Source organism: Cricetulus griseus, chromosome 7, assembly GCF_003668045.3.
Source record: "Cricetulus griseus strain 17A/GY chromosome 7, alternate assembly CriGri-PICRH-1.0, whole genome shotgun sequence".
Classification (NCBI taxonomy): domain Eukaryota; kingdom Metazoa; phylum Chordata; class Mammalia; order Rodentia; family Cricetidae; genus Cricetulus; species Cricetulus griseus.
The window spans coordinates 113,167,572-113,238,594 of NC_048600.1; the positions used below are offsets into that span (position 1 = coordinate 113,167,572).

The 71,023-nt window shown below is 43.8% G+C and overlaps 4 protein-coding genes across 4 annotated transcripts in view; all 4 read left to right on the forward strand.

The window, feature by feature from the left end:
• The window catches only part of LOC100754962 (keratin, type I cytoskeletal 12), a 6,506-nt gene extending 4,556 nt beyond the window's left edge, over positions 1 to 1,950 (forward strand). The window contains exons 6-8 of the mRNA XM_027427740.2: positions 1 to 116; positions 1,173 to 1,243; positions 1,853 to 1,950. The exon at positions 1 to 116 is cut by the window's left edge and continues 105 nt beyond it. Of these exons, the coding sequence (XP_027283541.1) occupies positions 1 to 116; positions 1,173 to 1,243; positions 1,853 to 1,950 (285 nt within the window). The remainder of the gene's footprint in view (positions 117 to 1,172; positions 1,244 to 1,852) is intronic.
• A 28,430-nt stretch (positions 1,951 to 30,380) lies between these two features.
• On the forward strand, positions 30,381 to 34,537 carry LOC100767651 (keratin, type I cytoskeletal 10). Its single transcript, XM_027428204.2, has 8 exons — positions 30,381 to 30,983; positions 31,785 to 31,867; positions 32,203 to 32,359; positions 32,445 to 32,606; positions 32,696 to 32,821; positions 33,085 to 33,302; positions 33,523 to 33,890; positions 34,156 to 34,537. Exons 1-8 carry the CDS (start codon positions 30,381 to 30,383, stop codon positions 34,260 to 34,262), a joined length of 1,824 nt encoding a protein of 607 aa, XP_027284005.1. The 3' UTR covers positions 34,263 to 34,537.
• A 10,996-nt stretch (positions 34,538 to 45,533) lies between these two features.
• Positions 45,534 to 54,088, forward strand: LOC100769462 (keratin, type I cytoskeletal 28). The gene is made up of 8 exons (XM_027427741.2): positions 45,534 to 45,977; positions 46,389 to 46,471; positions 47,160 to 47,316; positions 49,304 to 49,465; positions 49,546 to 49,671; positions 52,198 to 52,415; positions 53,645 to 53,691; positions 53,946 to 54,088. Exons 1-8 carry the CDS (start codon positions 45,534 to 45,536, stop codon positions 54,086 to 54,088), a joined length of 1,380 nt encoding a protein of 459 aa, XP_027283542.1.
• Positions 54,089 to 64,483: 10,395 nt separating this feature from the next.
• Positions 64,484 to 69,965, forward strand: LOC100759216 (keratin, type I cytoskeletal 27). Its single transcript, XM_027427742.1, has 8 exons — positions 64,484 to 64,897; positions 65,557 to 65,639; positions 65,994 to 66,150; positions 66,512 to 66,673; positions 66,757 to 66,882; positions 68,733 to 68,950; positions 69,144 to 69,187; positions 69,838 to 69,965. Exons 1-8 carry the CDS (start codon positions 64,484 to 64,486, stop codon positions 69,963 to 69,965), a joined length of 1,332 nt encoding a protein of 443 aa, XP_027283543.1.
• Positions 69,966 to 71,023: the final 1,058 nt, after the last annotated feature.

Here is a 71,023-nt window from a genome sequence, read left to right on the forward strand (position 1 = left end):
CTGCGGGCAGATGCAGAGCGCCAGAACGCTGACCACCAGCGGCTGCTGGGCGTCAAGGCCCGCCTGGAGATGGAGATTGAGACCTACCGCCAGCTGCTGGATGGAGAGGCCCAAGGGTGAGCAGACAGACAGCGAGGTTGGAAATATCGCAGGGACTGATGGGCAGTAGTCTCCTGATGCAGACCGTTTGATCTGCAATGGGAGAAGAGGTCTACAGAGAACAAATCTTACCAGTAATCCCAGCACACAGAAGGCTGAGGCAGCAGGAGCCCAAGTTCCATACCAACCCGGGCTATAACCACATAGGGAAAAGAGGTGGACTGGGGAGTAGCTCAGAGGGTAAAGAGCTTGTAAATGTGAAGAACTGAGTCCAGAACCCCAAAACCCACATAAATTTTTAATCTCATCTCTCCTACTGAGGTTGGAAGGTGCAGACAAGACTATCCCCCAAAAGTTTGTGGCTCAGTGTATCTCAAACAAGGTGTAGTCCAGGACCAACCTGGGGTGTATCTGACATCCATGTGTGAAGTTGCTAATACACTTATGCACACGGACATGCGCACACATACATACATATACACACATCATGCACACACATCATACACGAACAAAGATTTTTTTTTTAGAGAGGAGGAAGAGAGGATAAAACAACAAATCTAAAAAAACACATGTCTGCAACTTATTTAATATTATACAAAATGTATCTAGCCATTATATGACTCGATACTAATTAATAAAATGCTGCAGTGGACAAAGACTCATTGTAAATGAACACTTACATGTTCTAGACGAACCATCTGATGACCTGATGCTAGGGATGCTGCATCACTATTAGCCATCTGGACCACCTCGTCCCACACTAGCCAGCCTGCCGTAGACAATAGCAGCCCAATGTGAAGGGGAAGAACTGCTCCAAATTGTAAATTAAGAAAGCTGGTTTCTGAGACCAAGCTGCCTCCCCTCGGAGCCCATTGTAGGTGGTTTAGAAACAAATGTGTGTTGACCCAATTGCTTATCCTTGTGGTGCATCATTCAGCCAAGAAACTTGCAATAGCATCTCTATTTTTTTTTTTTTTTGCTGTAGTTGTATAGGCATTCCTAATGTTTCAACTCAAATAGCAGATACTCCTTACCCAGCAATCCCGTGAGCCCAGCCTTTGCTTTCTTTACAGCGACGGTTTTGATGAAAGTTTACTCCTCACTGCCTCCAAATCTCAGACGCCATCAGTCGATTCCTCTAAAGGTATGGAGATAATCATTAAAAATAAGTCAGAATCCCACTCATTAATGACTTACCTGTAAGATCTCATTAAGCGCTGAGTGTGATTAACTTTCGATGAATTTCTGTTCTGAGGAGAACAGACTCAACAGTGTCAATCCTGAAGTGAAGTGAGCGGTGGGCGGTGTATTAAAATTCTAAGCAAGCTAAGTAAGGGGAATCCTATTCCCAGAAGGTGTGTTGAGCACCACACACACTTCTGAAATGCTTTAGAATGTTCCAGGCATGGTGGTACTTGCCAGCCATCCCAGCTCTTGGAAGACTGAAAAAACAAAAAAGAGGGTAGTGAGTTCCAGGCCAGCCTGGGCTACTTAGCAAGACCCTGAGCTGAAGGATAAAGAAAAGAAGAGTGGAACAGAGAGATGGAAGGAGAGATTAAATATTATGATTTGTGCACAAGACAGTTTTGAATGAATTTCATTTCCACTGAATAAAACTCTTTTGGTTTGGAATGGAAGTCACTTCTGAGAGCCTAAATTTGATGGAAAGCTTCAGATGAACAAGAATAAACTTTGGGCTGATAATTGGTTCTTAATAATCATTACCCCCTTTTTCTCTTTTTATTACTTTTAGACCCAAATAAAACTCGAAAAATCAAGACAGTTGTGCAGGAGATAGTGAATGGTGAAGTGGTCTCGTCTCAAGTTCAGGAACTTGAAGAAGCGATATAAGGTGTCACCTGGCTCCTTGAGAATGCAAAGTTTGCAGCTAGAAGTTCTTGCTTCCATCTGCTGTGTCAATTCAGTGTCTGTTTTGGTGGTTTCCCTTCCTTAGAGTCTCTATTCTTCTTGGGTCCTGTTAGCATGTCTGAAACGATATCCAATTACAAGCCCTGTGACTCTGCTGATTGATCTTCATTGTAAACACAAATCACCTTACACCTTCCTGGGCCTGAAGGAGTCTTCCCACTTGGTTTTCTTTTCTGGTCACCTGGACCATTTGTTTAATCCAAGAGCTTTGATGGAATAGCATTGTTTTAACAGAGCTAACTTTGATTAAAGACGACTGGCAACAAAGTGAGGTGTGTGCCTCCATGCTTACAACAATAATGCCAAGGGCATAGACACAAGCTTTTAAGATATTGATAATAAAGTACATAAACACTCAGACCAAAAAAAAAAATGAGGTTGGAGATTAAGATTATTTTAAGGGCCTGTCCTCTGTGCCAGCCCATCAAGGTTACTGAAATTTTGTATTTTCCACTATAAGAGAGTTGTTCTATTCATTTTCTAGGGCCTTGTTTCATATAGTCAATGAATGTCTGTACGCTTAATTCCATACACTTAATGAGCCCCTATAGAATCGAAGACAGGAGAAGCAATGGTAAACAAGACTTGGTCCTTGTCTGAGGGCAGAGGTAGACATCTACAAGGCATGGTGACACCTTGACAGAGGGCTCACAGAAGTTCCAAGGTTGCATGGGGGAAGAAGGGATCAAGTTATTTAGGGGCAACTAAATGTTCCATTCAGAAAGCAACCAGGCACTGGAGAGAGAAAGGAACAGAGCACATACATGTAACAAGACCCAAGGGTGGAGACCTGCCTTGCTGGGTTCTCCTTTCTCCTATCTGGGAGTGGTGAGGCTGAGGGTGGGGCTTTATGAGAGTGAGTCAGGGCCAAAGGCAATGACAGAAGTCAATTTCTGAGTTGAGATAGAAGATGACCAAAGTCTAAACCAGAGCAAATGGTGCATTGATCTAGGTTGTCAAATTCAAAGGTCCCGAAAGAAAGCAAGGGTGGGATTCAGTGAGGAAGACCCAGGACTCCAAAGTCAGACTGGGTTCAAGTCCTAGTCCTGTCCCTTCATCTTGAGTCACTTCTCTCTGCACGCCTCTGCCTCCGTATGTGTGTGGCATGCACATGGCCTTACAGGTACGCACATCCTCGGCCATGCATGTGCAGGCCAGAGCAGAATATCGGGCTCCGCCCTCTATCGCTCTCTGCCTTGAGACAGGCTCTCTCACTGAACTGAAGCTAGGTGGGCTGGCCAGGGAGTTCTCTGGCTGACAACACCGGGTTATATGTCTGGCTCACAATGCTGAGTCATATGTCTGGCTCACAACACTGGGGTCATACTTCTTGAGGTGGCCTCCATAATGATCCCAGTTATCCTCACCTCCTGACACTCATGTGGAAGGAAGTGACATAACATGACCTCCAAGGACAACCCTAACTCTTATATTACTCAACCCAACCCTAACTCTTCCCAACACTGAACCTAACTCTAACCCTAACCTAAATGGTGCAAGGCTATCTTGGCAGAAGGAGGAAAGTGACGATAGGAGAAGGCCATGGAAGTGACTGTGGTCAAAGGACATAAAATATAGAGACTGAAATGCTATTTGCTGTGCTTTGGTCTCAGGGAATATCAGGGTTTATATACTATAAGGGAAATCAACTGTCTAAAATATATTGGGGATTTCACAAATTCTCCCACTAAGGCTCCAATGGCTGGTACTTCATAGAATGGCAGCAGGTTCCAAATCACAGTCCGTTTTTCCATGCTACCTCTGTGGGATATTCTCCAGTCTCCATTTGGCAATGGAAGTCTGAAATTAATATTCTCACCGTAAAGAGATACAGTTAGCACAGCAGCCCTCCTAGTCAACTTGGACTTCTGTGACAAAATGCTTTAGACCAGGGGAAGGAGGCATAAATGACAGAAAGTGATTTCTCACAGTTCAACAGGCAGATTGGGTATCTGCTCAGGGCCCACTGCCTGGGCACATGGTAGAGGATGAAAGCCACTTGCTAGGACCTCTTTTCCATAAGGCACTGATCCCATCTGCCATTAGAACCTCCCAAATGCCCCCACCTCTTGATGCCACCACACTAGCGACTAGATTTTAATATACATATTTGAGGAGAACACAAACTTTCAGGTCACAGCAATGACCTCATGAGAGTCCAGCTTCTACCACCAGGACCACAATCCCTGATTCAGCCTAGTTGTGAAAGACCATTAACTCTGCAAGACACAACTTGTAAAAATGTCAATAGGGGAAATAAGTTGCTCAAGAGGGATGGGAGGGGTAGCTAAGAGATCAAATAGCAAAATATAAGCATACTGTTTACAATTATGTTAAAGTCTAAAATTTTGCAAAATTTAAGTTCTTATTTATATATGCAGTCGTAGTTTTGTCTAAGCTAAGGAAGGGCCTGGAAGGGCCTGCTGAATTGTTATTGCAATCTCCTGGGACTAGTAAGGGGCTTCAAAAATATGCTCTATTTGTCCTTCTGTGTATGTCTTAAAAGTTTAGCGAGCATGTGTATTGCTCTGGTAATCAGGGGAAAAATGGATTTTAATCATCACAACAAATGTGTTTGAGGAAAGGTTGACAGAAACGGAGAAACCACCCAGAAACAACCCCTTATGAAGCAAAGCAAGACTCCTTTTGGCTTGGTAAGAGCGCCACCTGCTGGAACCTTTAAAAAGGACCTTTAAAAACTACCTCCTTTGTGCAAGTCATGAGATTAGAATATCAGATATCATTAAAAGGGAAGAGGGAAGGCAAGGGGCGGGGGGGGGGGGGGATGGTTTCTTTTCATTGTCAACTTAATAAGCTAAGACTGCCTTATTTAACCAGTAATCACTCCCCAACAGGTCTACTAGACAGTTTGTGGAAAACAAAGTTGGTAATTAACGTTTAGAATACCAGGCGGGCAATCTGATCATCTTGAGCTCTTCAAACTGTACTTAAGTACTAAATAAAATGCAAATGTATTCATATAGCTGAGTAAATGACCTTTTGTGGAATAAACGTTTCTTAAATGTTAGACTTTAATATAAGATTGAATTTTATTAAGATTGGTATCATGGGCTGGGAGAGATGGCGCAGTCAATCAAGTAATTGCTACAGAAGTATGAGGGCCTGAATCTGATCCCAAAAATCTCAGAGACTGAGACATGTGGATCTTTGGGGCTCACTTGTCAGCCGGCTCTAAATGGTGAACCTCAGCACAAAGAGAGACCCTGTCTCAAAAAACAAGGTGGATAGAGCCTGAAGAACTACATCTGAGGTTGACCCTTGACCTCTACAAGTATACGTGAATATGTTCATGCACCTGTACACATATGTGGGTGGGCATGCACATACACACACAGAGGGGGGATTAGTATCACAAACTCAAGATTAAACAAGAAAGTCAGTGCACTGTCTGTATCTTTTTCATTGCTGCAGCTGCTTCCAAAAGCTGTGGCCGCACTATCTAGCAACGTATTAGCAAAAGATTATTAAGATCAGAATTCATGGTCCTAAACCTAATCACCTGATGAAGTCTGCGCACTAGAATATAACCCGCCAATTTATAAAGACTGGAAATGTGATATTGAAACTCTATGGGACATGGGGGAGGGCCTAGGCCCTATCCCAAAGGATATGACAGACTCTGAAGATCCCCATGGAAGGCCTCACTCTCCCTGGGGAGCGGAAATGGTATTGGATTGGTAGGGAATGTAGTTGGGGGCAGAGGAGGAGGGGAGGGAGAGGGAACGGGGATTACCATGTAAAACAATCTTGTTTCTAATTCAAATTTAAAAAAAAAAAAAACAATTTAAAAAGACATCTCTGTGATCCCATTTATATGAAACTTTAGGAAAAACAAGTCTCCTCTCCTATGACAGCAGGTCAGTGGCCTCCTGGGACCAAAGGTGAAGGGGAATAAGTGAACTAGCTTATTGGGGAGGTTCCCAAGACAGCCTTTGGAACTGAAGGACCTATTGACACGGGTATAGCTAATTCTCAGGGTTCTTCAAGCAAAGAGCTTTAAGTGGGTTCATTGCTTTGTATGTAGATCTCTGTGAAGACAACCTTAAAATGATAGTAGCCAGGCGGGGATTGCTTTGTCTCCAAGGTGATGCTGCAGTGGAAGCATTGGGGACCATGTGGGACCAGCAGGGGTATGCCTGAGTGAGCCAGTGCCTGCTCTGAGCACCAACTTCAATATTCAAGGATTTGGAATATTATGGCACAAACCCAGGGTTCCTCATGCATGACGTCAGAGAGAGATCTCTGGCACCTGCTCTCCGCTGTGCACAGTGGGTAAGAGCAGAGTCAAAGGCTGGTGGTCTAAGTTTGGTTCCAGCTCTAACTCTTTCCGGTAGCTTTATTTATCACTCTCATCTATAAAATCATGGTAGACTAATGTCTACTGAGTTGGGGGTGTCGAGCAGTGGTAGAGCTCTTACATAGTGTTCTTAGGCCCTGGGTTCAATACCCACGTCCAGGAAATATAAAGCACCTACCTCACACAATTATAAGGATTGAGGGAGTTAATTCACTCATGGCACTAACTCAGTGTTAGTCATTATCAGTTAGAAAATAAAAACAAAGTCACTCTGTGATTCAAAACATCAGCTAATTTGCATGTCATCCCCCTTGACAGGTATGCTTCGTAGGCATTCCCAAACAATTCCAATTATGGAAAAGAAATGTGCAACTGTTCTTGTTCACCTGAAATGTTTCTTACCTGATACACGGGCAGGGGATCAATCATATTCTCCTCCCTGGATGATAGGTTTCCTTCTGAATCAGATAAGCCAATTTCTATGCAAGAGCTTTGTGAGCAGCAAACCCCTTCAGAACTGTAAGATGACAGCTCTCCACAGCTGCTCAAATGGAAGGAGAGAGCTCTACACATAAACACCCCATGACCTATAAAACAGGCCAAGGGAACCTTAGCATGCTCAAGGTTTAACTCTTGTGACACTGGGGCTCGCATTATACCTTATAATAAAGTCATGAATAAACCCACAGCTTTACAGGCATGCAATAGTGTGCTTGGAAAATTCAGAGTAGATATTTAAGCTTCGTAGAAAGCAAGAATATGGGCATAAAGCATTAGGAAATAATTTCTGTACTCCGGTTTTCCTTAAAATCCCATTGTTGCCACTGCTGATGTTATGTTCCACATATGTTCTCGGTGTGTGTGTGTGTGTGTGTGTGTACGCTCACGCACGCATGTACAGAGTTCAGAGGTCAGATGTCTTCCTTTACCATTCTCTGCCCACCTTACTCTTTTAACATTTATTATTACTATTTTTGAGACAAGGTCTCTTTGCTGGAACCGGAGCTAGCCCTTGGGACTTACATGTGCAGGATGCCACCTGCAGCTTTGTTTGTTTTTAGCACAGGTGCTAGGGATCCAAAGCTCGGGTCCTCGTGCTCCTGCTGCAAGTCCATTCCCACTAAGCTATCTCCCCAGCCCTGTCCACACATTCTTTTTTTTCTTTTTTTAATTTAAATTAGAAACAAGATTGTTTTACATGTCAATCCAAGTTCCCTCTCTCTCTCCCCTCCTCCCCTGTCCCCACTAACTCCTTATCCCATCCCTTCTGCTCCCCAGGGAGGGTGAGGCCTTCCATGGGGGATCTATCATATCCTTTGGAGCAGGGCCTAGGCCCTCCCCTGTGTGTCTAGGCTAAGAAAGTATCCCTCCATGTGGAGAGGGCTCCCAAAGTCCATTCCTATACTAGGGATAAATACTGATCTACTACCAGAGGCCACAAAGATTGCCAAGGCCTCCTCATTGACACCCACGTTCAGGGGGTATGGAGCAGTCCTATGCTGGTTTCCCAGCTATCAGTCTGGGATCCATGAGTTACCCGTTGTTCATGTTAACTGTTTCTGAGGGTTTCACTAGCCTGGTCTTGACCCCTTTGTTCATCACTCCTCCTCCCCCTCGGCAACTGGATTCCAGGAGTTCAGTTCAGTGTTTAGCTGTGGGTGTGTGTTTCTGCTTCCATCAGCTGCTGGATGAAGGCTCTAGGATGGCATAAAAGGCAGTCATCAATCTCATTATCGAGGAAGGGCATTTAAGGTAACCTCGACTATTGCTTAGATTGTTAGTTGGGGTCCTCCTTGTAGATCCCTGGACATTTCCCTCGTGCCTGATTTCTCTTTAAACCTATACTGGCTCCCTCTCTGATGGTATCTCTTATCTTGCTCTCCTCTATTCTTCCCTGACTCAACCTTCCTGCTCCCTCATGTCCTCCTCGCCCCTCCTCTGCTCCCCTTCTCTTTCTCCTAGCTCCCTCTCCCTTCCCCCCATGCTCCCAATTTGCTCAGGTGATCTTTCCCCTTCTCCAGGGGACCATGTGTGTCTCTCTTAGGGCCCTCCTTGTTTCCTAGCTTCTCTGGCAGTGTCCACACATTCTTAAGGAGATGCTATTTCCCCCTCAAAATCATGGAAACAAGCAAGATTTAGAAGCAGGCCTTTGTTTAAATGAGACAGTTCACAGAAGGTGGTGGGGTCTAACACTGGAAGCAGATGGCACTTCAGGCTCTGCTCAGCTTTCCTGAGAAAGCTACTCCACCTGAGCCGCCTCACCTCTCACAAAAAGATGGCCATGATATCATGTATATTCATAGGAGTTCAGCATTTGTGGGAAAACACCACAAGCACAGGACTCTGTGACTGAGACTGGTCAGTCTGTTCGTTGGGACCCACCTCCTACATTTACATGAACATGAAGCTTCCACCAAGAAAACTGTATGTGTTTTGAAATGTTTCATGTACTGGGAACTAAGGGATTTTAGGAATTCACTAAATGGTACAATTTTACTTTTCAAGGCAACGGGGCTACAAATATTATGTTTATACCAGTTCAGATGTAAATTTTATTTTTAAGCAACATTCAGTTGATATAGTTTTAGATAGTATTATGTATTCCTTTGTTTGAAAATCAACCCAACAGATTTACTTACCAATGCATATTTGCAAATATCTGTTCTATTGAAGATAATGCCAATGGGTATGGCCTAATGCAAATGCATGATTCAGCACCACACATTGATTCTCTTATCAAACTGGTGCAGATGGAGTAAGGTTTCATTGTTGTGCATTGGCAAGAGTTACAGTTCTACACATAGCATACACAATTGTTTAACAAAGGTGTGAGGGGGAGGCCCTTGTGTGGAAGATATACCTTTCCTCACTCCCTTTTTATTGGTTTTAAAAGGAGCAACTCATATTAGTAAACATCTGATATTCCTGGGGCATGTCTTTTAATGGTATAACACTCTTAAATGTTTTATTAAATGTTGCATTATATGTAAATGCTTCCAGAGCATTTTATGTTTTGGGGATATCTATTCTAAACTGTCTTGTGTGCTAATTCTGGATGACAGTGTAATTTTGATGTTAAAATGTCCTATCTTATCTAATAGCAGGTGGGTAAGCTAGCAGACAAATATTTTTCAGTTTAGAAAAACAAAAACAAACAAACAAACAAACAAAAAACATAGGCGGTCATCAAATCGTCCAGTCAAGAGATAACCCTAGAACACAACCTTCGGAATCCCATCCACACTGATCAGAATTCACCAGCCAGGTTATATTTAAAAACACAGCAATGGTGTCAAGCCTCCATGTTCCTATTGTTCAGAGGCTGGGGGTCAGGAAAAGTCTTCCAGGACAGTCTCACTGGAGGAAAGCTTGACTCAGTTCCCCACTGGCGTTCTCAGCAGCAGATCTCTTCCCCCATGTGACCTTGGACAGTGTTTGTACAGCTTGCAGGGCTGAGGGAGCTGGAAAGCTGAAAGCTGGCCAGCAGCAGCATGAGAGTCGCTCAAGGGAAAGGCATGGCTCAGCAGGGAGGAGAGCCCATGAGTGCTTGAGTCATCATTATCATGACTATCCGTCACCTTGAGGGTACACAGGGAGCAGTTGCATGACAGAGGAACATTTCTGAGGAGTGAAGGGACAATACATGTCAAGTTGTATTTCCCAACATACATTAAAATAGCAAGTTACACAATTATTTGTCAATTTAGACAGGAGATATTTTATTGTTGTACTGTTATAGAAAAGGGCCTGTACTCAAAGATCTGTATGAGTTTTCGTCCTAGTGGGTACATTTAAGCTACATTTTCCAAAGTGTTGGCACCCTGAAAACCTAGTCATGCAAAACTGCATTCCAAAAATGTATGCTGTATATCATAAAACATGTAGGTGTTCTATGTGATATGTTGTGGTATATATACATACCCAAACCTTCCATGTTATCATGACAGTCTAGCTCTGAATCACAGTTATGTTAGCATCTTAAACAGTTACTAAACTTATGCTTGATATGCTTAGACAAAACATCAAATGAGAAAACATTATTGAATCAAATTCTTATATTTCAGTGAAATTGAACTTGAGCTAAGCAATCCAGGAAAAAATATTCTCCCACCAATGTTGTTCTGAAAATCCTTCTGTTGAGGCTTTTTACGTAGAGTGAGCTCTATACACCCTGAAACTGAATTTCTGGATTCCTGGATTTCTCCATTCAGCAATTTACTAAGCTCATTGTGGCATATTTGCCTCTGTGTCTCCTAAATGCCTTGATCTGGCTATTGTTCTCCACTACCATGACCATCACGGCCCCATCTGAGCTGGAAGCCGCACAGCTTCGGCTTGCACCCACTCCTTTCTGTTCTCACCTCATGGAGCCAATCTCATCACCACGTTGCTCAAAACTGTCAAGGACTTGGAGTAAGTACCAAAAATCCAGCCAAGTCTGACCTTCCTCAAACTGCAGATCCTTAAGAGAAAAAACACAGTTCCATTACTACAAGACACTGTCTCAAAAACAAGATGACCAAGTCCTGTTGCAACACCCAGAATTTACCTCTAGCCTCTACATGCACACACTTGCGCCCCCCACACACACACCCATGCACACGCACACACGCACGCACACACTTGTGTACACACACACATGAACAAGAATATATACACATGTACAAGCATATACACAGGAGGAGGTGCCCAGAACTTGTTAGGGGTGCATAGAATTGTTTACAAGTGCCAAAATACTGAACAAAAGCTGGAACACCCGTGTTGCTCTCTAGGCAGCTCAAGCACTTAGCATGTGGCTACCATGATAAAGTGCTCAATAAACATTTGGTATGTAAACACTGGATGCTGTTTTCTGGAAATATTCATCAGATCATAGGCTGGTCGGAGACCCGGGCTGCTCTCAACCTTGGTCAAAGAGACATCTTTTTTGCAGTAGACAGTAGTCGGCCAATGTGTTGACATCAAGAGACCAAGTGCTCAGTCCTAGAGGGGACAGCTATATGAACCCCGCCACCAAGGCTTGGGGACCATTATGGAAGAAGGACATAAAGAATGTAAGAGCTGGAGGATGCTAAACATCGTGATTGTGAACTCACAGCAGCTGTGTTTACTTCTCAATTTTTCCATCACTCACCCATGACAATACTGAACAGACAAACCCACGCTTATCAAGACACACCAGCTAAATAGTTTCCATCACAGAGGAGGCATCAAGAGGATGCCTTGAAAATATTCCACCTGGATCTCTTATTTGCTATCACTCTGTTTAGATATGCTTCAGTCCCCTGGAAATTAATTACTCTTATTTTGTTCTTAATTCTTAATAAAAGAGTTTGACTGGCTGTTGCAGAGGAAAAAGCACTGAGAAAGGTATTTCCATTTTACTGGGGTAGTCGTTGGATTTGGTGAATGTTTTCAGTGACTCCATGGGGTTGGAAAACTTACCAAAAGCATGCAAACCTGTGCTTGGTCATTACTCAAGCTTACTGATAGAAATCACGTTGCTCAATAGCTGGTGACTCAGTAGAAAGTGCCCTTCAGTTTCAACAAGCAGGCTTTTAGCTCATGACATTTTCTAAGGAAATCAATCTGAAGATTTTCTTCCCACACCTATTAAGAATACCAGAAGTTGTTTTGACGAAGTAAAGTAAGTTGGTTTTTATTTGTTGTTTATCGGATAACAATATGCCCATAGACGTTCACTTATAGAAGCAATATTGGCATTTCCTAACTCATCCATAAAGAGTACAACCAACTAACTATGGGTACAAAAGAGAATTCTCCTAAAGCAGTTGATGGAAGACTAGGTTTATAGGAAATAAGAAAAAGCAAGATTTTAATGTGAAAATAATCCTCATATTCTAGATCAAAATAGAACGTGTGTGTCTCAGCCCTTATCATCAGCGGTCCTCTAAAATTGGCTTTTCTCTCAAGCCAATATCGACCGACCTGTGGCAACTGTGAGTGGCCACAGACATGACTGCCAGTCAAATTACCTTGATGCTTAAAGACGCCTGCCTGGGAGAGAAGATAAGACAGGATGCTACAGACCTTTGCAAGACAGAGGGAAATACATAGTCTGAGTAAGAGAAACACTCTAGTGGTGGAACAGATATGAGTAGAGTCTATATACCCAAGCAGAGGAGTAGAAAACACTATCTAACATTTCTCTGCAAGTGCAAGGTGATGGGCAAAAATCTAACCAAAGCTTCTGACCCACAAGAACCCCAAGTTCCTTCACTCAGCAATGCAGACTTCAGTCTTAGAAGATGAACTCTTGATAAAATGATTTATGTCATATGTGTGTCTGGTGTACATACATGGTGGCCAGAAGACAGCATGAGGTTTCCTGGGACTGGAGTGATAAATGGTTGTGAGCCATCATATTGGTGCCAGGAAATGAACCTGGGTCCTCTGGAGAGAATAGCCAGAGCTCTTTACTGCTGAGTAAAATTTTACAGCCCAAAGATGAATTTTTTTAAACAAATCTGTCAGCATTTACGTAAATGGTTCCTTGTTTCAGGGAGTCTGACAATTAGACGTGCAATGCCATCCTTATCAAAATCCCAATGAAGACTTCCAGGGGACTAGAGAAAACAATCTCAAATTCCATACAGACACATAAAAAACTCAAATGCCGGAGCTATTTTCACCAAAAAGAACAAAGCTGAAGCATCACACTGCCAAAGCCACAGTAACAAACAGCATGCCACAGCACAAAGACAAGACACAGACAGATGACTCAGAGTAGCATCTCCAGGATCAATCCAGAAAGCTGCCAGCTGATTCTTTAAGGTTTTTTTTATTTGCATATATCGAGTGTTTATAATGGACGTCATTGTGAAATTTTTATCCCTACGTAGACTGCTATTGTTCACATTCACAAACCTCATCATGTTCTCTTACCTCCCTTCCACTCCTACAAACCTTCTTCCTCTTCCCAAATAACCCTTGTATTTTTTAATATGGATTTGGTATATGGCAGAAACATGCAACATTTGTCTTTCCAGTCTGACTTACTGCACTTGGCATGCCAACCTACAGTACCACCTATTTTCCTGCAAATGGCATAATTCTGTCCTAGAAGACCAAAGCAAAGGTAACGCTGTGTATCATTGGCCATCTAGAAACAAATCCCCGGTACTTAATGCAGCATCCGGGAGAAGATGGCATGTCACCTACATGTGAGATGGAATGATGTTTAGAAATGGTACATGAGGTTGATCCATGTTTACACCCCACTGAAAAACTCACAGGAAAGTGAGTTTGGGGCACAGCTCACTGAGAACATTCATAATATCATGTACAATTCCCCCAAATCAATCCATCACTAAAAATTTTTTTTGGTCAGAGGACAAGATTGGCTGAAGTCCAGTGAAAACTATTTAGTCTGTCATTTGGCATATTTTCCAATAAAAGTTTATGCTGATTGAATTTTTCATCTTGGCACCAATTAGGCTGTCATATATGTGCGGCTCTGGTGTATGAGTCACCCAAAATTATAAAATCTGGGAACAATCATAATGTTTTAATCACTACTCTGCAGCAGATGGCTGTAGAGCACGCTACAGCAAAGGCTAGCCAAACTAACCATATTATAAAGTACCTACTGATCAAGCAGTATTGAGAAGAGTGTCCTCCCCAGCAGGGGGAACAGCAACGTCTAACAGATGAACAACTCAAAAGACCAGAATATGAATTTGCAGGGAAAGTTTGTTTGGAGTGAAACAAAAACCCAATATGTGTTATTAGATTTTGCAATGGTTGTGTTGCAATAAAGAAATGTGATTTTAATTGAAGAGGAAGATAATTACAGCTTAAGAGCCAACTACTTAATCAGCACCACAATCAGAGAAGTCTGAGTGACAAACGTTGGCCCCACACCCAAGAAAAAAAGGGTGAACCCAGAAAGTTCCCATTACAAATGTGATCAAGACACGAGAGCCACCCTGGAGCCACGCCCTGAAATGGGGAAGGGGTGGCATTTATGTTCCTAATGATCATTATGTTTAAATAACTTCCACGGTGTTTAGATAAGAAAATGAGACTCCGTTTTGAATTGTATCTCAAAAGGCTGCAGTGTTACTCTGGAGATGGGCACAATGGAATAAAACACAATACATGTTTCTCCAAACAGTATTCCTTGAGATAATACCACAAATAGAAAGGGAAAAAAAACAGATTAAAACTACAGATTTATAAGGGATCCAGGTAAAAATCAGCTCCCATGATGCTGTAGGTGGAAGCCATGTTATCTGAGGTGAATGTGCTGGTGGAACAGACTCTAGAAGACAAAGGCTCTCCAGCTGAATGGCCGTATCTGTCTAGCAGATTTCAAGCCAAGATAGAAAAAGATTTTTAAGAAATCCTTTGTAGCATCTTAAGTAATGTAAGTCACTGAGGTTTCCCATCATCAGAAATATTCAAGTTGACACTGCAGGTATGATAAGGGTTTCTTCTTAGTGTTGGATATTTAACAAGACCAAGAGAGGGAAAAATAAGTGGATAACATTTGATAATACCTGCCATGGTAGGTTTTTTAATGTATTTTTTAAGGTTGTAAAGAGGTGTGTTCGTTTTTAATTGTGTGTGAGTGAAGACCTATCTCTCAGATCTAGTATCTAATTCTCCAGTGCAATCTAAATTGTTGATCTTGATTTTAAGAATTAGACCCTTGGCTGGATAGCATTTCTTTTACAGGGATTAAGCGAGATTGCATCATTTAACAACGTCCTCAAAAAGAGACACAGCTGGAACTTGAAATGTGATGACAGTCTCTTAGGTCCTTGCAAACTGTTACAGTTAAAGCCATGGGGGTGAATATGTTGGTGGTCATGTCTGTCTGTCTGCTCTGGTATTCTTTCTGTTAAACTACCCAGAGTCAATAGGAAGAAGAAGGTTTTAGCTTTCTCCATGCTGTTAAACTCAAAAGAAAGACCATGTCTTAGGTCCTTCCCAGGAGGATCTGAATTTTTCATGAACACATGGTCGATGGCAAACAATCTAAGCTAGAAAAAGGAGATGGTTTTCTCTTGCACAGGTCAAGTCTAGAAAACCAGTTGTGATTTCCTTAACTAGCATTATTAAGAACAACCCAGAGGCAGACCTAGGTTCATCAGGAAGCTGTGTTGTTATCAATTAGTAATGTCTGCTCTGAGTACAGAAGAGTGGCATCAAGGAGGCTTCGTGTGGGTGCCATGGCCCATGTGTGTGATCCCAGCACTCAGGATGCTGAGGAGGAGGATGGGGAGTTTGAAACCACTCTGGGCATATAGTGAGGCTGTCTCAGAAGAAATGGAGAAAGGGAGGGAGGAAGAGAAGAAGGGGGAACAACTGAGAAGGTTTTGCATTTGTTAACTCTGATCTTCAAAGTCCCTAAGACTATTTTTCTATTTTCCATTATCAGTTCTTGAATGCATGCAGGAAATAAATTGCTTTACCAACTAACTAGTTAAAGTAATGCTTACTAATACTAATCCAAAACCTCACTAATGGAAGTATGGAGAATACACGATAAAGCAAACAAAGGGTTGTCCACAGCCTAGATCATCAGAGTTTCCTTAAGATGCTAATTAGAATCTATTTGGGTATTTTGTCATGGGTCCATAATCTGTTCCTCAGCTTTTTGGGTGCACGGCCATACCTAGAGGTCACCTGACATTTGATGCTGGCCTATGATGACTACATTCACATAATAAGATTACAGGTGGTAGTTCCAGTTTAACAAAGAGGGCTATATTTTCCCAGTCACCCAAGAACACTTTGCTGAGAACTTGGTTTCCCACCATTTACCACAGTTTTTTTTTTATTCTTTGTTGTTATTTTTTTTTGTTTTTACATTCCAAAGTTCTCCCCCTTCTCTTTTTCCAGTTCTTCCCCTTCCCTACCTTTGTTCCATTCTCCTCTACAGTTGGTTTTTCTAAAATGTAGGTTGTTTTTTTTTTTTTAATGACACCACATGTCTGTTTTTTGGAAATTCCTTGTGATGAATTTTATTCATCCAAAATTTTGTTTTATTGAGGTTCCAAGGATACAAAGAGAAGTAAAATGCCATCCTATCCTTACAGGAAGCCATGCTTTCACGAGCTTGGAAGTTGATGGACAAGACAGACAGATTACATGGGATGGGCAGACACAGACTTACAGTCTCAGACCCTCGCCAAGGGCTCCTTAGCGATACGATTTCTAAGGTTCATTTTTGTTTTGTTTTTTGTTTTTTGTTTTTTTGTTTTTCGGAGACAGGGTTTCTCTGTGTAGCTTTGGAGCCTTTCCTGGCACTCTCTCTGGAGACCAGGCTGGCCTTGAACTCACAGAGATCCGCCTGCCTCTGCCTCCCGAGTGGTGGGATTAAAGGCGTGCACCACCAACGCCCAGCTAATGTTCTTCATTTTCAGGCTCCTACCTGTGCTGCCCACTTCTGGGATTCCTGAGTTCTTCCTTTCTTTGCTTCCTGAAAGGAAACATTTCCTAAATATCTTTGGAGACTCCAACATCCAGCCTGCTTCTGCTTGTCAATGTGTCCCATACATTCTTATCCTAATGACACCTGTTTTCCTCCTTGCCATTCCCTTGTCTTGTACACTCACTTGGAATGTTCTAGCAACACAAGATGTAGGTGACTTCATTCTCTCTCCACCCTCTCCTTCCCTAATGATAAATGAGCTGACTCCTGTGCCCTAAATTATCTGGAAAATTGTTGTTCCGGGATCTCCATGGCAATAACATAAGATGTTTTTTCTGCTAGCCCTCCTTTTCTATGTCTCTCTCTACAGAATATGAAACTCACAACCTCAAATAACCTCTCTCTAGATACTGCCAGGTGAATTACCTCGCTTCCATCCATACTGATTTCCGGAGCTTTCTTGGGCTTCCACACCAGTCCCTATTCATTTCTTTTACTGGGTGCTCTTCCTCTGAGCCAAGCCTAACTTTGAGGGTACCCTCCCCACTCAGTCTTCACCCTCAGTTTGCTCTTTGTCATAGAAGTCAGGCGTTCCAGAGGCTTCACCTGCTGCCTCCGTGTGGATCAACTTTGCCTTCAGCTGTCTCCTAAGCGCACAGCAGTCTCAGGGCTCCTTGTACTTTGCATAAGCGGTCAGATTAAATGATCTGTGAATTATGAGGACTGAGGCTGTGAGTGTAATTTTAGTTAATACCTTAGGAGTGACTCACTCCCTAGTCATGGAAGACAATGGCAACTTGCAGGATCTTTCCAGAACAGCCTAATTGAAACACAAGCTTGAATCTTTCATGGCGTTGGCCAGCCCATCTCCTGGAAATTCTCTTCTCTATTGCCTTCTAAGCTCTGCCTACTGGTTCTCTCTCTCCCTCCTCCCTCCCCTCTGTCTTTCATTACCCATCAGCCTCATTTACATATTACTTGCTGTGGTGTCCTTGGTCTTCCCTCTGTTTCTCCCCCGGGGATCTTGCACAATCCATGCTTTCTCTTTGCCAGTAACTTCCAAGTACAGCCACACACACTTTCCTGGATCCCACACACTGCCATGGCATACAGACTTGGTTGTCCACTGGGTGCCTCATGGCCAGTCTTCCTATCCCAGATTCACTGTCTTTTCTACAAGGCCTGCCTGTCTTTAGTATTCATATCAATTAATGATATCCCTCCAACCCAAACCTAGAAACCTCTTGTCATCTTAGACTCGCCCACCACCCACCTGTAACCAGCCACAGTCAAACACCACCGTTTAGTCCCCATCTTTCCTTCCATCCCACACCACTGCTACTTTCTTGGTGTCTTGTTGTCTTTTTCCCACCTCAGACCCTTGAAAAATCCTATTTTGCCTTCCTACCTCCAGTTCCCCTAAAATCCTTTTAGTCCAAGCTTAAGCTTTTAAATGTTAAGTCCGCATTCATCTGCTATTTGACGGATCTCTTTAGTCCACTCCAGGATTCAGGAAAGGAACTCCCCAACCTATTTTCAGGCTTATTTCTTGGCATCCATTCACATCAACTTTATGTCCAGCCCAAGTTTTCAGGTCTTTGTCCTGTGTGTTTCCAACTCCTCCACACACGGAGGTCTCTTTGTCTAGTGTGTTGTTTTATGTAATGACTTCCCACTCGTTCCTGAAGGTGCAGCTCTGTGGCTTCTCCTTAAGTCCTCCAGAAACTAGCTTCTATTTGCCTGTAATTCACATGTTCAATATAAATCTGTATTAGGAAACTCTCCTCCAGCTGGCATTTTTGTCTCATTCCCAGCAGTTCCCCCTCCAAGAGCTGGCTTCCTTAAGGGTCAGGACTCTCTCTCTCTCTCTCTCTCTCTCTCTCTCTCTCTCTCTCTCTCTCTGTCTCTCTCTCTCTCTCTCTCTCTCTCTCTCTCACACACACACACACACACACACACACACACCTTTGCATCTACAGAGCCAAGTTGTATTAATAAATGAAATAATACAGAAAAATCTCTTCTCTCAAGTTCTCGCCCCCACAGTGCCCCAAATTCCACTCAGATCAAAGGTGCATTTTTTTTAATCTAAATAGCTTCAGTGATAATCTAAATAGCATTAGTGACTACCTCTGCGTTCCTACCCTCCTCTTCCATAAGTAAATCACACCTTAGCCTGAATTAGACTGGCCAGTTGATAATCCACCTAATACCTATTCTCAGGGCTTTCTCCACAGGGACAGGGAGGCCAGGCCAACAGGGGAGGACAAACTAAGCTGGGATGTGGCTTTGGAGTGTCGACCTCAGAACACAGGATTATTGCTGATGGTGTGGTGGTGGGGGGGGGGTGTTGCTGTAGAAAGAAGTCAGCAAAGCAAATATCTAAAATCAAGGATGGAAACTCAGGTAGATGCTGGCTCCTTTCCTTCGCAGAGCAGGGAACACCCTCTCTCACACTCAGTGCAGCCCCACCTCTACACTGGGGCTTGGCTCTGCAGGGGAAGAGCTCATTTTCCTCTGTTACTTAACTCCTGCTAACTCGAGTAACCTCACAGTGGTTTCCACCCTCTGCCCCCATTATCTTTGCTTTCATCTGATGAGGAGGTGCAGACAAAAAAAAAAAAAAAAAAAGACGCTGGTGAGCTGGCTTCGGCAGTCCCAAGACAGCAGCCACAGAGGAGATTCCATCTCAACACACCCTCAAGCCACCTGAGCCCATTCTCTTGCCTCCCACCTTAGGGGACCAGTGAGCTTTCCAAGGGAAAGGGCTGGCTTTCCAAGGGAGGGATGGAGTCTGGGCTCCCAAAAAAACAAACACGCCATGCATCCTCTGCTGTTTCTGCCTTGTGAGCCCTGCACCAGCACACCTTGGAGAAACTCAAGCCAAGCCGTGAAGATGCACTACCCTAGTCTGCAGGCAGACTGCCATGTTCTCAGTCTTGTCCACTCCAGTACCATGGCAATAGGAAAATTATTATTGTTTTTGTTAATTCACTATGAAGTTTGAAGCTGGGGGCAAAATGTACCCCTCTTACTCACTTCCCCCATATCCTCTAAGTCACATGTTAATATGATTCCTTCATCCCTCCTGGAAATGCAAGAACTGCCTCCCATGCCCTGCCAAAGGGAAGCAGAGATGGTCTGACATAAGCAGCACTATGGACTACTCAGCAACCTCTAAGACCTCTAAGAAGAGACTCCCACTTCACCTAATATCCCGTAACTCCACCTAGAGCTCTCGCTGTGCCATCTGTCTATCTATGATGCTAACAGCCTTTCTAATAAACCTCTTATCTAGAAGATCAGTCCATCCCAGTGTTCCCCTGGAAGCCCCAAAACTTTCAGATTTTCTTTTCCTGTGTTACAGGGAGCTCAGCTGAGATGACCACTCAGACACAGTGTATAGCCAATTGAAAGTCTTTGTTCCAGTTTGCTGGGACCACAGCCAAGTGTTTGGGGACCTAGATGTGACCCAAGTATCCAGAGCAGGGGATGTGGTTAAAGGCAGAGACCTCATCGAGGCATCTCCAACAACAGCTGCAGAGTGGTTTTCTAGGAGTGAGCAGTTGAAACAAATAGTTTTAACAGAAGCTAAGAAGAACCATTAGCCCACTGGAGGGGGTTCTGCATGGACAGGCAGTTTTAAGAAAAGCTGAGTTACCTAGGACATCCTGACCTTTGGTTCCTAGAATAGAGGTAGCTAGCTTTCTGTGGAATTCTCCATCAAGGAGAATAACTTCTAATTAAAGATGAAATGGACTCAGCAAGAAGACAAGATGGAGGAACCTTTGCACTCTCTTGCCAGTTATACCTGTGGCCATATGGTGTACCTAAAATTCAGTACTGGTCCCAGTCCTTTTCAAACCAACTGGAAATACAGACCTGGGGGGGGGGTTGTTCCAGAAGGGGTTAATAAAAGAACTATTTACAAGGTGTAGGTATGGTATAGTGGGACTTTCGCTCTCCATGCCCAAAAGGACAAAAGAAGGTAATTTAGACAGAGAACATCACATAACAATAGCCTTCTTGAGAGGAGGGCTGTGTGTGTCATAGTGCACAGGCCACAGGACAACCTTGGGTGTTGTAAGTGCTGGTACTGGGGGAGGGGGTTCTTTGTGATACCAGGTCTCTCATTGGCATAGAGCTAGCAAATTAGGCTAGGCTAGTGGGACAGGGAACCCCAAGGATCTACGTGTGCCTCCTCTGCACTGGACTTACAAAGCTGTGCCACCATGCTTGGCTTTTTTTAACAATGGTTCTGGGGTTCCAACTCAGTTCCTCATGCTTGTGTGACAAGCACTTGTGGACAGCTAGATCTCACACCCCCAGGAGGCAGCTTTCAGAGGAGACCTAGTGAATAAGTTCTTATAGCCTTTTCTCTTCCCTCTTCAGTTTCCCAAAGGGAACCAAACTGAGCAAACATAACACTTAAAGCAAGAGGCTGCAGTGGTCTTCCTGGAGCAGGGAGTGGGATGGAGAATCTGGAGCAGTAACAGTCTTGAGGAGTAGGCACTCACACTACTTCTTACACTGTGTTACTGTGCCTACACACTGTCAGTGGCTGCTTACGCTCCTCCAGTTTGTATGGGATATTCCTTTACACTGTGTGAATATGTGTCACTGTGGTTGGGTTACTAAAGAAGCTGGCTGGCCAATAGCTGGACGGGATAAGGTTGACCAGACAACCAGACTAAGGACACTGGAAAGAAGAAGGGCATAGTCAGAGGAGTCGAAGAAGGGCAGAGTCAGAGGAGTCGCCAACCAGACACGAGAGGAAACAGGGTGCAAAAATAAAAGAGAGGTAACACCACATGGCAGAATGCAGATTAATAGAAATGGGTTCATTTAAGTTGTAAAAGCTAGTTAGTAACAAGCCTGAGCTGTTGGCCAAGTGTTTATAATTAACATTGAGTCTCCATGTCAGTTATTTGGGAACTGGCCATCGGAAACAAAAAACTCTGCCTATATATTTGTTTAGTTCTCGGGGATCAATATTAGTGCTTTTGTTGACAGGCTTTTCTGATACATGAAAGTTTCTCTACTACAGAAACAAATCACAGCACTAAAATGAAAGTGTCTCTCTTGAAGCCCTGACATAAGCTGATCCTTGGCTGTCTTTCTCTGTGTTTCTTCCCTCATCCTTCCAGGGATTAAGTGTGCATGCAGCTGCTACCCTCTGTGTCTTGTTGACATGTGACAAAATCGTGGGTGCTTAGGACCACAGCAGACTGACAGAAATGACTGCAGGAATGGGCTGCCTCAGACTGAGGTGGAGTGAGCCTCCATGTGCAGGCATTTTGGATTCTTGGGATATAGTGGGAGACAGGAACGGAAAAATAGTCAAAGAAATCTGAAGAGGAGACAAAGTCCTGAACTTCGGGAGGGATGCCTGGTGCTGATGCTGAGGTCTGGCCCACGGAGCCTGAAGGTATCTGTGTTGAGTAGGAGGGGCAAATGTGTGAAATTGTGCCTTCTCCTCTACCTACCCACCATTTACATTCTGTTGCTGTTTTTTTTTTTTAAGTTTTTTATTTGGATGTGTGTGTGGTGTATGTGCTCATGTATACATATGTATACATGTGTGTGGATGTATGTATACATGTGCATGTATGTATACATGTGAATGTATTTGAGGGTGTCCTCCTCAATTGTCTTTTTTTTTTACAAGGTTACACTGAACCTAGAGATCATCTACCCAAGGGATTCTCTGATCACCACCCTCTCACAGCTTGGATTACAGGCATGAGCTACAAGACCCTGCTTTTTATACCATACTGGGGACCAACACTTGAATCTTTATGCTTGCATGGCAAGCACTTTTCAGACTGAGGCATCCCCCCATTCCACCCATATGCATTCTTGAAAAAGGGAATCAGACTTTTGCTCGAAGCTGGCCTTTTAAGTGGACAGAGTGAGATTTCAGTTCAACATCTCCCCACTCCTTCTCAGCAAGATCTGAAATTCCTGTCTCTAGGAACAGTGTTTTGTTTCACAATGGAAAGGAATGAGCTTGAAACACAGAGGCTGGCGTTCTGAATCACAGATGGTGAATGGGCAGTGTTTATCCGTGTTGGTGAGCAGCACCATGTCCCTTGAGATGAATGGGAAGTTAAAGCACAAGAAAGCCCACAGTGCCTGATAAGGTGCAGAGAGATTCAACAGGAAGAGGAGGAAGGAAGAGCAGGGTGATGATGTCAAAGACCAAGCCTAACTCCACAGTTTGCTCAAAGGCAACTCAGTCCAGTTTGAAGTCACCTGGACACCTAGAGCCAGTGTGTGTTCAGATGTGGGCCTAGGAAGACCAGCAATGAAGAAGCAAGCTTGACAAGTGCACATGACCAGGGCCCAGAACAGCCCCATTAACTGCACTTCAAATACTGGCTAAGCCAAAAGGAATGGTCTTCAAACCTGCCTGCCTTAAAAGCTCCACTCAGTTCAGTTATACACAGCAAATGTCATCCTCTCCTAAAACAGCCTGTGACAATGAAAAGGTTCCATCTTCAACACAGTGATTTACTTTTCTGGGAGAGACCTTGAAAGCACAAAGGAAAGTTTAATTCAGGGTCTGGCAATGAAAGGTCAGGTTAAGACTATATGAACTATCCGTTCCAGCTGGGCCACCAACTCATCACTGTGCTGTCGCCCTAGCTTCGGTTTCCTCCTCTGTAAGCAGAGACTAGTCGTTTCTGACTTCTGGGTTGTGAAGTGGGTTGCGTGAGAAAATGTACATAAAGACCTGACAGCGTCTAGCAGAGTAGGCATTAGTGATGGAAGTTGTTGCTTGTCTGAAACCTATCCACCCCCACCAGTGCTGGGGGTCCAGCCTGAGGCCTAGAGCAGAACTATTCTTACCCATGATGGTCTCTGTGTAATGGACTATGATTGTGGACAAGAGTAATCAGAATGTACTATACACATGTATGAAATAGTCAAAGAATAAATGTAATTACCATTTTAAAAGAAAGAAAAACTAGAAAATTCTACTTAGCCCCACCTTTTAATCAAAATAAATGTATAGAAGCTGAGGAATTCCAAGGCATTGGGTGCACTCCATGGTCTGGTTTGCTAACACGTTAAGTCAGGTTTGCATCCAGTATTGCACTTTATTCCCCAAGACTTAAGAGTTAAAACCTGAAGAAAAGGGTTAAGCTCCGTAATGGGAGCTAGCAGCTTCTGGAAAAACCAGGAGTCTAAAAGGATTAACGCTGCAATTATGCTCAGTGGTTAATTGCATCAATTTAATGACTACACTGGGGCTGAGCACAATCCTGACAAAGACTTGAGAACCTCCAGAAACCCAAACAGAGGAGGACCCCAGGAAGTGCGCAGAGCTGAGGATTGCAAAGAAGACCTGCAAATCTGGCCTCCCCAGGACAGCACTGCTCACCCACTCCTTCTTTTTCACTCCAAATCACTGTTTTGTCTACCACAGTGCCATTTTTTCTAGTAGCAATAGTAAAGAAAATCTGTCTACTTTGAAAAGAAATAAAATAAAATCTCTATGTACTCATTAATTTTCTAAGCCACAATACTGGAAAAATGCAGTTTTAAGTCATTTCAAGGGGGGTTGAGAAGTAAATAAATGTGATGAGATTTCAGCAAAGCCCCTTCCAGAAGACTTTTGAGCAAACTTCATAAAGCTGCCGTTAGGATTTGATGAGACAAAGTGCAGGTAATGTGCTTAGCACAGGACCTGGGACTCGGAACTCTCAAGCTTTACAGACCTGGTCTGGGACTGACTTTCCAAATAGGATCTTCGTACTTTTTAAGTGGGTTTAATCCAAGAAATTAAATCATCTTGGGATGCGATCAGTCTCCAGGCCTGTAGAGCCAGAATGGTCACGGTCAATTTCCGTCACACCACTGCATTACATTTAAATGGTTATTTAAGTCTAGTCTCCTGCATTCTTGCCCTCTTGGGAAAACACGTGACTCAGAAAAAAGAGCTACATTTATTATAGAACTAGTCATTTGTTTTTTTAAGTCAGGCATCGAAGAATTTTCTGAATAATAACATTAAGAGATTAATTTTACTCTACATGATTTCCCTTCAATTTACACTTTATGTACGTAATTAAAATAGCTAGGGAAACAAATCATGACTGTGTAGTTTAGCCTCTATGCCCCATTTCTAAGGCGAATCTTCACTATTCTATTTAGATTTGCATAAATTTCATAAGGAAGAGAGAAAGAGACAGAGAGGTTATGTTCGGTTTATACCCAGCCATTCTTTAAATTTAACCAACATGGATGAACAACAACAAATAGTATTAAAAGGATTATGAGAGGGAAAAACAGCTGCTAAATTTTGACATGCTCCTCTTCATGTGCAGGTTGGCTCATTTGGTTCTTCCAGCTTTCCTATTTCTTTATGAAAGCCAAAATGAATATTACATTTCTACTTTCTGTTCTTTGCCTCTGTTTCCCCTCCAAAGGCAGCTTGTTCATCGTAGACAACTGTCTCTCACAGAATGGTGTTAGCTTGACCAAAAGAAAAATCCTGAAATAAACAAGAGAAATTTAAAGGGTAGATCGTGTCATATTTAATCTACTTTACTACTTACTCAGAGGGGTACTTAAAGAGAAGGCCAACCGGTAAGTGCCCTAAATTCAGATTTCATAACACAACTACTTATCTCAGTAGTTTACTAGTATCAAGAAAGTATCAGCAGATCAAATAAATGACTTGATTGAAGAGGGAAAAATACAGGTTTAAGGACTACTATTCTCAGATACACACCAAAAGTATCCCCTGACTGTTACATAGAATCTTGGATTTCTTACTCATACAAAGTATTTTCACACCCACAAGTGTCATAACTTTTTACTAAGCAAAATCAACTTTTGACTAGCCCTTCAGTTTCCAACTTGCAAGAGTATCAACATGTCCAGGACAAATGTTCAGAGAACAAAAGCAAAGAAAAGAAAGTGGGGGAAGACACTCAAAACTCCTCAGAGAACAATAAGTTTCTATGAGGTGTGCCAACTATCTAAGGAAGTCAAAATCTCGTCAGGAAAAATGAGGAGGCCTGCACACAGTATCACAAAACTCAGTGCAACATAGGAACTACGAGAGAGACAGCCACGAGCTGGCCTAATAGTGAAAAAGACTCTCATGAAAGAGATGGCATCTCAGCCAGTCTGCAGTTGAGGTACGATGATTTGAATGGTGCAAGCAAGTCATCCACAGGGAAGAATGAATACTTTTCCAAACCAAGAGCAACAAACAAGGGCCTCAAGATGGAACCACATACAGTGTCTTGGCTGAAAGTGAAAAGGAAGGCTTGCTTGTAATTAAGTAATATTTTAGAAAATGCTAAATGTTTTTTCATTGACTTTTATGCTACTCGTATTTTAATTTTTGCTATCACTAGGCTCCGTATTTTATGGGATAATAACTTGAAACACAGAAAAGCTGAGTGTCTTGCCCAAGGCCACATAATTAATTTATGAGAATACGGCTCTCCTTCCACCCTGCCACCCTCACCGCAGGGGGCATGGGGTTGGCTGGACAAGAGAGAGCCAGGTTATAGAAAAGACTTAATCCAGCGCAGAAGCTGGAGCATGCTGATGAGGTGATGACAACGCTGCTTCCATGGCATTAATCATGCCACAGTGAACAGACTAGATCTCAATTGACACCATGAGGAGCCAAAAAAAAAAAAAAAAAACCTATAGAAGCTGGTGAAATCATCCTGGGGAAAATACCTGAAAGCCAAGTTTAGAGCATTGGCAGCAAGATATGATAAAAATTAGTCAGTTGTTGGGGTGGCAGAAAATGGATAAAGTGAGTTTTAAAAACACAAATGGAAGCAAGCGTCACTCACAGAAAAATGGACACCGAGTTCATCAGAAAGCAGGCTAAAAGCTCTTTCCCCTCTGTGCTCCTCTCTGGCCATTTTCCACCCTCTAACCCTATCCTTTCCTTCCGTGTGTGTGTGTGTGTGTGTGTGTGTGTGTGTGTGTGTTCATGTTCATGTGTACACACGAGTATGTACGGGCCTGTGAAGATGAAAGGTCAGAGTTGAGTGTCTTCCTCACTGTCCACCTTATCTTTGAGACAGTGTTTCTCTCTGAACCTAGAGTTTACCAATAAACTTGACTGGTTGGTCAGACAGCCTCGGGGATCCTCTTGTTTTTCACACAGATTCTGAGACTGATTCAACAAATACAAGCACTTCAGCAACTAAGTGATCTCTCATCCCCCATTCTTTCATATTTTCTTTCATATTTTGCAGCCCTGAGTGGGTTAAGTTGTAAGAAACAGAAATCAGTGGTAAAAGCAACAACCTCTTTTTCAATGTCTGCCATCTGCTGTCCTAATGCATGGTATTAATTAATTCATTAGGCTCCCCACGTAACTCCATAGAGTAAACAAATCAGTCTTACTTTAGGGCCATGCATCACAGTTAATAGTGAGCTGGCTTATAATGCAAGCAGTCTGACTCTAGAGTCTACCCACTGAATGAATCTACACTGCCTTCCAAAGCTACCAGGCAATTTCCATCTCAATACAAAGACATTGGGGCAGTGGTGACTTGAGATTATCTGCAGATTTTTTTTTAATCTCTGCAGATTTAAGATTATTGGGTTTTACAAGTTTCCCAATGAACAGGCATGGACCTTATCAATACTTTGTCATAATTACTCAGCTACACAACGCTCTCACAGACTCCCTCAGCATTCTGTCCATATCTTCAAATGTAGCCTAGATTGCGCTATGGCTCTCCATGGTCCGTGGGTATGTTTGCTTGCCTCTCCAGGGACACTCTCTACCCCTCAAGGAGCAGGAATTCTATCTTAGTCACCCAGGGCATATTGCAGGTGCTCAATTAAACCTGTTGAAGAGATGAATAAATTAAGGAGTATGAATATGGAGGACGAGTTCCAGCCAAACTGGTCCACTTTTGAGTCTCCACCTGCTTGGTATCTTTGAGTCCTCACTTCCCAGAACAGTCCTCTCTCTGCTCCTGCACACACTGAAAACTCCAACCATCCTTCACAGGACTCAGCTCAGTTCCACTTCTACCATGAAATTCAGTCCAATGGCCTCAACAATCTTGAGTTCAATGTCATGGAAACTAGCATCTCTGTCACCATGCCTTTGATTCCAAACCAGATTCTAGCACAACTAGCTGTGCTCCTCTGGGATAACTCCTATAAATTTCTAAGGTTTAGCATCTTCCAGCTATAAAATTAGGCAAACAGAGCCTTTCCTAGAGAACTGGAGGAAGACTGGAAGAAAACCATCTGAACACCAGGCATGCTAGAGAAGTGAGGGCTCCTCCAAGCCCTACCCTCCTTTACCATTCAGGCAGCACTTAAGCGGCAGTACTTAGCTTTTCCCTTCAATCAGACTTCAATGGCTGGGGAGATCTTTAAGGACAGGGAGGGAAGCTCATCACATCCTTTTGAAGATCTCCACATGACTTACACAGAAACGCAGCAGACACTGAGAACAAAGAGATTATGAGGTGGGCTGTGACCATCCCATGCGGGTGATGGCAGGACTACAATCATACATTTTCACGCACCTAGGCTGTAGAATTATCACATGGCACCTCTGTGATTTCGCTCATGCCAAAGACTCAACTCAACCAGTAAGTGCAACCAAAGACGAAGATTTGCTCCCATAGAAAGATGGCTCTCTCTCCATACTACCTTTCAAATCCATCTTAAACTAGATTGGGGTTTTTGTGTGTTTCACTGGTGCAGAAAATTAAAAGCTAAAACTACAGCAAACCTAGGAAAATCAAAATCCCAAATCTGTGGTGGTTGTCAGTAAAATCAAAAGCTCTTTGCCTTTTCCATAAGGTTCAACAGCCAGGCTTCACCTCTCTGAACCTGCCAGAGTCCTCCTTTTTCCCGATTTGTCACGGCCTCTATTTATTGTATGTTATCTCCGCGGGAATCAGTTCCCATGCTTAGGGCATTTTGTTTCCTTCAGCTGCTGCCCTACTTGCAGGTGCTGACAAGTTAAAGGAGCTGCAATCTGTTGGTAGTAACCTGCAGCCCAACAAGCACTCTGCATTAATGTGCACGCTCGCTCGACCACATTCCCTTTCCCTGCAGAAACTATTTCTGTAGCTCTGGCTCTGTAGGATATGCAGCTACAAATTTAATTTGAAAAAGCCATTACTAATGGAATCGTGCCGAGTCCCTGGGCTTTCAAGATTTTCCTGCTTCCATCTTCTTTTGGCTTTGCTTTTTCCCATGGGGGCGGGCATGGGGTGAGAATTGGAGTCTAACACCAAATTCAGTGCAGGAGAATAAGGCAAAGCCAATACTCAACCACACTTCAGCCAGCTATCATTAGGAAAACCCGCCACCTCTCTCAGCTTCACCTTCCTGACACAAAACTGACAGGAATGGCTAACGCTGTGTCAGTGGGTTACTCTAGAGATTTTAAATTGTCTTATCTCAAAAAGCATTACATAATTTCAACCTTGTGTGAATCTATCTGTATGAATTTATGTGTAGTATATTTTAACAAGTGTAATAGCATAGCCTATGGCTAGTACAAAACAATTTAATGTCTTGTAAAGTGCCAATTAAATACTTTACTAGATACTGTCCCACTGAAATCTGTGCACAGTGTATTCAAGGAAATGTGTTTTACTTGTTTATTGACAAGGAAAAATCTAGCTTGGGGACAGAGGTGCGAGTCTGAGTTCTAAGTCTCAAAGAATGATATTCCATAACCTGAGTTTATACTACTGCAAGAAAATTATTACTTGCAGCCAAATAGACCAAAATTCTCTCTCTGTAATCAGTCAGGGCTTAAAGCACTGCAGGTTAGTTCGTGGGCTTAGAGTTTTCTGCACGGTGGTCTTCATATGGACATTAACCATGAATTTAAAAGTATGAAATAACCCAGAAAGCTTCATGGTTTCATATTTAAAATGTTAGGAACATTACATTTGAAGATTCCTTAGTCACTCCTTGCGTACAGTTTCCTAGGCAAAAATATAAATATAGTCTCATTTACCAAATAAAAAATCCTCTACATAAGAGATTATATATGTGTGTGTTTATAATGCACATTGTGTGTGTGTGTGTGTGTGTGTGTGTGTGTGTGTGTGTATTTCCTAAATTGTGCTTTTTAAATGTGGCAACTTTCAACACTAATAAAATAGTTCAACATATTCTGGTTTTTTTTTGTTTACTTAGTTTATAATCCTTATTACAACATGATTATTACAGTAAACACTTGCTACTTACTGCTATTCTTAAAGCTGTTTAAAATGTCAATCTGAAAATTATTTCAACTATAATTTGTAATTAGATTTCTTTTTTCTTACTTAGAAAACACTGAATACAACCTAAATTAGCATTAGAAAAATTGTTACTCAATGGTCTCCAAAAGGTAAAATGTACTCATCTGAACTCCACCCATTTTCAGTTTCAACACAGCAAGTCTCCTGTTGTACCCAAGCAAACTGAAATGCATTGAAAAGGTATTGGTTATTACTGCAAATAATTTATGCAATCATCAGCCAAACATGCTAAGCTGGCAAAAAGAAAACCGTACAAGCAAGCAAACCCGAAGACCTGCGAGACACACCCTCTCAGTATATAAGGGCCTGTCACTGTCCTTGGTAGCAGGCACTCCCTGGGCTAAGCTACATCACCATGTCTGTTCGATACAGCTCCAGCAAGCAGTTCTCTTCCTCCCGCAGTGGAGGAGGAGGAGGAGGTGGAGGATCATCCCTCAGAATTTCCAGCAGCAAAAGCTCCCATGGTGGAGGGTTTAGCTCAGGGGGGTTCAGCGGTGGCTCTTTTAGCCGAGGAAGCTCTGGTGGAGGTTGCTTTGGTGGTTCATCAGGTGGCTATGGAGGTTTTGGAGGAGGCAGCTTTGGTGGAGGCTATGGAGGAAGCAACTTTGTTGGAAGCTGTGGAGGAGGTGGCTATGGAGGAGGCAGCTTTGGAGGAGGCAGCTTTGGAGGTGGCAGCTTTGGTGGAGGTAGCTTCGGTGGAGGTGGCTTTGGAGGAGGCTTTGGTGGTGGATACGGAGGAGACGGTGGTGGCCTTCTCTCTGGAAATGAAAAGGTAACCATGCAGAACCTGAACGACCGTCTGGCTTCCTACATGGACAAAGTCAGGGCTCTGGAAGAGTCAAACTATGAGCTGGAAGGTAAAATCAAAGAATGGTATGAAAAGCATGGCAACTCAAGCCAGCGAGAGCCCCGGGACTACAGCAAATACTATCAAACCATTGAAGACCTTAAGAACCAGGTAAGGGGAACTTTAAATTCCAGCTTTAAATCATTTCCACCCATGTAATGCAGACAGATGAAACTAAGCATAGCATGGCTGATCACTGTTATTTTTCTATTTCTATCGTAAACAAGTCTCATCAAAGATATTTATGAAGGCATGGCATGTCTATCTTCATCCAGCATGTGTGTTGCCTGTCTTCCAGGATGACAGATGAATGAGAACCTTTTAGGTTTTAACAAACATATAATGAGTACACATTTAAAATATGCTAGATCATGTACAAATATATGAACTAAAAGAATTTTAAATGGACATATATATATATATATATATATATAAATACATATATATATATTGAGGTTGATAACAAATAAGCCATAGCCAGCACCGACAATGCAGGAACCACCAACTTTCCAATATAGAAATGATATACTCCTTGTCTCTAGGGACTCTGCTAATCACATCTATAAATTTAGAGTATATGCACTTACAAGTATTTATAACAAATTAAACAAATACACATGTGAGTCACTCCAAAAGCTGCAACACAAGAAAATCACAAACTGTAAAGAGTCATAATTGCAGTAATATACCTATATAATATCAGCCAATGTTCAGAAAGGAATCATGGCTACAAAAGTACTGAAACTGCAAGAGAAATTTTTATTATGTATTATACTACATATGGCAAGTTTGTAATATTCTGTGCTTAAATTAACCTCTCTCAAAAATTCTGGAAGAGAACTATATAAAAATGCAATATACCTATGTTAATATAAAAGCCATAAACCCGCCTGATCTTTTGTCTCCCTCCAGATCCTCACCCTGACAACTGACAATGCCAATGTCCTGCTGCAGATTGACAATGCCAGACTGGCAGCTGACGACTTCAGGCTGAAGTAAGCTAAGTGAATGTAGTACAAATAAAGCAGGTGGTTTTCGCAATGACCTTGGATGCCCATAACAGCATTTAAAATTTCCTAAACTCATCCAGAGTGAAACAGTTCTGAGCTGTTAAAGAAAGTTTGAATTTAACAATATCTTCTGGGTAATCTTTAAAGGAAGATGTGTTTTAAAGTAACAGTTAACTCTTTGTATCAAACTATTGGTATTCCTATATGAATTTGTGTATTACAAATGTTGGATCAAATCTGTATTTGCACTTTAGTCAGTCTTTGTCCAGGTGTGCCTTCATTGGCCTGTATCTCCAATGTCTGTATCCCGCTTGTTTCAGATACGAGAATGAGGTAGCCCTGCGCCAGAGTGTGGAAGCCGACATCAATGGCCTACGCAGGGTGCTGGACGAGCTGACCCTTAGCAAGGCTGACCTAGAGATGCAGATTGAGAGTGTGACTGAAGAGCTGGCCTACCTGAAGAAGAACCATGAAGAGGTGACACAAAATTACATTTTCCCCCTCAAAAAAAAGTTCATCTTGGTTATGGTGCATTCCTTAAATCTAACTATTCCTCAAATAGGAAATGAGAGACCTTCAGAATGTGTCCACTGGTGATGTGAACGTGGAAATGAATGCTGCTCCAGGAGTTGACCTGACTCAAATGCTGGACAACATGAGAAACCAGTATGAACAGCTTGCAGAAAAGAACCGCAAGGATGTAGAAGCCTGGTTCAATGAGAAGGTAAGTTAATTCCCCTTCTCAACGAAGCTCATGGAGGTTTTGTTATCATGCCCGGGTGTTTTCATCTTTTCCGGTTTCTAATCCTCTAGAGCAAGGAACTCACCACAGAAATCGACAGCAACATTGAACAAATGTCCAGCCATAAGAGTGAAATTACTGAATTGAGACGCACTGTTCAGGGCCTGGAGATCGAGCTACAGTCCCAACTGGCTCTGGTATGTTTAATCTTGTAAAACGGCTTCCATTTTATCCTGCAATGTTTCAAACTAAAAATGAGTTGGGGGCAAGAAAGTGGAACCGAAATTGCAACTTTGGTGGGGGCAGGGGAGGGGGGTGTGAGAACTGTTAGCTCTGAGGCGGTCCTGCTCCAACTGCGGTGCTGCCAATAGGCACAGATCCTATCCGTTTTCCTTCTCTGGCGCCTTACTGAAGAATTTCCACCTTTCATTCACTACACTCAATAAAACCTTCTTCCCAGAAACAATCGCTGGAAGCCTCCCTGGCAGAAACGGAAGGTCGCTACTGCGTGCAGCTCTCCCAGATCCAAAGCCAGATCTCCGCCCTGGAGGAGCAGCTGCAACAGATTCGGGCCGAGACCGAGTGCCAGAACGCCGAGTACCAGCAACTCCTGGACATTAAGACCAGACTGGAGAACGAGATCCAAACCTACCGCAGCCTGCTAGAAGGAGAAGGAGGGTAAGACGGAAACCTGCACAGTTCCCCAACTGCTGTCCTCCGGGATCCCGGGGCAAAGGGGGCGGGAAGGGCTGTGTGTGTGACACTTATGGGTGGATAAACGGATGGGTGATGACAGACGAACTTGACTGCATTGCATTTCCTCAAAATTTCCATCTGGAGCGCAACCTGACGCTTCCACGTCAGAAGCGACCACAATTGACCCCCACACCCCGTTTAGTTCCGGAGGCGGATCCTACGGCGGCGGACGCGGCGGCGGCGGCGGCGGCAGCCACGGCGGCAGCTACGGCGGCGGAAGTTCTGGCGGTGGAAGCCACGGCGGCAGCTACGGCGGCGGAAGTTCCGGTGGCGGCGGCGGCGGCAGCTACGGCGGCGGAAGCTCCGGCGGTGGTCACGGAGGCAGTTCCGGTGGCGGCTACGGCGGCGGAAGTTCCAGCGGCGGTGGTCACGGCGGCAGTTCCGGCGGTGGCTACGGCGGCGGAAGTTCCAGCGGAGGCCAGAGCGGAAGCGGAGGGTTCAAGTCTTCTTCTTCCGGATCCGGTGGCGACCAATCGTCTAAAGGACCAAGGTCAGCAGAAATCAACTGGGGTAATCTGAATTAGTTTTAATTTTCTCCAGGGGTTTTGTTGCTCTTTAAACTCAAGAGCTGACTTTAAAACAATGGAAATCTCGAGTTAGATTTTCATTTGTGTTTTTAATAGACGTCAATTTGGGGAAAATGCCATCTATTCGATTTTTTTTTTTTAGGATAACTTGGAAGAAATGTATCATCTTACTTTTGTAATATTAGCTTGTTAAGCAAGAATCCCTACAAGTCGTTTCATCTAAGTACTAATTTTTTTTCTATTCACAGATACTAACAAAACCAGAGTGATCAAGACGATTATTGAGGAGGTGACACCTGATGGTCGAGTCCTTTCGTCTATGATTGAATCAGAAACCAAGAAACACTTCTATTAAGTTGCATAAAGAAGAGTCTCTTCACACAGGCCACTGCACAGACGTGTGGAAAACAAAATGTCCAAGAAAACACTTCTGTCTTAATGGTCTATAGAAATAGGTTCACTCCTTGAAAATAAGGGTCTAAAAGGTGTTTTGTGGTTTCTGTATTTCTTCTTTTCATTTATCAGAAAGTGTTCTTTTGTGGAGAAAAAAGAAGAAAACTTTCTCATTTACTAATGAATTTCTCATTTACTAATGAATTTCAATAAACTTTCTTACTGATGCAAACTATCTAATTTTGTCAGAATTTATTATTTGTGTGGGTGTGCTCAGTCCAACATGAGTAAAGTGGTGAAAAGTCCATAACCCCCCCCCTCAAAGATACATTTTCTAAAGCTACACAATGAGTGGAGAACTCCCAGCTCTCTGGCTTTAAATTGTTTCAACCTTGGAAATTTTTAAATCATCTCAAACAAGATTCCCAAAATAAAAGGAAGTTTTACAGTCTATTATTTCTCATCATTTCTGACTGTATTTTCTTCCAGTTATGACATTGGTTCTCAATTCTCTTACACTATTTAAGATATATCTTCCAACAGAAATCTAACAAAAAGTCAACCAATCCAACAGAAATCATACAAAAATTATTACATAGCCAGTAAAGTTATTTTATGTGTGCCAAGTGATACCAGTGTGTCCAAACAGACATCTCTAAGTCTCCTGCTTTCCCCAATTCTTTTGTAATTGATATGACCTTGTCCTTTCAGTATACACTGAATTGTATCTCTCAACCAGTTAGACTCCAACTGTGCTGGCTAGTGTTGTATCAACTTGACACAAGCTAGAGTCATCTGAAAGGAGGGAACTTCAATTGAGAAAATGCCACCCTAAGATTTAGGCTATTGGCAAACCTGTAGGCCTTTTTTAAATTAATGACTGATGGAGAAGGGCCCAGCCCATTGTTGGTGGAGCAACCACAGGCCAGTTGTCCTGGGTTCCATAAGAAAACAGGCTGAGCAAGACATGAGGAGCAAGTCAGCAGCAGCATTCCTCCATGGCCTCTGCACCAGCTCCTGCCTGGTTTCCTGCCCTGACTTCCTTCAATGATGAACAGTGGGGAGGAAGCATAAGCCAAATAAACCTCGTCCTCAGTTTGTTTTGGTCATGGTGTTTCATCACAGAAATAGTAACTAACTGACCGTACTCTACTTAGAAGTAGTAAAGGGGGAAAGTCACGGTGTGCTTCTGGGTTGCCTATGTCCATTGAGAAGCAACTTTGGCATCTTTCTTGATTGGAATACCAGTGTTTTTCATGATCTGATTCCTGACCCCTTGCCATTTCTGTGGGACTCTACTAAATAAATCCTACCCTGATGTATACCACATTCTAGAATGCATCCTCCGGGGAAGTGCCCTCCTCAGACAATGAGAACCAGACTTTCTTTTCATATCAAGAGTCTCTATTAGATAAACTTTCTCAGTCTACATATGTTGAGATTCCTTTGTCAATCTATGTACTTTGAGACTCCTTTGGGATACTAAATTATATCCCGGTGTAAATCTAAACTAGATTATAATACTAGTTCGGAGAGAACTGGCTCTGTATTACATATCACTATAAACCCCACCCTAGCTCGATTTTCAACACAAATTGTTAAAGCCCAATAAGTGCAGGTTGAGCAACAAAATTAGTGAGTCATATCCCAATAAGTAAATGCAGTACCTCCCAAGGTGATCCCAGAAATGCTGGGGACTAAGAATAAAAAAGTATTCACTGCCACTGTATGGCAATGCAAATGAGACCAACTCTTTTGTAAGATTATTATATGATTATTTTAAACACTTTGTAAACAAAGTGGAAATGATTCAGTTGAGCCAAAAACATAAAGGGTACCCATGATACCTAGGGCCTTCCATATTCTAGAAGCTTGGTTAGCTCTCTGACTTTATTACTTCTCTTTCCTCCAGTAATAGCAATCCCAGTCTAACCAGATAATTGTAGAAGCATGATGGACTATAACCAGTAAGGATGCTTCCAAATGTGAATGTGGGGAAAGCCATCCAAATGCCAAACAACCAAAGCAGTGGAGCCCTCTGTCTCCTTGTTCCTCTGGCATTGAGAAGGTAAAGAGTGAAATGAATAGTCCCTTTAAGGAGGTAATAAACACCATAAGCATTAAAGCAGAGAACCCTCCCACGTACAGAAGAGGAGGACGGGAATAGCAGAAACAACTGTTGGAGAAAGGACAGGGCTGCTGAACCATGTCAAGGGTTTGTTGTACATTTGAGTATCGATGGTAAAATCTTTTCACAACCAATCCCAGGATCCTGTGGAATGAAAAAGAGGACACACCCATGCCTAAGTATAGCTAATAAGAAGGTTTTATTGTAAATATGAGGGAAAGCACAGCCAGAGACATCAGGAACAGTCCAGACTGGACATGGCCAGAAGAATAGACCAGACCATGAGAAGAAAAAGGGGGGAAGAGTGAGAGAGGAAGAGAAGAGAGAGGAACAAGAGAGGGGACCAGCACTGGGAGAAGGACCAAGAGGAGCACATGAGCAAAGTGGCCAAGAGCCAAAGAGAACCAAGACGGTGTGTGGCCAAAATGGCTGAGTTACCTAGGAAAGAGAAGCTAGGGAAATGGAGACAAAGCTCAGGGACTGGAGAGGTTTAGGCTCAGGGGCAGGGATGAGAAGTATTGAACAACCAGGACTCTGTAACAGGTACTTGCACTGCTCAGAGTAGCCACTTTGATATGTTAGTAGGCACCTCAGCTAGCCATTTGTCCTGAGTTTCTCCCAGACTTTTTAACACCTACCCAGAGGAGAGTTCAGAGTGCCCCAAAATTTAATTCAATGCATAAAAGGCATCCATCCAGTCAGTAAGCACAAGTTGTGCAAAGTATGTCATACACATGCTACATTTTTTTTTTGAGACAGGGTTTGTCTGTGACTTTGAAGGCTGTCCTGGAACTCTCGCTCTTGTAGACCAGGCTGGTCTTGAACTCACAGAGATCCGCCTGCCTCTGCCTCCCGAGTGCTGGGATTAAAGGTGTGAGCCACCACCCAGCGTCACATGCTGCATCTTGAAAAAAAAAAATTAAGACGTAGCCACTTCTTGTCATATATGCCACAGAAGATGTGTCCATCAGGGACTAGAAATCATGGGCAAGGTGCTAAGGCCCTCAAAATGGTAGGTCCAGAGACGGTCTCCAGAAAATGTGACTCTCTTGAGCCCATCCTGAGGATGGCAGAAAACAGCTAGTTAGAAAGAATGAGAAATCGAGGACAGCCAGGAACATGTTTACAAAGCACAGCACCCAAGCTCTCCGCTACAACAGCTCTAGGAAAACTTCCCCGGAATCGTGATCTGGAAAGCCCATTTCACTGTGTACAGGAATATATTCATAGTCCCTGACAATTACAGTGCAGACTTTGACGAGGGACCATTCTATTTCCTACTACAAGAATGATTCTTGGTTCCTCTCTCCTCCATTCACTCCTACCCTTACCGTGACTAGCCATTGCCAGGTGCTGTTTAGACTGTCTTCAAAATGATCACAGTGCCATGTAGCTCAGCCCTGACTTGGGTCACTTTAACATCTCCCCAAAATTACTGTGGCTGGCTTTCTAATGATGTCTCATACTGATTCTTCTTCCAACACCAGTCACCCTCCTCACACCAGCCAGAACAACAACAACAAAACAAAAACAAACAAAAAACCTCCCCCGTTTAATTTCTCAATGGTTTACCTTTCATGGCCAGAAGCAAATTTTAAGTCCTCCCCCCACCCCCGCCAGCCCAATACATCCTTCTATCAGCCACCTCCTGATACCCCTGCATCCTCCAGTTCCTCGAAGGCACCACTCTCTTCCTTCCTGCTATGATTTGGCTATGGTTTGAGTGTGTTTCCAAAAGGTTCATGTGTTCAAAGTTGATCACTAGAATGGCAATGCTCAGAAGGTGTGGGACTCCTGCAAGGAGGTGATTAGATCCTTATGGGCACCACCCTTGGAAGGAACTGATGAAGCTCTCATTGAAGGGACCAGCTTCCCTTTTTGCAGCCATAACGGCCAAAAACGTGCTTCTATGACCTTGTCCTAGACACTAAAAAGTCAGATGCCTGTCTCGTGACAAGGAAACAATCAGAAGTTAGTCACTAGAAAGTCAGATGCCTGCCTTGTGACAAGGAACCAATCAGAAGTTAGCTGGTGGTGCTATGCTTTATGGCTCTGGGTGTGCTTTACGGACAAGCGCACAGCAATGACATTGAGCATAACAACCACCCTGGGAGGGCCTATGGACCATAACAACCAGTTGACCAATCAACACAGGGCAAGCCCTCCAAGCCTGGAGGCGCACCAATCGTGAGCCTGTGCGTACCCCTAGACAATCCCCTTGCGCTGTCCTATAAGATCTCTTGGGAGGCCTTAGGAGTTGTCTTTTGCTAGCCATCCGCCTTGGCGGGTGGGTGAAAGACCCGAGCTAACATGGGGTTAGCTCGTTAAATTACAATAAAGCCTCGTGCAGTTTGCATCAAGCTCTCGAATCTGCCTGGTGATTGGGGTGTCCGCAGTCGTGGCCTGGGACCCCGGATACTTGAGTTTTCGGGGGTCTAACATCATGAGATCTGAAAGTGCTGCTGTATAAGAGTGATCCAGAGAGATGGCTTAGCAGTTAAGAGCACTGGCTGCTCTTCCAGAGGACCTGAGTTCAAATCCCAGCACCTACATGGCAGGTCTCAGCCGCCTGTAACTTCAGTTCCAGGGGACCTGACACCTTTACACCAATGTACATAAAATAAAGTTAAATAAATTATTTTTAAGAGTGATCCTGACTCCTCTGTGTTCTGACTTTTTACTTCACCGGGTGATCTCTCCCTTTTATGGCATTCCCTTCACAATGCCATCATCACAAGGTCCTCCAGAACCTCCAGAACCCTAACTCCAGAACCGTGAGCTAAAAATAATCCTTTCATTATAATGTATCCAGTCTCTGGCAATTCAATATATTAATATAAAACAAACTACCAGCTCCTGGGGTTAAATATAAATATTCTATTCATAATTATATTCTTTTCCCCTCTAAGAGAAAAACCCTGTCATATCCTTACCCAGAAAATAATTTTTCATCTTTCTTGTTTTACTCAATGTTGTTTCTTTAAAAGAGTACCCCAGTCTAAACTAATTCTTCTTCAGTAGTTGTATATCGTTTCTTTCCATAATTTTAACACAATTTCTATTTTATGATTATTTACTTAGGACCAACTCCCCACCCCACACCCAAAAAAAAAGTCCATAAGATTTGAAAATGTATCTGTTTTACCTGCTGCATAGGGCCTGGTATATGATAGGTGTTCATTAAATATTTCTTTGTTTTAATTTTTAATTTTATTTTATGTGTGTGTGTGTTTGCCTGCCCATGTCGGAGCCCTCCACTCATGCAGTTCCTGTGCTGGCCAGAAGAGGGCGTCTTTTACCCTGGAACTGGAGTACAAATGGTGTGATGTGGGTGCTGGAAGCCAAACCCAGGACCTCTGCAAGATAAACACTGTGACCAAAAGCAACTTGAAGGAGGAAAGAGTTTATTCCATCTTACACCTCCCAATCACAGTCCATCAGTGACGGAAGCCAAGGCAGGAACTCACGAAGAGCAGGAACCTGAAAGCAGGACAGAAACCCAGACCATGAAGGCTTTTGCGGCTTGCTGGCTTGCTCTCAAGCTCAGGACCACCTGCCCAAGGGTGGCACCACCCACAGTGGGCTGGGCCCTCCCACATCAATCATAAATAAAGAAAATGCTCCCACAGACTTGCCTAGAGGCTAATCTGATGGAGGTATTTTCTCAATCTAGGATTCCTCTTCCCAGACGACACTAGTTTGGGTCATGTAGAAAGAAAAAAAAATAATAAGCCTACACTACACAAAAGAAAATCTCTTCCTTCCTATTTCTAGCTTCCTTGAGATGAGGCGCAAGAAACGCCGTTGGAATCTTACTGCACCCTATCAATACAAGGCAATCCGGTAAGGTTCTGTCCTACACAGCCAAGCAGCAACATCCATTTGAAGACCAGCACTGCCCCCTGGTGGAAATAATGGCCAGGGGCAAATATAGCCAGCCACCAACGTGGGATCAGAGAACTGACTTACTTAAATAAATGCTTCTTGAGGAGCTTTTATTTGTGTGTGTGCCATTTGCATTGTTGAGAAATAATGTTCACAAATATTTATTTTATATAATATGCCTTGGAATTTGCATATTTGTGAAATGACCAAATTAAACTGACATATCATATACCTTTATTATGACGATAAAATGTATTGTTGTTTTCTCCCTTACTTAGTCATAAAATGCTCTCTTAGAAATATTTTTACATATGAAAATGCAGTCATATTACACCAATTAGTTTTCTGCTTGTTGCCTAATTTTAATTATAATTATTATAAGAAATAATTAGTAATAACTAACAGTAATAATAATAAGGAAGCCATTTGTGCAGTAATCAAGCATTAGAGACACTTTAAATTCTTACCATATGCTAATGAGCTATGTTAGTGTTTCAGTTTCAACAACTCAATCAAAAGAATGATTTCACAGTGCACGAACAGTTTAAACTGTGAATGGCAATATGCAAAGTAAGTATGCAAATCAGTATGCATAGAGAGTAATTATTCATAAGTAAAACACTGTCCTCAAGTCATTTTTCTTCAAGGGTGTGGCCCCCTGCTAGGTTGTCCATGCTCCAGTGGATGACTCCATATCTGTGTGCTAGGAGCACTGATAATTGGACCCACTGGTTGGGAAGGGGTGTGCGGACGGATGTAGGTCTCGGGGGAGTTGGAAAGGGGCATGGATATGATCAAAATACATTGCATTCACCTATGACATTCTCAAATAAGTAAATAGCAGCGTGGGAATCTCAAGTCACCTTGAACAAAGAAGTTTTCACTTGGCATGTGCCTGATAATCCTGAATAAAATGTTTGACATGCTGGGTCTTATTTGCCTAACCTGCTAATAAGGAACTGAATTAAGAGATATCTAGGGCTCTTCATAACTTTATATCCTGCAGCTCTGCCCAGGTCATGCATTTAAAGAGCATGCCAATGCTGGCCAAAGCACCAGCTGACCACAGCACCAGTTTTATGCCAACTCTGGTCTTGGTGACACCCCTGATTATCTAAAGCTAACACAGCTCCATACCATCTGCTCCACCTGAATCCAAAGCCAGTCATTCCGAAGTGCCCCCAGTCCCTCCGTTCAACCCTCCTCCGCTCACCCTTCTGAGCCACTGCCTCGGGGAAGGCTCCTTGTGCTCATCTCCTTTGCTTTCAGCTTCACTTCTCCAGCCCTTACACACACACACACACACACACACACACACACACACACACACACACACCACCACCACCACCACCATCAGTGATACAGCTGCCATTTATTGAAGTGTTCCATTCTCCAGACACTATGTTCAAGACACCCTGGAGTACCTAAACAAACTGATGAGATGGGAACTTTTCAACCACATTTTGACAATTTGTGTGAACTTTTTCTGAAATTCTGTCTGAAAAAAAAATAAAGAAAAGGGAAAGATTTAAAGGAGAATCTATGTCTTGCAGCGTTACCCATTTAATGTGTCTTTCCTCTGACGTGTCCTAGCAATGACATCTATCATAGTCCCCAGCCCTGTTCTGGTTTCTCTCCCTACCTGTGCATTCCCTCCTGATTTTCAACTCCCATCTCCTCTCGCTCCTCCAGAATCACCCTGAATCTTTTCTTTCTCTCTCACTTCCACACACTCCGTTTATGGACATCAAGAAAAAATACAAATCCTTATCTTCCATGCCCAATGCTACACACAACTTTGTGCCACTTAATTCTTTTCTTATTTATTTGTGTGTATATATGTATACTGAGTTATGTATTTGTGTGCATGTGTGTCTATCTGTACTGCAGGCTTATACAAGTTCTGGCCTCCATGTAGAGGTCAGAGGATTACTTCTGGTGTTCATCCTCACCTTCAACTTTGTTTGATACAGGGTCTCTTTGTGTTTTGTCTTGTGTTGATTCTGTTGGTTTTTCCCACTGCGTATACCAGACTGGGGGGCCCGTGAGCTTCTAGGGATTCCCCTGTCTCACCCGCCATCTCCCTGTAGACTGGAGTTAGTCTGGCTTGTACGTGGGCTCTGGGGACTCAAATACAGATCCCCATACTTTCAAAGAGAACACTTTTACCCACCAAGGCAGCCCTTAGGCCTGGGCCACTAAATCCTTATGTGAAAATTACTTGGAGGAAAAATGTCGTAAGTGTCCCTTACTACATACTCTTGCTAGCCCATTATCCCAAGATGTCTGCAGCTGGCTGATGGTTACCTCTCCCACCTCCAGACATCACAGGACATTTCATGTCCAGGAGTTCCTGCTCTAGTATTCAATGACTTAGGGACCTAATCTCCCCCTGACTTCTCATTCCAGTGATGTTGAATCCAGTCCCCATGGCTGGTCTGTAGACTTGGAAAATGTCTGGGCTTCTGCCTGTATTAAAATTCAGTGCATTGGTCTCCACTCTCCAATTGCTAGAGTTTGAGTGTGGTTTATGTAAGTTTCCTAAAGGGTTGTGTGTCGGAGATTTGGTCCCAGCTAGTGGTTTGAGGGAGTGAGGCCTTCCGGGGGTCACAGTGGGAAATGGTGTGGTAGTTTGAATCTAATTGGCCCCCATAATCTCATAGAGAGGGGCACTATTAGGGGCACTGTGGTTTTGTTGGAATGGGCAAAGCCTTGTTGGAGGAAGTGTGTCAGTGTGGGGGCAGGCTTTGAGGTTTCCTATGCTTGGGATCCTGCTGAGTGTCTCAGTTGACTTACTGTTACCTCAGAGTCAAGATGTAGGACTCTCAGCTCCAACACCAGGTCTGCCTGCACACTGCCATGCTCCCCACCATGATGACTGAACCTCTGAAACTATAAGCAAGCCACCCCAATTAAATGTTTTCTTTGTAAGAGTTGCCATGGTCACAGTGTCTCTTCACAGCAATAAAAACCCCAAGACAGACGGTCAGTTCAGTGATTGGACATGGTGGAAGATTGTTGGTTCGTTGTTTATTAAGGACCCTACCTCAAAGAGGATTAATGCAGTTTTGCCCGTGAGACCCAGCCAGCTCTTGAGAGATGGCCATTTTAAAGCAAAGCCATCCACAAGTACTAGTTTCTTCTTCACACAGCTGTTTCCCTGTCCATTTCTCTACCACATTGTGATGGAGACAAAGGGAAGCTCCCCAGAAGCTGAAAAAATGGTGCTGCCCAATCTTGGACTCTCAACTTCCAAAACTGTCAGCGAAATAGATCTCCTTTCTTCATAAAATAGTCGGCTTCAGGTGCCTTGCTAAAGCAACAGAAAACAGATTAACAAAGCAACTTTATCCGGCCTTCCCTCAACTTTAACCATGTCATGGCCACTCTTGGCTCCTGTAACATAAAGACATCTAGTGACTCAAGTCTTTCCTCAGCCTACCTGTCCCTCTGATACCATTACTTCTTTCTATATAATTACATAGTCACCTAATCATTTTCACTAGAGTACCAAGAATTTCTTTGGCACTCTCCTTCTTGCTCCCATCTTTAGATCCTCCAAACCCTACATTATCCTCTCCACTCCAGCACAAGAGTATTTCCAGATACATAATGGAACAGCAGCTGAAATGGGAGCCAGGCCCTCCATTCGGTTTAGCAGTCCCTTTACACCTCGATAGCCACTTTGCCCAGAGCAGTGACCTTACTCTAAACATCGATTTTTCCCTATTGGCAGCCTTCTTTATCTGGCATATCCCAGAAACCTCTCAAATTCAGTTAGTCCAAGATTAGACTTAGCATAGCCACCATAATCCCATCTCAGGTAACAGTACGATTCCCAGCATCTGACATTAATTATCAGAGTAAGGCCTAGCCACTGTGTACTTGATATTGCAGTATTTAGCCACTGATTAAGGACCAGCCCGAGCTGCATAGCAAATTCCAAACCTGGCCCATGGTAAGATCCTTGTCAGAAAAAAAAAAAATCCCCGTTCTTCCTTTACTCTCAAATGTCAATAAATTACCATTTCCTCTCCACTACACCCTACTCTACACACCACCGTCATCACCAGTCTTCCTCTTTCCCACCTGGACCACTCCTCACCCCTGTGGTTTGCCTTACCAGCTCATTTCAACTTGGTCCTTCTGCTACTTTTCTAATTAAAATATAATTACATCATTTCCCTCCATTCCCTTTCTTTCCTCCAACTCCTCTCATGCCCCCCACCACTCAACCCGACTCCCTATCGAGTTCCTGGCCTCCTCCTCCTCTTCTTTAATTGTTGTTGTTACATACATATGCACACGTATATAAAACACAACCTGCTGTGTCTGCTCAGTGTGGCTTCCGTGTATACAGTTTCAGGGCTGACCACTTGGTGTTGGGTCACCAATTAGAGGGTAGACCACTTCCTCAACTCTCAGAATCAACTTGATATTTCTCTCTGCTTTTTACTTAAGAGTCATTCCAAACTCCTTGGTCTAGCAAGCAAAGCTAAACAGGATCCAGCCCCCGACTGGAACTAACAATTCCCTAAAGTCTATAAAAAATATCTTGTCATTTCTACATGTGTTTAGCTCCACGCTTTCCATTTCTGCATTTAATGTAGTGCACTAGACATGAAGGCCATAGACAGCCATACAGTGTGTTGCTGGCCAAGACAATACATAGGTGTCCCGGCTATGGAAAGAAGGGGAAGTTACCAAGGATATATTTATTTAAATGACACGTTTCCTGGTTCTCATGGGATAAAATACCTGTTTCTGTATCTAATAGTCCTTCATCCATACCTGGGTAGCAAGCCAGGCAGACAGGGCCCTATCTCAGCTTCACTTAGCCTTCAACACTCTATTAGCCCCTGAGCTAGATAATGACAGCATGTTCGTAGGGTCTCTAGATGAAAGAAAAGGGTTACTCATTCAAAATTAAAGGTCAAAATAATGAACTTAATATAGAACTAAGCCCTACTTTATGTACGATAACAAATATCCTGAAGCAACACCGGGGGATGTTAGGCATTAATTATTTTCTAAATCACCCAATTATACATCATTTCATGCTAATCTAAATGATGCCGTTTCTCTCTCGCAGACACCGCTGAGCTCTAGACAACCCCCATATCTGTGTATAAAAACCAAAGAGCCCACAGGCAGGTGATGTCTTGTTCTCCTTTGAAGTTCCGGCTGCCCACAGACAAGTGGAACATTTGCCCTGGCACCATGTCCCTCCGGTTTTCTGGCGGATCCAGGCACGTTGGCCTGCAGTCGGGATCTCTCAGGCCATCCAGCGTAGGCGCAGGCTTTGCAGGCAGCAATGCAGGTGGCAGTTCGGCTGCTGGTAGTGGATTTTCTTGGGCCTTAGGAGGGCCCCTGAGCAGTGCTCCTGGTGGGAGCCATGCCACTGGTACACTGGGAAATGCTGCTGGTGTTGGCTTCGTTGGAAATGAAGGGGGTCTCCTCTCTGGGAACGAGAAGGTCACCATGCAGAACCTTAACAACCGCTTGGCCTCCTACCTGGATAGTGTGAAAGCCCTGGAGGAGGCGAACGCTGAACTAGAGAGACAGATCAAGAACTGGCATGAGAAATACGGACCTGGATCTTGCCGTGGACTTGACCAGGACTACAGCCAGTATCATCTGACCATCGAGGACCTTAAAAGCAAGGTAAAACCATAAACTAGGAACTAGTCAAATTTCCAAAACTTAATAACTCCCAGCAAAAGTATATAGAATCACAAAGGGAAATTGTGTAATGGCTGTTCTCTAATTTGTATTTAATTTTAATACGTAATTCCCAATACTCAAAATCAGGAAACCTTGATTTATGAATTTCAGTGTAGCTAAATGTTAATTCCACTGTTTATTTTGAAATACATTTATAGGTAATTATTCTATTCTAAAAACAAGACAATTACATGAGAATAAACTTAAAATGTTACTTTTTAAAAAATTAAATTCTAATTATTTTGATAATTGCACAAGTAAAAATTGAAGAGGCTTAATTATTTTTAATAATTAAATAATAAATAACAAAAGCAAAGTTATTTCTGTTAACTCCCATTTAATTTCTTCTAGATTATCTCTTCCACCGCTGCTAATGCTAATATAATTCTGCAGATTGACAATGCCAGACTGGCTGCTGATGACTTCCGATTAAAGTAAGTGACAGGTGACAATGGTTTCCCCCAAGTCAAAGCTCCTATCTGTTTTTGTTGTTTAATTTTTTTTCATTCTCATCTCAAGTAAAATGAATTATAATCCAAAAGAGTAAAGGAATCAAATAATTTGTTACAAAACGACAGTCAACTTGAGTCAAAATGTAACATATTCATTACATCCATGGAATAAGCTGTCCATGCCTGCCTAAACTAATGCCAAGCCCCAAGTCAATGTTTAGTGACCATTGTTCACTCCATAAGGATGTTAACTTAGATAAGATTACAAAAGGGTGCTTTCACTTAACTGTGATAGGCACTGGAATCTGTGTGGGTTAGCCACTCATTGTCCTATACAGAACCAGAGGGAAGGGTCTTTCTCTGTGTCTAGCTGGTTTTGTTGTTTTTTTGTTTTGTTTTGTTTTTTGTTTTTGTTTTTTTTATGACAGGGTCTCGCTGTGTAATCCAGACTGGTCTAGAACTCACAATACTCCTGCCTCAGCACCTGAGTTCTTGGAATACAGACATGGACTACCACATGAGACTTTTTCTGTGGATTTTTATAATATTGAGAATCCTGATTTGGTTTCAGATTCCCAATAGGCATCGGGTTGAGGTTGAAGCCTTCAGCTTCTTGAAGAGCTAACTTGCACAGAGATCCGTTTCATTTCAACCCCCGCCCCCGCCCCAGGTATGAAAATGAACTCACCCTTCACCAAAATGTAGAGGCAGACATCAATGGATTGCGCCGCGTCCTTGATGAGCTGACCCTCTGCAGAACGGACCAAGAGCTGCAGTATGAATCCCTGAGTGAGGAGCTGACCTATCTCAAGAAGAACCACGAAGAGGTAAGAGACGCTTCACCGAAATCCCGTGAAAACGCTCCAGAGGGGAGGTGCTGCAATCCCAGCACTCATCCATGCTCACAGAAATCACACAGGAAACCTGCTTGCCTCCCACGAGAGCGTTAGAGGAAGGGAATTTAGAAAGGAGAGGAGACTCAAGTGCAGCTTAGCACGGGAAGAATAAGGCCACTAGGGAGTGTTGGCAGAAGTATGGTCCCCAAACAAGAAAACCAGAGGCAGGAAAAGAAGGGGCTGGAGCACAGTGGGATCCATGTCTCTTAAAGTCACAGCTACTGAAAGAAGGCAGCTTTGACTACACTGAGGGTGGGGTAAAAAGCCACTCACACTGAGAGCATCTGCTACACTCTCCATGATGGGTGTAGGCTAACTGCAAGTAGTTGGATTTTTGAAACAACATGGCAACAAGAATTTTCCTTTGTATGGAGTCTTACACAAAACTTTGAAGTACAGAAATAAACTAATAACAGCTTTTTTAAGGGCAACCTGTGTGTGTATGTGTGTGTGTGTGTGTGTGTGTGTGTGTGTGTGTGTGTTCTTAACTAGGAATTCATATTTAAATGACATCAAAAATATGGTTTAAGAAAATAGAATTAGGCCAGGCATGCTGGTACACTCTGTAATCTTGGCATTTGGGAGGTAGAGGAAGGCAGGGGACTGTGAACTGGAGGCCAGCCTGGGCTACATAGCAAGTCCCTGTCAGCAGGGTCTGAGGGAGAAACCTGAGATATCAATCCTTTGAAATCAGTCCAAATGAAATAGTCAGCCATTCAGTGAACAAGTGTAGATCATTGCTTTGCTCAAGAACCCCATTTTCTGACTCGGCTGGACAGACTGACAATAGAGTCCTAGACAAACTCTAAAGTGCCAAAGCTGGAGAGTATAGCCACTTAGAACAGGCACTCAGGAGTCAGAGAGCCATGTCCATTCTCCTTCTGACCAGATCCCAGAAAGCAATGTATGCATGTTTCTTCTCCACTCCATGTTTCGCTGTTCTATTCTGTGAAGGAGTGTCTGCTTCATAAAGATGCTCAGACATGGAGCACATGCTCAGAACAGTGTCCATCATCTAATGGTCACTCAATAAATGACAGTAACCCTCAGGTGAAAATTCCACAGTGGCTTGGATTTTTATGGGGGGGTGTCCACCACTCCAGTCCACCAACCCTACAGCTGACAATTATTTGTTGAATAAAACTCTCTGGTCTTTGCAATGCTTTCATGTTTTCCTAAAGTGGTAGATATGATTGCCTTGTTTAAATTGCATTTTCTCTGTGTGTTTGTGGTGGAAGGACCACACACATGGCCATAGTGTATCTGTGGAGGTCAGCACAATTTTCAGGAGTTGGTTCTCTTCTTCTACCCTGTGGATCTGGGGATTGAACTCAGCTTTTTTTGGCAGCAAGCACCTTTACCAGTTGAGCCATCTCACCAGCCCCTGGTATGGTTGGGTTTGGTGTGGCGGTTCAACTTTTTTGTTTGTTTTTTGAGGCAGGGCTTCTGTGTGTAGCCTTGGCTGTCCTGGAACTCACTCTGAATACCAAACTGGCCTCAAACTCACAGAGACCAGCCTGCCTCTGCCTCCCACATTCTGGGATTAAAGGCATGTGCCACCACCACCTGACTGGTGGTTCAATTTTATAATCCCAGCTGTTGGGAGGCTGAGGCAGGATGATCCACAAGTTCAAGGCCCAGCCTGGTCTACAGAGCAAGTTCCAGCTTAGTCTAAGCTACAGCGTGAGACCCTGTCACATAAAAACAAGGATGGATGGATGGATGGAATATGGAAGGAAAGAAAGAAGGAAGGGAGGGAGGGAGGATGGATGGATGGATGGATGGATGGATGGATGGATGGATGGAAAGATGAATGGCTGGTATGAACACAGATTAAATTACACGTTACTCTGGGAACTTTGGGACCTCTAAAACCTTCTAAGTTGGCATGTGGACAGTCACTTGCACTTCGTTCCAGGAAATGAAGGTTCTGCAGTGCGCAGCTGGAGGCAACGTGAATGTAGAGATGAACGCTGCGCCCAGTGTGGACCTCACCGCCCTGCTGAACAACATGCGAGCCGAGTATGAGGCCCTGGCTGAGCAGAACCGCAAGGACGCAGAGGCAGGGTTCCAAGAAAAGGTGAGGGGAGCCAGACCTGCTCTGTCTATTCCACCCTAGCAGGCCAGACCCAATGTGACCCTGTGCACCCTGTCTTCCAGAGCGCCACGCTGCAGCAGCAGATCTCCAATGACATGGGCGCAGTCACCTCGGCCAGGACGGAGCTGACAGAGCTGAAGCGTTCGCTGCAGACGCTGGAGATTGAGCTGCAGTCACTTTCAGCAACGGTAGGTGCTGATACCAGGCGCCTGCGCTTCCTGATTCCCATAAACCTACAAAAAGCCCTTCTTACCGAAGACCAGGTTGGGGGTGGGGGAGGGACAGGGGACAGGACGGGGGGACGACAGCAGGAAAAGCATCCCAGGAGACAGAAAGAGAGGCAGTCTTCCTCAGACTTGACATCGCTGACGATTTTCTTCCTGGATGGCTCCCAGAGTTTATTTCATTAAAATAACCAGCCTGGTGCCAAGTTCCACTCTGAACATAGTTCATTCATCCCCCAAGAGCACGCTGGGCGGTATTGTTCCAGTTAAAAATAATGATAATAGGACAGGACCAGTGTTATTTGGCCACACAGGCCAGGATAGGTCACACCAACATCTCATAACACTGAGAAAAGTATATTAAGAAAGGGTACACAGGGCTGGAGAGATGGCTCTACCACTCTTCCAGGGACCCAAATTTAATTCCCAGCACCTCAATATCCATAGGGCAGCTAACAACTGACTGTAACTCCAGCCTCAGGGCATCTGATACCCTATTCTGTCTTCTGCAGACATTGCATCCATGAGATATATATACATGCAGGCAAAACACCAATACACATAAAATATTTCTTAAAGGCACACACCAACGCCGACATGGGCACTACCTGCCCTCTCACCCCACAGAGAAAACCTCTTATTTCACAGGGTATTAGCCATCGTGTAAAGGAATACCCAATAAGGGGAAGTGAGGCTTTAAGGTTTTGAACTTTGGTTCACCCTCTCTGACATCTTGCTATTTGTCCCCTCCTCTTCCTCATTACCATACTGGTCCCCTTCTTCTTGAATGTTCCTGGAGAGCCCAGTGGCCTCTCCAAATGCAGCAGCCAGTGTCAGTCAGTGTCCTACTACTAGTCTCAGCCCATTGGACCCACGCCAGCCTGTTATGATAAAAATCTTACTACCCAAGTCCCCCTCTTTCTGATGCTAGGATTGAATCAATACAACCTATGTTTGGCAATACACAAAATCATCCTTAAAACTGTAATGCTACTATTGCAATAAAGAAGTAAGATAGGGAACTGAGAGATAGCTCAGTTGGTAAAGTGCTTGCCAGAAGACTATGAGTTTGATCTTTAGAATTCATGTAAAAAAGCCAGGCATGGAGGCATGAGCTTGTAATCCCAGTGCTGGGAAGTAGAGACAGGGGAAACCCTAGGAGCCAGTCTAGCTGAATCAGTGAACCCCAAGCTGCCTTTAAAAGAATGGTTAAATAAATAAGTAGATATCACCTGAAGAATGACACCCAAGGGTGTCCTCTGGCCACCACATACACACACACACACACACACACAGAGAGAGAGAGAGGGGGGGGGGTGAAGAGAGAGAGAGAGAGAGAGGGGGGGGTGAAGAGAGAGAGAGAGAGAGAGAGAGAGAGCGCGCATTTTAAAATAAAATGCATTTATTATATAAACACTGGGCCAAAACCGCCTTCAAAAATGCCAGGCAGAGCCTTGTATCTCCTTATCATAGAGGCTTTATTTCCTGTGATGTAAGAGCTGCAGTCACACCACACAAGAAAAGGAAAATGACAGACTAGAAGAGGTGATATAGACTGATATCAGAGGTAATAACTACCCAGACATATGTATTTATATATGACAAGAGAAAGAGGGAAATTACCGTAATTGAAGCAGGGATCATAGGACAGGACAATTACAATCTATGCAAGGCGAGAGGAAGTAGGGTACTCGTGGGGGCGGTGTGGACACAATGACCTGTGTGTTATGAGCACCAGCCTTGAGAGCCCACCCTGCTACAGGATTCATTCGATCTTAATGCTTTACAAAAGAGGACTTTGTGAATGACAGAAAATTGAAAATGTATCAGAAAAAGAAACAAGAGCCCAGCAGGCCTAAGAATAGGATGATAAATAGGCTGTTAGGGAGTAAAACTTTGATATAACAGACACACACACACCAAAAAAAATTTAGAATATAAATCATCCCTTGCGGATTTCTTACTGTTCTGTCCCCACAAAGTCCGTGTGTGTGTGTGTGTGTGTGTGTGTGTGTGTGTGTGTGTGTGTGTATGCACACTTAACAGAAATTGTTACCAAAATCTTAACAGTCAAATATCTTACAGGAGGCCGGTAAGATGGCTCAGTGGGTAATGGTACCTGCTGCCAAGGCTCATAACCAGAGTTTGATCCCAGGGACCCATATGGTGAAAAGAAAGAACCCAATCCTGCAGGTTGTCCTCTGACCTCCACACATTTGCTGTGACACATGCCTGCCTACACACACACACACACACACACACACACACACACCTAAGTAAATGTTAAAATAAATAAAGTCTTGGTGGTAGGTCACTTATCCCATGTCAGGTCATCCAGTGCCCATTTGCCACCTGGTTAATACCAGGCTCCACCCCCTGCCTTACTGTGTCAGGCCCCTACTTGCCAGGGAATGGTCCTGCAGATGCTGAGTAACCCAGGGCCGGGTACTCTGGTGATTTCATCCTTTGCTATGATCTTTGATATGTCAGAAACACTCGCTGGAGTGCTCCCTGGCGGAGACCGAGGGCAACTACTGCTCGCAGCTGGCGCATATCCAGGCTCAGATCAGCGCCCTGGAAGAGCAGCTGCACCAGGTCAGGACCGAGACCGAGGGCCAGAAGCTGGAACACGAGCAGCTGATGGACATCAAGGCCCACCTGGAGAAGGAGATCGAGACCTACTGCCGTCTCATAGACGGAGACGAAAAGTAAGACCATTGGGAAGCCCCCCACCACAGCCATGCTCTACCCCTTAGCCTTCCACACTTTTAGCCTGCCATTTTTTCTCTCCCACTGTACGAGCCCATGTCCTTTTGCTTCTAGAGTCATTTCCTCTATGTTTTAAACATCGCAGAGCCCCCTTATCGGCCTCAGATGACTCCCATCATTCCTGTACAAGTTCCTCACCATTTTCCATGTTATAGCATTGTGACTTCAAAATTTTCCTGACTCCCGTCCCTCCCCCAAGCCCCTGAAGATGCCTCCAGGACACATTCTATATGTATGTGCGACTCCTGGGTCATTCATTGCATATTTCATATGTGTCTCTCTTAAGCTAATGCATATTTCTTAAGTTTTTAATTCTTGGACTTAAAAACATCAGATGGGAAGGACTGGGAAGGGGCTCAGTCGCTAAGGTTCCTGCTGCATGAGGACCCAGCTTTGGTCACCAGCACCTGTGTAAAGGCTGAGTGTAGTGGTTCGAGCCTGTCACTCCACACCAGGGATCACGGTAGAGACTGGATGCTGGGTGCTCACCGGCCGGTCAATCTAGCTGATATGTGAGCTGTAGGTTCAGTGAGAGACTCTGTCTCAAAAAAAAAAAAAATGATGGAGGGCCTAGAGAGATGTCTGAGGGGTTAAGAGCCCTTGTTGCTCTTGCAGAGGACAGGGTTCAGCTCTCAGCACCTGCAGGGTTCACAGCAATCTGTAACTCCAGTTCCTGGGAAACTGATGCCCTTTCTAGACTCAGAGGGCACTGTGTGCACATACATCCAAGTAAAACACTCACACTCATAAAATAAAAATAAATAAATCTCTCTTTAAAACTAAGGTTGAAAACAATAAAGGAAGATTCCTGATGCCAACCTACACACACCCACACTCACAAACACATCAACACTCAGACACACTCACACACATACATTTGCACGCACACAATACACACTCAGACACACACTTACACACACATTCACACACACACATACACATTCACACACACACACACACACATGCCATCACCACCGTCACCAAAAACAAACAAACAAACAAAACCCTCTCTTTAGATAACCTGTAATCACTTCCTCCTCCTTCACACGAAATCCTACTATTTTCCTCAGTAGTAAACACTGAGATCTGTTGAATCAGTATTTTAATGAAAAGTTTCCAAAGGGATCATAAACAGCAATGTAAAATAATAAACTTTTCTTTCTTCCAGTTCCTGCTCCAACTTTGAATCTGGAAGCTCAGGGAATTCATCCAAAGGTAATGAAAACCTCTTTTATTTCTGTGGCAGAAAATCCCTTCCCGTCAATATCGATCACACATGGTAGCCAACCGGACAGCTAAGTGGTTTTAACTACTGGAAATGTTCTCTAGACACCCCAAAATCTTACTATAAACCTGTAACACTCCCTCCCCAATGTGTGTGAAACAGTGCGAGGAGCCCAACAGTGTGCTCCTCCCACCCATAATCTTCTGGGAAGAATTCGTGCATTCACCTCTGTTTTCTTCTCTAGATTTATCCAAAACCACGCTGGTAAAGGCGGTGGTTGAAGAAATAGATCAGCGCGGTAAGGTTCTGTCATCGAGAATTCACTCCATCGAGGAAAAGATGTCTAAGATAAGCAACGGCAAGGCTGACCAGAGGGCTCCATTCTAGGTCTCACGCTAAAGGATGGAATAACTGGCAGGGCGGAGCCGGCACAGCTACACACTATTCTAAATCTCAGGGAGAATGGAAACACTTTCTACTGTTATGGATGAGTGACCTGTGGCAAAATACCTGTTTTCTTGGTGACTTTCGCATGATGTTGGGTGTTTCTGTTCCAAATAAATAAAATAATTGATGGGCACACACTTCCATTTGCTGGTGGTTGATATTGAGTTGTGATTTATTGTCACCCCTTAGGAAGACCCTTATGGAAAACATTTTCACTGAATTTCACTCTAGTTTTCAATAACTATCAATACGATCTCTAGGCCCACCATGTCTCTGCACAGATAAACTATCTGTGAACGTTCAGAAAGTTCTCCTGCAACTGACACACTCCACCACTAGATGGCGCGAGTCTAGTATTTTTGTCAAGAACCTGTCTCAAGATCACACACAAACTAAAGGACCATTCCCAGTCTGGGGCAGAAAAAAATAACAACTCTGAAGCACGTGTTGATGACTTTTCCAGAACAGACTATAGAAGCTTTACCTCGTGAAGGCCCAGACATAAATATTTTAGGCATCGCAGATCATAGGTCTATTGCAACTTCCCATTTTCATAACTGCTGTTAAGAGAAAAAGCCATAGGTTGATGGGCACAAGTACTTCGGATAAAACTTTACTTAGAGGCACTGAGATTTTTTAATTGCAAATAAAGTTTCATGAAATAATATTCTTTCGGGGGAGCTAGGAGAATGAGAAGGGGAGAAGAGGAGGGATGCAGAGGACATGAGGGAGCAGAAAGGTTGAGTCGGGGGAAGAATAGAAGGAAACAAGAATGGAGATACCATAATAGAGGGAGACATTTTAGGCTTACAGAGAAATCAGGCACTAGAGAAAAGTCTGGAGATCTACAAAAATGATACCAGCTAACAATCTAAGCACCAGAGGAGAGGCTACCTTAAATGCCCTCCCCTGATAATGAGATTGATGACTGACGTATATGCCACCAGATAGCCCTCATCCAACAGCTGATGGAAGTAGAAGCAGACACCCACAACTAATCACTGAATTGAACTGGAATCCAGATGCAGAGAAGGACGAGTGAAGAGCAAAGGGATCCAGACCAGGCTGGTGAAACCCACAGAAACAGCTGACCTGAACAATGGGAGCTCTTGCTCCCCAGACTGATAGTTGGGATACCAGCATGGGGCTGATCCAGACCCCAGGAACATGGGTTTCAGTGAGGAAACCGGAAATTTACGGGACCTTCTGTTCTTATCCCTAGCACAGGTGTGGAATTTGTGAGCCCATTCCATATAGAGGAATACTCCCTGAGTCAAGAAACACGGGGTGGGGGGGTGGACCTAGGCCCTATTCCAAAGGTTACAATAGACTCTGATGACATCCTATGGAAGGCCTCACCATCCAGGGGAAGCAGAAAGGATATGTGATAGGTAGGGATTTAGTTGGGGATGATGGGAGGGAGAAGGGGACTGGGGTTGTCATGTAAAACAATCCTGTTTCTAATTCAAAAAAATCTAAAAAAAAAATATTCTTTCCATGTTTTCAACTGTTTAAAATGTATAAGCCAGGAACTAAAGAGGCTCAGCCAATTAAGATCATTGGCTGCTGGTTCAATTCCCAGCACCCACACATGGCTCACAACCATCTCTAACTCCAGTTCCAAGGGATCTAAGTCCCTCTTTGGGCTCCTGGGGTACCAGGAAGACATGTGTTCAGACATACAAACAGGCAAAACACCCATACCCATAAAATATAAACTCCATTGTTAGCGTGGGGCTGTACAAGAATGCATCACGTCAGCTCTCACTCCCTCCCCACACCAAGACCAGAAAGTGTGTGATCTCTAAGGTCACTGAGCAGTCCTGCCTTAGGAAAGCTGCTCTTTTATCTCTCAGATATCTTCCTGATCTCATTGGGAAGCTCCATTCCACCCAACAACTCAACAGCTCCATGGAGTTCAAAAAAGTGGAGAAAACAATCAAATGCTTACAAATTTTCTGCCCAAATGCATCACATGAAGCAAGCTCTAGAAGTTATGAGGAGATGACTTCTAAACGCTCGGGGCAGCTTCATAACTTGGAAGACTGTGAAATGAAATTGCAAGTGTGAGGTCCCCGTGTTCAAAACTTGTGGCATTGAAGGGTCTAGAATAGGATGCTCTTTGTTTTCTTCTTCAATTATGTCTTTGTTGTTGTTTTGTTTGTCAAGACAGGGTTTCTCTGTGTAACAGCCCTGGCTGTCCTGGCACTCACTCTGTAGACCAGGCTGGCCTCAAACTCAGGGATCCACCTGCCTCTGCCTATGCTGGGATTAAAGATGTGTGCCACCACAGCCCACAGATCTTTCAATTATGTTCCTGATTTATCCTAGTTTTTTTATGATTTTGTTTTGGGGAGGGTTTTTTGTTTGTTTTGCTTTTGTTTTATGGCCTTTTGCTATTTAATATCATTCTAAGTAAAGAGAAAAAAATAAAATTTAGGTTATTGCATACATCTACCACTTGCTTTTATGCCATGAAATCCCAGTTTTAAATCAAAATACCAAAATTATATAATTCACATTTTATAGCTCATTTACACATATGTATTTTGTTCTTACCAAACAATGGAAATACAAAACAAAACAAAACAAAACAAAGAAATCAACTATTTTTATTTCACTTGCTGTTGTTTGGTTTGGTTGGGTTTGAGTTTGTTTGGTTTGGGTTTGGTTTTTTGTTTGTTCAGCCTAGTTTTTGTTTTAGATAGAGCTTTGGTTAGCCTGGAACCCACTATGCAGACCAGACTGGCCTCGAACTCACAGAGGCCTGCAAGCTTTTGCTTCTTCAGAGTTAGGATTAAAGTCAAGCACCACCACATCTAGCTATAGACCTCAGAAAGGTTTATACATACTAGATTTCTTCAGTCATTCAGATGCTTGGAATATCCATGACATTTGATGTAAGTTCTAGATTGCATGGAAAACCTGGCTCCCTGAGATTGCCAGAGACCCATATTACCCCATCTTGGAGGCTAAATACCAAACATTTCCCCACTTTAAGTATGATTGGACCCCCTAGCATCATTGTTAACCAGAACCCAATGCACACAAGCATTGCTTATGCTCTGTGCTACAGAGCAGTGTAAACCACTACAGACAAATGGTTCACACACTCCCGGGTGCACTGGCATGCCCCACAGTCCCTCAGAATTCACTTCTCAGAGCATGAGTTTAGAGACCCAATTACTGAGAATTTCAAGTTAGCAACAGAGAGCACTGGGCCAAGTTCGGGACTCTTCTAACAGAGTCTTTGTGTGTGGAGCCTGCGAAACAACTCCTGCCTTGCAGGTGTGCTCAGAGGCCAACAAGCTTTGAAAACACTGTCTTCGTGGGATTCCCTTTGTGTAGGAACGCCCAGGAAGACTCGGGAGTACAGGACACACTTTGCAGGCAGTGAGAGTGCTGTTGGCACAGAAAGTCTCAAAGGAAAGCAAAACTCTCTAATTCTTTGCCTTTGCCGAAGAAATAACCTGAATTCCCCAGGTATCTATTCACAAAGCAATGGATATAGACTTAACCCCAGTGAATCTCCTTTAAGTTCTGTTGAGTTTGCAGGGTGGAAGGAAACACGCCATGCTCGGACTTCCTAGAAAATGACTATGCCATTCAATTCTGAGCTTTTCCTGTCCCAGCAGAAGTTAGGGTACCTGGGGTCTGAAGGAGTTCTGATGACGGACACATGTTCTTCCCCAGTCTCTGAAGAGCCCCACTTCTTTTTACTATAGTGGGTTTGAATACTTCAAGGTTCTAAAGAATCAATATCCATCTGAAGGAGAAGGAATTGGACCACTCTTCTTGGACAGTTAATTGGTGTGTGTGTGTGTGTGTGTGTGTGTGTGTGTGCATGTGTGTGTTGGTTGACTGGTTTGGTTTTGTAACTTCATGTTGTTGTTAACACAAGATCTCATTCTGTGCCCCAGGCCTAGCTCACTATATAACCTAGGCTGGCCTCAAACTCATAACAATCCCCTTGCCTCAATACTGGGAGAACAGGCTTGTGCCATCACAGCTAGCTCTAAGCATTTAGATGTTACAAAGGAAACCACAGGTGACCAAGATGCATGTGAGCCCTTTGCAGGAAGTAAATTACACTAGCTTCCCTTGAGTAGCTTCCATGGGGTATTATATGCTATTTAATGTGCTTTCAAATGTGTTCCATGGGGCATGATAAGCTGTTTAATATGCTCCTGGGCCGTGTTCCATACTTTGAGATTTCGTGGTTGCAGAATACAGTTTTCCTCTGGACACTGGTTTTCCCTGAACTTCACATTTCCTGTGACTATGTCTCATTTCTATTGTCGCATTCCCAAGTTTCTCTAACTTTTTCTGCTATCCCTTTTCATGCATTTTAAGTGATTTTGAAGTGAGAGATGATATATTCATCTGTTTGCAGGCACAAAATGTTCTGGTGTTATAGAGGAATACTGTCCATTTCTACATTTTCTTATTCATATGTATTAGCGTTTTGTCATTTGCTAATGAAACGTGGATGGAATGTAAATAGTCATGTTAAACAAAAACCGGATTCAGAAAAACAAATATTGCATATTCTCTCATAGGCAGCATCTAGATTTCAAAAACATACAAACCATGAAAGCAAATGAGGGGCTATGTGAGAGAAAAGGGAACAAGACATGTATGAAATGTGATCATGGAACCCACCATGTATGAAATGTAATCATGAAACCCACCATTTAACACATTAACTAAAATACATTAGCTTTTAAAGGGTGTTGGTTTAGTTTCTAAAGTTTCCCTTCTCGTTTCTCCCACCCAACTTGTACTCTGTCCTCCTCCGTCTCTATGATCTGGTCAGGAGCTCTCTCTCCTCCATCATCTCTATGATCCGACCAGGAGCTCCCTCCTCCATCTCTATGGTCTGGTCAGCTGGCTCCCTCCATCATCTCTATGGTCTGGTCAGCTGGCTCCCTCCATCATCTCTATGGTCTGGTCAGCTGGCTCCCTCCTCCATCTCTATGGTCTGGTCAGCTGGCTCCCTCCTCCATCTCTATGGTCTGGTCAGCTGGCTCCCTCCTCCATCTCTATGGTCTGGTCAGCTGGCTCCCTCCATCATCTCTATGGTCTGGTCAGCTGGCTCCCTCCTCCATCTCTATGGTCTGGTCAGCTGGCTCCCTCCATCATCTCTATGGTCTGGTCAGCTGGCTCCCTCCTCCATCTCTATGGTCTGGTCAGCTGGCTCCCTCCTCCATCTCTATGGTCTGGTCAGCTGGCTCCCTCCTCCATCTCTATGGTCTGGTCAGCTGGCTCCCTCCTCCATCTCTATGGTCCGGTCAGCTGGCTCCCTCCATCTCTATGATCTGGTCAGCTGGCTCCCTCCATCATCTCTATGGTCTGGTCAGCTGGGTCAGCTGGCTTTCTCCTCCTGCTGCATCACTTCACCTGGGACTGCTCTTGGGAAAGGGAGACAGCTGGGCACTTCTGAGAATTCACAAGGCCTGGACAGTCTCATTTCCTTTGGACCTCGTAGAAAATCTTTTCCCTCACTTGGGAAAATTGGAGTTCTCCCGGCTCCCCTTCTCGGGTCTCCGTTGTTATTTCCAGTTTGCTTAGGGGAGAATTGTCCTATGATCAACGTCTTCAGATGTCTCCTCCTCTTTCCTCTGGATGCTTGTAGTCTGTTCTACATGTTCACACACCAATATGCTTCCCCCTAGATCTGTACGTGGGCTTTGATTGTGTGACATGAATGTTCTGCTTGAGCTTTATGTAAGGAGTCAGAAATTCTGCCACCATTTTCCAGAGCTCTACTAATTCTTTTCCTTTGCTCCACTGTCTTTATTCATTTTGCTTGAACTCTGGCAAAATGTTTTTAAGAACATCTGTCACTGTTGTCTTTTTTTCGTACTCTCTCTTCCAAAGTTTCCACCCACTCCCTTGTCCCTCCTTTTTTCTTTCCCTATTCCTGTCTCATTTAGAATAATATTTATTAAAAATGGACAAGGAAGGGAAGGAGACCAGGCAGAGAAGAGAGAAGACCAAAGAGGATAAGAAGGAAGGAATATGATGAAATTTCCAATTTCCGTGTGTGTGTGTGTGTGTGTGTGTGTGTGTGTGTGTGTGTGTGTGTGTGTGTGAATGTCATAATGAAACCTGTGCTTTTATACATGTGCTTAAGTAGAATAGTACCCTAGCTCTCCTTCAGCTGGCTTTCTTCTCCATTGTGCCTCGCCTGTTCTTCAACCCATCAGCTGGACTTCCATTATTATATTTTACTGTAGTTTTCAGATCCACCTAGTTGTGTGTATGAGCATATATGTGTGCACACTCAAATCTGCAAGGGAGGGTATGCAGGTGCCATGCACACGTGTAAGGTCAGAGGACATTTAAGTGTCAGCCCTTCAGTTCTGTCTTGATTGAGTCAGGCTCTCTTAGTTGCTGTGACCCTGCTCACACCAGGGTAGTTGGTGTTCGGCTGGAACTTCCAGCTCACTCTCACTTGAGCCAGAAAACCCCATCTCTCTCTCTCTCTCTCTCTCTCTCTCTCTCTCTCTCTCTCTCTCTCTCTCTCTAAACCCTACCTTCTCAGAGACTCTCTAACAAAGAAAAGATGCTGAAAGGCCCAGTTCCCCATTCCTGGCTCTTCCCATGAAGCTGCCAGCAGCCCAGGTCCCCAGCTTTTGACCACACTAGGGTGCAAACCCAGCTGAGCACTCACAGTCACTCACTGTTAGCGCTTTGACCAGCTGTGAGCTCTGCACTGTCATGCATTGCGTAAATGAGCGGCGCTGATGAAGGCTGAGAGCAACCCTAACCTATGGATATAAATAGATGTACTTAGAAGGCAGTTTGACAACGTGTCCATTTAGCAAAACAACAGTTCTGCCCTGGGGCTGTGACCTCCCCAGCCACAGGCTCTTGACTGGGTTTGCAGAATCGGTCACGAGGGTTTACAGAGTTAGGAATGAATTCATGCCTCTAAAATGGCTCTGACAGTCATTTGTCCATTGACAATACTTCTAGCTCCTTCACTTCCTATACATTAAAGCCGTGTGTGTGTGTGTGTGTGTGTGTGTGTGTGTGTGTGTGTGTGTGTGTGTGTGTGTGTGTTTGTGTGTGTGTGTGTGTGTGTGTGTGTGTGTGTGTGTGTGTGTGTGTGTGTGTGTTGTATATACTTCCTTGTAATTTCATTGTTGGTCTTTCATGTTCCAGACTGTAGTTAACGTTGACTCTTGGTCATATGCCCTTGTTTATTCATATGTTTGTTTGCTTTGGTTGAAACATAACTTTAGGGATCTTGTGGGACCTGAACTGAAATGGCTTCTCTTGGTTAATACAGAATATCACTAACTTTATTTTGTCTGTGTGCATGCATGTTCATACAGGTGAAGGTACACCAGTGTGTGTGTGTGTGTCTGTTTGTGTGTCTGTCTGTGTGTGTGTGTGTGTGTGTGTGTGTCTTTCTGTCTGTCTGTCTGTGTCTGTGTGTCTTAGGAACACTACCCATTGTATTTTTGACACAGTCTCTCATTGGCGTAGGGCTCTCACTCAGCTAGATTGTCTGGCCAGCAAGCCTGAGGGATCCACCTGTCTCTGTCCCCCCATCACTGAGGTTACAGCACACACCGTCACACCTGGCTTTTTCACTTGGGTTCTGGGGCCAAACTCAGGCCCTAGTGGTGCCTTACCAGCTGATCCAACTCCCCAGACCTATTAACTTAAATCTTAAAATAATTCACTGGACTGGAGTTTCTCAGACCATGGAAGTATTAACCTGGTTTCCTGAGTATGCTCATCTTTCACATAGCTTCCTTAGCATCAAAAATCTTTTTTATCAGGCCAGGTGTGGTGGCTCACATCTTTTATCCCAGCACTCAGGAGTCAGAGGTAGGTGGATCTCTGTGAGTCTGAGGCTTGGGTCTACATCAAAGTTCCAGGCCAGCTGGGGCTACACAGAGAGGCCCTGTCTCAAAACAACAATAGAAAATGTATCCATCCCCACTAAAAACTTCACTTTCAGAGCACACTCTCAGTGCTTCTCAAGCTTCCTTAGGCTATGACAGTCAAGCTATCCAGTTCCTTCTGTTAAGGTAACCACCCCAACAATAAAATTATTTTGTTGCTATTTTGTAACTGTAATTTTGCTACTGTTATGAACCGTAATGTACATATCTAATATGCTGCATGGTCTTAGGTGACCCCTGTGAAAGAGTCATTTGACCCACAGGCTGAGAACCACTCACCTCTTTTATCAAATCAGGGCCTGTCACTCCAGCACTGGGAAGGCAGAGAGAGACAGGTAGACGCTCAGAGCTTGCTGGCAGCCCGTGGACCTGAAACAGTGACCTCCAGGTTCAATAAAAGACTTGGCTCAAAGATTAAACTGGAGAAGCAATGAGGAATGGCACCCTGACACCCTAAATCCTCACACACGTTTTTTAATTAAAGGCTTTGCTTGTGCTTGCTGCTCTGTTTGATGTATTCTAGCCATCTTTTGAATGTTCAACATTTTGTTCCTTCTAAAGTTAATAATTATAAGTGGTTTGTTTTGAACATTTTCTCCAACAATTATATTTGTTCCTGGGTATCATTTCTCATTTGCAGCTTTGAGTCTACCTGTCAGGGAGTATACGGTTTGTATTGTAGTGTATGGTGATTTTTGTTTGTGGTATATGGTGATTTTTGAGATTGTTTATTTTCAAGGGCAGGCCTCAATGTGTAGAGATGGTATCTGTATTCCAGGACCATTGTGGGATAGGCTTCCTTTTTGAGGGGTCTGCAGATCTGCATATCTCAGGTTCCGAGGACCCTTCAGCTTCCTCGGAAGAGAACAGAACAATTATAGTTGACTGCACAATTTCCAGGACTCAGTGGAAAATGAAGAGGGTGGGTCCCGTGTTCAAAAGTCAGGAAAACATTCAGCTAAAAATACTAAATTTTATCTTTTAAAAACATCTACTACTTATGATATATAATAGGGAGGGAAGAGGAGGGGGAGGGGAGGGGAGGGGAGGCGAAGGCTGGATTGGAGGTGTATTCATGATAAACCTGAAGTCTCTAAAATAATAGAACCAAAATTCAGGAAGGAGTAGGAGGTGAGAAGCAGAGTAGGCAAGTGCAGAAATATTCTGAGAAAGGACAATATATAGAAAGACTAGGAACCTACTGACAGAAAGGGAGCAAGAGGCTGTAAGCTAGGTTCTTCCTTTACAGCTAAAGAAACTGGGGGGCCATGGATGCTGACGGCTTCCCCCATATGACCTGCCTAGCAACACAGCTCAGGCAAAAACATGTGCAGAATAAATGGTAATTCAGGAAGGATAAAGGACTTTTTTTTTTCATTTAAAACTCAGCTTCCCAGAAGCAGAGACCCGCAGCTCAACTCTGGAATCCAGTTGCAGTGAGGGAGGAGTGATGAGCAAAGGGGTCAAGACCAGGCTGGAGAAACCCACAGAAACAGCTGACCTGAACAAGGGGTTGCTCCTGGACCCCAGACTGATAGCTGGGAAACCAGCATAGGACCAACACAGACCCCCTGAATGAGGAGGTCAGCTTGGATGTCTGGACAATCTGTGGGGCCACTGGTATACGAATGGACTTTGGGAGCCTTCTCTACATAGAGGGATACTCTCTCAGCCTAGACACACAGGGGAGGGTCTAGGCCCTGCTCCAAATGATAGAACAGACTTTAAAGATTCCCCCATGGAAGGCCTCCCCTCCCTGGGAAGCAGAAAGGGTCTGGTATAGGGGATCAGTGGGGGGGGGGGGAGGCAGGAGAGGAGGGGAGGGAGAGGGAACTGAGTTTGACATGTAAAAGAAGCTTGTTTCTAATTTAAATAAAAAATATTTCTCAGAGTTTCTGGAAAAAAAAAAAAAACTCAGCTTCCTTCCTCTAGAATCCAGGGCCCATGGTCTTGAAATTATTTTCAACTTCTCTGATAGAGAACAAGACAGATAATGATTTACTTGCCAGAGAAATGCAGATGATATTGGGCAAGGGAAAGAGAACTGTGTCTACCACACTGCTTTTTAATTCTTTAAGGAATGTTATGCTCGTGGAGCCTGGAAGGCAGGAAGAGTTGCTCACACTAAATTGAAAGGCATCACTCTAATAACTTTGGTAGTCCTCCACCCTGCTCCCTCCCAAAGACAACAAACACCAAGGTAACTACCCACCTACGGAAGTGGACGCAGCAGAGTAAAGACAGTCATTAGGGGAAAATGTCACCCACTTATGGGTAATTCTCAGTGAGCTGGCAAACACCATTTTGCTAGACGAGGCAGAGTTCACCTAGAGACACCCCAACGATGTGTATATAAAGCAGTCCTCACCCAGTAGGACATTCACCTTCAGAGCAGCACTCCAGCGTAAGCGCCATGTCTGTTCGCTTCTCCTCCGCTTCCAGACGGCTGGGCTCCGTGAGGCTCTCCAGTGCAGGAACAGCCTTGGGGGCTGGAAATGCATGCGGTGTGCCAGGCATCGGAAGTGGCTTCTCCTGCGCCTTTGGGGGCAGTACATCGGCAGGAGGGCTCGGTCTGGGCAGCGCTTCTTGCGGGGCCTTTACTACGAATGAGCACGGCCTCCTGTCAGGCAATGAGAAGGTGACCATGCAGAACCTCAATGACCGCCTGGCCTCCTACCTGGAGAACGTTCAAGCCCTGGAGGAGGCCAACGCTGACCTGGAGCAGAAGATCAAGGACTGGTATGAAAAATTTGGACCCGGGTCGTGCCGTGGTCTCGATAATGACTACAGTGTATACTTCCCGATCATCGATGACCTCAGGTCCCAGGTAAGAAGTACCCAGGGGCATAGAGACAAGGAAAAGTAGGAGAGGTCACAGAAAGACATGAAGCACAGCTTCTAGAACTTCATTACCAATATTCAAAATAATGTCTGGGCTGGGGAGATGGCTCAGCAATTAAAAACACTGGCTATTGCTCTTCCAGAAGACCTGGGTTTAATTGCCAGCATCTACACAGTGGCTCACAAACCTCTGTAACTCCAGTTCCAGGGGACCTGAAGCCTTCTCCCAGTCTCTGGGGATACAAACATACAGGAAAGACACCAATACACATCAAATAAGTGAATCTTAAAAAACAATAATAATAATAATAATTCATATTACAATTATAATCTTTGAGCTTGACCCACCCATCATCTGAAATTAGGTATGCATGCATGTTTTTAGTAATAGAAAATATTTAAAAAAACTGCCCAACATCTCCAACTAGATATTTATAAACTTAAAAGGGAATTTTTAAGGTAAAGTGGAAATTAAAATATAAAGTATCTTACGATCTGACTGTATCTTAAGTCCTCATTTTCAAAACATCTTGTCATCAGCTGTAGGTTCTAGAAGTATTCCTATGATTTCGAATGTTATTTAATTGCAAGGCAATTTGGGTATTTTACTATGTCCTACCTCTTACCTAACTCTCCATTCATCAGATAATCTCTGCAACTGCAAATAACGCCAACATCGTCCTGCAAAATGACAACGCAAGACTGACGGCTGATGACTTCAAAATGAAGTGAGTTTTGCCAAAGGCAAATAGACCAAAAGTTGTCTGGGCACTTCCCTCTTTGCCTTGGGTTGTTGGGAGTCTTTTCCGCTCTGCTTTTGTCCATCTGTTCATTTTAAAGCATTAATTAATTAACCTAATTAACTTAGAAAATTTGGAGCTAACACAAATGAGCATCGAGGTCACAGGGAGGGGAACTTTGAATATCCCCATTGTCTTGCTTCGTACAAGTGCGTCTGTCTATTCCATCGCCGGTGGGTCTCACTGAAGCTTGCTGTATTAGGTAAAGTTTTAGGATGACCTGCAAAGTGGGGTGACTCAAATCTGGTAGGCGAGAATGAACCTTTCCAACACGCCTCTAAGGTACGAAAATGAACTGGCGCTTCATCAGAGCGTCGAGGCAGACATCAACGGCTTGCGAAGGGTCCTGGACGAGCTGACCTTGTGCAGAACTGACCTCGAGGTCCAGCTGGAAACACTCACTGAGGAGCTGGCATACCTCAAGAAGAACCATGCGGAGGTAGGCACTCAGGCTTCCCTGCCTTCCTAGCCCGCCTCCTCCGCAAAATCAAAACCTATTTTAAGATGGTAAATGGTATATCTTAGTATCAAGACTGATTTAATTCCCCTCTACGCCTTTGAAATGCTTCTATTATTCCCTCTCAAGTGAAACAAACCATCCCAGGACGGTAGCTCACAGCTACAATCCCAGATTAGGCAAGAGGATTGCTGAGAGTCCAAGGGCAGGCAGCCTGATTAAGACTGTCTCAAAAGAGAAAAAGAAACAAACTTCACAAAAATCTTTGAGCCGCATGGAGCCTGTCCGCTTGGCTCCCTTACGAACAGTCAGAACCTAATGTGGCTGAACAAAACCGTTTCAGGAAATGCAGGCTCTGCAGTGCGCCGCTGGAGGCAATGTGAACGTGGAGATGAACGCAGCCCCTGGCGTGGACCTCACAGTCCTGCTGAACAACATGCGAGCCGAGTACGAGGCTCTGGCTGAGCAGAACCGCAGGGACGCCGAGGCCTGGTTCCAGGAAAAGGTAAAGGCAGGCTCACAGGCACACACCTATTGCCCGGAGTGGATGCCCTGTGCCCACCCTGACTCCCCCTCCTGCCTTTGCAGAGCGCTTCCCTGCAGCAGCAGATTTCAGACGATGCTGGAGCCACCACATCAGCCAGGAACGAACTTACTGAGATGAAACGGACCCTCCAAACCCTGGAGATAGAGCTACAGTCCCTCTTAGCCATGGCAAGTATAAGGGACAAGGCAGATTTGCTGTAGAAGTTGAAAAAAACTCACAAGAATTTCCATTCTCGTAGTGCTACTCACTTGGGATTTTATCCATTGACTACTAACGTGGGCATCTGCCTGAAAATTATACCTAGATATTAATAAGCCCCGCAGACCTGCAAATACGCTTATTTTGACTTTCTTCAGAAGAAAGGTCATTTTACCTTCACCAAAAATCTCTGCAGAGCAAAAGTATGTTCCCTGGTTTCCCCACCCAGCCTTCCCGTTGGTCAGTTAATTAAGAGCACTTAAGTTCCTTTTAAGTGGCATAAATAAGAAGCAAAGTAGAGGTGTGAAGGTTGAGTCTAAATCTCGAGACGCAACTAATGACAGTAATAATCACCCTTTTCATTAAGGGTTTGCCTAGGTGTTTCATCCACAGGTTAGTCCACCATGCCCCCTGAGGCATAGGCAGGCAGACTTCACAACTCACATCATTATCTCCAAAAGAATAATCAGATTCAAAGAGGAGAGGCCACTCCCAGAGTTGCACAAATGGAGACAACGAATAGAAAGGACTTCCTTTACTACTTGCCTAACCAGAGTCTGTCCCTCTCCACCTAAAGCTAGGAGACGGCCAGCGCCTACCCACAAAAGAATGCACACAATGTATGTGAATGTATATAAAATCAGGGCTCATAGGAAATATTTGGCTGCAAAAGGATCAGTAAAATACTGTCATCTAGCCAGGCTTAGTGGTGCACGCCTTTAATCCCAGCACTTGGGAAGTAGAGGCAGTTGGATCTCTGTGAGTTCAAGGCCAGCCTGGTCTAAATAGCAAGTTCCAGGATTGCCAGGACTATATAGAGAGATCCTGCCTCAAAAAAAAAAAAAAGGAAAGAGAGAAGGAAGGAAGGCAGGGACAAAGGGAAGGAGGGAGGGAGGGAGAGAAAGAAAGAAAAGGAAGGAAAGAAGGAAGGAAAAAAGAAAAGGAAGATACTGTCATCTCCATTTGCCATCTTCATTGCATGTAAAATTCTAACAGGTGACCCTCTTGTTCAATTCAGACTCAGTTGACTTGACAAGCCAAGCAATTGGACATTTTAAAGTTTAAAGGGTGCTTTTCTTTGGACCACTTTACATATAACTGTTGATATGACTGACTCTAAAAAGCAATGATTGGCAGGAGACAGACTTCATGTGATTCACAATGAGGAAGCAGAGTGTAGGGGGCCTTTCATTACTGAGAAAAGTGGAAACTGCTGAATCCCACCAGTGCAGCCTGTGTCAGTGGGTAGCGTAGGGATCTTTCGACTGAACCTTAGAGAGAAACAGTTTCACCTTTCTGGATTGACAAGGACCATGTGCCACCATCTGTGTCACTATCAAATAGACTAGTATGCTGTGCACCAGGAGTACTGAGCAAATGGAATCTTTCAGATGGATATGGCTATTTGTGTATATATGCAATGTGTGTTCGTGTGTTTGGTGCACATGTGGGTGTGACACTGTGTACCTGTGTGTGAAGGTCAGAGGTCAACCTCAGGTGCTCTTCCTCCGGAGTTCTCCACCATGAGACAGAGTCTCTCACATGGGACCTGGGGCTCACAGGTTAGGTCAGGTTGGCTGATCATCAAGCCACAGGAATCCTGTCTCCACTTCCCAGGCACGGGATTAGAAGCAAACAGCCGTAACTGACTTTTTTGTGTATGTGATAGGGATTGCTATCAGGTCCACATGCTTGCACAGCAGCCGTCTCCATGGCCCTGGATAGAAGCCATTACCTTGTGTAAGGATGACTCTCTTGTAAGAGGCTTATTCTGAATCAGTAGTGACGTTTTCTCCAATACCCTCTTCCCAAACCACAGAAACACTCGCTGGAGTGCTCCCTGACCGAGACCGAGGGCAACTACTGCACACAGCTGGCTCAGATCCAGGCTCAGATCAGCGCCCTGGAGGAGCAGCTGCACCAGGTCAGGACGGAGACCGAGGGCCAGAAGCTGGAGTATGAGCAGCTGCTGAACGTCAAGGCCCACCTGGAGAAGGAGATCGAGACCTACTGCCGCCTCATAGACGGGGACGAGGGGTAGGCGCTGTTCCTCTAGGAACACTCTTGAAGGTTCCCATAAGTCATCTGAAGCTGAGCCAAGTCTCTGCAGTCCAGATCACGCGTGGCTGCACAGTCCCCAGCATTATTTCAGCAATCAGTGAACCTGTGTTTCTCCTTTGCTTTAGCACGACACACAGATGTAATTAATGCAAAATCTCTTTTTTCACAGCTCATGTGTCAAGTCAAAAGGAGGACCTGGAAATCAGACAAAGGGTAAACAAAAAAGCTGTATGCAGCATCCAGTGCTTACTTCTCTCTTTTCTTCTTTCCCTCCTCCTGCTGCTCTTCTTCCTGGACCCTCTCTTTCTCTTGTGCGCATGTGTGCAGGTACAGCTGTATCTGGAGACCAGAGGACAACCTCAAGTAGTGTTCCACAGCTAAGGTCCACCTTTTTGTTTGAGACAGGGTCTCTTACAGACCTAAAGCTTGCCATGTAGGTGAGGCTGGCCAGCCAGTGACACCATGGAATCCTCCTGTCTCCACCTCCCCAGAACCAGAATCACAAGAGACTTGTTTTATGTGGGTTCTGGGGATGGAGCTCAGGTCCTCATCATTACCAAGCAAGAACTTCACAGATCTCTGCAGCCTTCCTTTCTCTTATTTTCTGTCTGTCTTTTCTATTACACATGCTTCTTTTATTTTGTTTTTCAAGGCAGGATTTCTCTGTGTAGCTCCGGCTGTCCTGGAACTCTGTGTGTAGACCAGGCTGGCCTCAAACTCAGAGATCCACCTGTCTTGGCTTTCTGAGTGCTGGGATTAAAGGCAGGCACTACCACCTAGCATATTATATAGTTTTCAAATGATGAATTATTTCCTATCTGTGACTTTAACAACATTTTATTGGTTTGTTTGTTTCATTTTAGACTCATCTAAAACTGCCATCGTTAAAACTGTTGTTGAAGAATTAGATCCCCGTGGCAAGGTTCTCTCCTCCAGAGTTCACACCCTGGAAGAAAAATCCACCAAAGTCAACAAGAATGAACAGAGATGACTTCCTGAACTCTGCTCCCTCAAATGAAGAGCCCTATTTAAAATATCAAATCCAAATGGTTTTCCAAAATAGGGCCCTCTTATGTTTCTGCTTCTCTTCCAGGAAGTGAAGATGAGCTCCTTGTAGACTAGTGACATTTCTTTGGTTTTCTCTCTGGTGGTGTTTCAATAAATGTCTTCCTGTTGCAAGCTATCCTCCCTGATTCTGGTCCATTGCTGTATTGGAAGCACACCCTCCCACAGGAGCTAAGCTCTGCCTTTAACATCCTCTGGCTAATCCACTGCTCTTTGCTCGTTAGGAACTGGTTGAATATGCAATGGTTGTAGTCTTTTCACGTGTCTATAAAATTTTATCTTCCATCATTCCACACATACTAGACATACATATGTTGAGGGCTAGTCAGTGAAAATAAAACAACTAGTAAAAAATAAATAAAAAGCCAGTTTCTGGAACTGGAGAAATAGTTCAGGTTCCGTTCCCAGCACTCACATGGTGACTCACGGTTGTGAGTAACATCTGACACCCTCTTCTGGGCCTCCTTGGGCACTGCATGCATGTAATGTACATACATACATACATACATACATACATACATACATAGTGGCAAAACATTCATACTTATAAACTACAAATAATGGCTCATTAAACAAATCACTAAATTAATTTAATGAATCATTAAAAAACAGATGTTGGGTATAATAGGCTCATGGAAGTGAAAATAAGAAATTGAAGAGTCAGAAACATCCTAAACATAAAGGAAAGATGACACATGTGGATTCTTTTTAAAAGGAGAGAGAGGGGGGACAGAGAGAGAGAGAGAGGACAGAGAGAGAGGGGGGGGATAGAGAGAGAGAGATTGCATAAGAGGGGTGTTAAAGATTGTAAGAGCCAGGGGTAGTGGAAGACTGCTGCAAACCAGTGTTTTCTGGACATAACAGGACTGTTATGCTCAGGAACTCATGGCAGCTTTGACTCTGTGCACAAGACCCACACAATACCAAGGCAATCCAATTTCCAACATGAGTGGTGAAGGGATTCATGAAATCTCACCCCTAGCT

What these genes read in the sequence shown, in the direction of transcription:
- LOC100759216 (XM_027427742.1), top strand. Translation starts at nt 64,484, where the DNA reads ATGTCTGTTCGCTTCTCCTCCGCTTCCAGACGGCTGGGCTCCGTGAGG. An exon ending in CTCATAGACGGGGACGAGGG is followed by an intron (nt 68,951 to 69,143) that starts GTAGGCGCTGTT and finishes CTTTTTTCACAG; the next exon opens with CTCATGTGTCAAGTCAAAAG. An exon ending in ACCTGGAAATCAGACAAAGG is followed by an intron (nt 69,188 to 69,837) that starts GTAAACAAAAAA and finishes GTTTCATTTTAG; the next exon opens with ACTCATCTAAAACTGCCATC.
- LOC100769462 (XM_027427741.2), top strand. Translation starts at nt 45,534, where the DNA reads ATGTCCCTCCGGTTTTCTGGCGGATCCAGGCACGTTGGCCTGCAGTCG. An exon ending in TCGAGGACCTTAAAAGCAAG is followed by an intron (nt 45,978 to 46,388) that starts GTAAAACCATAA and finishes AATTTCTTCTAG; the next exon opens with ATTATCTCTTCCACCGCTGC. An exon ending in TCAAGAAGAACCACGAAGAG is followed by an intron (nt 47,317 to 49,303) that starts GTAAGAGACGCT and finishes ACTTCGTTCCAG; the next exon opens with GAAATGAAGGTTCTGCAGTG.
- LOC100767651 (XM_027428204.2), top strand. Translation starts at nt 30,381, where the DNA reads ATGTCTGTTCGATACAGCTCCAGCAAGCAGTTCTCTTCCTCCCGCAGT. An exon ending in GCTGACGACTTCAGGCTGAA is followed by an intron (nt 31,868 to 32,202) that starts GTAAGCTAAGTG and finishes CGCTTGTTTCAG; the next exon opens with ATACGAGAATGAGGTAGCCC. An exon ending in TGAAGAAGAACCATGAAGAG is followed by an intron (nt 32,360 to 32,444) that starts GTGACACAAAAT and finishes TTCCTCAAATAG; the next exon opens with GAAATGAGAGACCTTCAGAA.